Here is a 72,089-nt window from a genome sequence, read left to right as displayed (position 1 = left end):
CAGTGCAATACCTCCGTGACGTCATCGTCACTCGGAGAGGTAAAAATACGGCCAGAGAAGGTGATGGATTGTTTTAAAAAGCCAGGGTTTTGTTGGATTTTCTGGGAATAATCTTAATTTTGGTGAGATTTGGATAACTTAAAAAGTTAAAATATATTTTGAGTGTTACGCAATATTTCCAGAAAACGAAAAATTATAACTTGGCGTATATTTAAGATTAGTGATACTGAAGTGTTAGAAAAATTTCAATATGATTGTGGGGTTAAAGTAAATAAAATAGACGATACCGTTCGACAAAGATAGCTGCTGGATGATCCTACACGTTGAGGACCCCCCAAAACGTTTGGAACTCTCATGAAATCTGCTACTGTGTTGACATTTTCAATTTTTGGAGTGGAGTAATTGGCTTTCATGAAACTGCTGAACAAGCTGTTGAGAATCACTGTTATCAAGAGAAAGATCCCCACACTGATTCGAACTGCCTGAGACGCTGGTATGTCAAGTCCTAGGGAAAGAAATTAAAGTCCTTTCACAACAGAACCAACTACCTTTACTCCTAGACGGTTATGAGCGAGGCTAGAGTTGGACTAGAACCAATCACGTAAAACAATTTACGTATTAGCTCTGTGTGGTTGGGTCTTGGGTGGTGAGGGCGTTTTAGTTTCTTATGTTCTAATTTAGTAACAGTATTCTTGTTTTCTAACTCTTTTAGGTATTATTTGAGATGGCTCAACAGTTAGGGTAGATTAAGTTCTTACCACGCCTTGCTGAAAAGCTCTTATCGTGTATCCAACATCCACATACTAACCACAAAACATACACACTCACACATCATAAACGAAAAAATCTTTCAAACTCGTAGCTAAAAAACCGATTACAACTATATATATACATCGAATCGAGTGAATTCTATGACGATGCCAATGTTGTTTCTTTCACAATTCTTCCAAATGCGGGAGAGAATTGTTTCTTAAAAAGGGTGCAGACAAAATAGTTTTACGTCCATTCGAAGTGAGGAAAACTTCTTTAAACTCATATCATACGCTAATGTACTTCCTTTCGCAATGCATTCACACTACGCGCTTTAAGTTGATAGTGTATCTTTCCTAAATCTGTGTCTATCCAAGACAGTTTTTTGTGTACCCCTGGCTACAAACACACACAGACAGATCATCGCAAAACTATGTCTAGTTCTTTAACCACACTAAGCTAAAAATCTTAAGGCTCGTTTACATGTGAGCGAGAATTAAGCTTAAAGCGGAGAGTAGAAGTTGAAAATCGAATCTTTTTCTCGCGCCTAAAAAATCGCGTCTGCCAAAAGCGTTTGTTCCAGCTGCTCCACCTGCTCCTTCGTTTACATACGAGCTGGGCGGTAGTATGATCCTAGATTGCAGAGTTGTCTTTCAGTCGGAAGTAAACAACTAAAATGGCGTCGACTGTCGTTCGTTTACTTCTGCTTAAAAAGAAACTATTGCTATTGAAAAACATTCGACATTTATAACAAAAAAACAACAGAAAATTAGAACGGAACGTCGTTGGTGGGCACATCCTATATGTAGAAATAGAAACAAAGAATGCTATTTTCGCCTTTTGGAACGTTACTTGATATAATTTGTCAAGATGCGTATGTTTTCTCTACTTGAGCTTGAGAATGATTTTGATTTAATTGTCGAGCTTGAAATTTGATTACACGTATTTCAAAAATTTTATCTTGTTCTTTTAAAGACATTCTCAATGGTGGTGCCTAGGCCTATTTCGCGAGATAAACAAACGCAAAAATATCAAACGATATTCGGTCCTTGGATATTATTGGCTTGGAAAATCACGTGACTCTTTGCGAGAAGGAAACACGAGCTGAAGATTCTACTGCGGCAGATCGGAGCTTATTCCGAACACCCGCTTCATCTATGAGCAACAAGCGCGACTTAAAAAGCTTTCGCTTGTTTGTAAACGGTATGCCTAGGGAACGCAAACCCCAATACGCCTCATCTCTCCGCTTTACGCTTCGACTTTTTCCATTTCTCGCGCACATGTAAACGAGCCTTTATAATGAAAAAGGCAATGCGACATTAAGTGGTTTTAACTTATTTTGATCGACCATATTATCATTCGAACGTGTAGCCGTGTACTAAAGCGTTTATTGAAATATTATTCCACTTTGCTTAAGAAAATACTAACTCACGAAGGCTCAGTTTCAAAGCGACTGTATAAAAGACGTTTTTACCTATTCCCAATAGAGCTCCGAAGCATTGAAACACTTTCTTGAAAGCAAAAGATACTATTGAGTTTCGAAATCCGTTCATCATCCGTTGAATAATCTCTACCATGGTTAAGAGAGCAATCGAGCAAACCAACCCAATCCAAATCTGAGCAAAATTTACAAAAACATACCAAAATTTCAATTTTAAGCAAAAAATGAAACTTGGATTGGTTTTATTATCGTTGTTTATTAAAACCAGAGGTAAGATAAGGGACTAGAAGTACAGTGCTTTAGCATTGGTAATAGATCCTGGCACTAGTGAACAAATTTAAGGATTGTATGCCGCCCGTACAAAAATTTACGGCTGCATTTTTGCTGTTAATTAGATTTTTTAGAATCTGCAATATATTGCAAATAAACTGGAATATTCTGGAAAAATACTGGAATAAACCTGAAAAATGTTCAATTTCAGACAAAATTAAGGTGATTCCAGAGAGCAATGCAGAACATTTTAGACGTTTTGCAGAAAAAATATCTTCCGTTGGAAAACTCAGTACAGCAGTATACAAAATTTAGCCACTCTAGAGTCATAAAATAGTTACCTTACAGCTAGAAAACAGAGGGAAATAGTAACTCCCGTAAGAAATCAGGATGTTTGTAGGCTCATTACAAGTACTGTACCTTCCAAATATATTGTATGCATGTTACAGTCAGAAATTGCTAAGTTTGTAGGATAATTGCAGGCGTGTTTCGGATACTTTTTACGATAATTGCAGACTCGTTTCAGATACTTTTCAGGATCATCACAGGCGCGTTTCAGATACTTTTCAGGATCATTGCAGGCGCGTTTCAGATACTTTTCAGGATCATTACAGGCGCGTTTCAGATACTTTGTAGGAAAATTGCAGGAGCGTTTCATATAATTTTCAGGACCATTACAGGCGCGTTTCATATACTTTTCAGGATCATTGCCGGCGCGTTTCATATACTTTGTAGGAAAATTGCAGGCGCGTTTTATATATTTTTTTGGATCATTGCAGCCGCGTTTCAGATACTTTGTAGGATAATTGCAGCCGCGTTTCAGATGATTTGCAGGATCATTGCAGCCGCGTTTCAGATAATTTTTAGGATAGTTGCAGGCGCATGTCAGATAATTTTTAGAATAGTTTCAGGCGCATGTCAGATACTTTGCAGGATAAATGCAGGCGCTTTTCATATACTTCGTAGGAAAATTGCAGGCGCGTTTCAGATACTTTTCAGGATCATTACTGGCGCGTTTCAGATACTTTTAAGGACCATTACAGGCGCGTTTCAGATACGTTTAAGGACCATTACAGGCGCGTTTCAGATACTTTTAAGGACCATTACAGGCGCGTTTCAGATACGTTTAAGGACCATTACAGGCGCGTTTCAGATACGATAATTACAGGTGCTTTTCAGATACTTTTTAGGATAATGGCAGGTGCTTTTCAGATAATTTTTAGGATAATTGTAGGCGCGTTTCAGATACTTTTTAGGATAATTACAGGCTCTTTTCATATACTTTGTAGGATAATTGCAGTTGCTTTTCAGATGATTTGCAGGATCATTGCAGCCGCGTTTCAGATAATTTTTAGGATAGTTGCAGGCGCATGTCAGATAATTTTTAGAATAGTTTCAGGCGCATGTCAGATACTTTGCAGGATAAATGCAGGCGCTTTTCATATACTTCGTAGGAAAATTGCAGGCGCGTTTCAGATACTTTTCAGGATCATTACTGGCGCGTTTCAGATACTTTTAAGGACCATTACAGGCGCGTTTCAGATACGTTTAAGGACCATTACAGGCGCGTTTCAGATACTTTTAAGGACCATTACAGGCGCGTTTCAGATACGTTTAAGGACCATTACAGGCGCGTTTCAGATACGATAATTACAGGTGCTTTTCAGATACTTTTTAGGATAATGGCAGGTGCTTTTCAGATAATTTTTAGGATAATTGTAGGCGCGTTTCAGATACTTTTTAGGATAATTACAGGCTCTTTTCATATACTTTGTAGGATAATTGCAGTTGCTTTTCATATACTTTGTAGGATAATTACAGGCGCGTTTCAGATACTTTGTAGGATAATTGCAGGTGCTTGTCAGATACTTATCAGGATAATTGCAGGCGCATTTCAGATACTTTGCAGGGTCATTGCAGCCGCGTTTCAGACACTTTGTAGGATAATTGCAGCCGTGTTTCAGATAATTTTTAGGATAGTTGCAGGCGCATGTCAGATAATTTTTAGGATAGTTGCAGGCGCATGTCAGATACTTTGCAGGATAAATGCAGGCGCTTTTCATATACTTTGTAGGAAAATAGCAGGCGCGTTTGAGATACTTTTCAGGATCATTACTGGCGCGTTTCAGATACTTTTACGGACCATTACAGGCGCGTTTCAGATACTTTAATTTGTACGATAATTGCAGGTGCTTTTCAGATGCTTTTTAGGATAATTGCAGGCGCGTTTCAGATACTTTTTAGGATAATTGCAGGCTCTTTTCATATACTTTGTAGGATAATTGCAGTTGCTTTTCATATACTTTGTAGGATAATTGCAGGCGCATTTCAGACACTTTTCAGGATAATTTCAGGAGCGTTTCATATACTTTGTAGGAAAATTGCAGGCGCGTTTCAGATACTTTTTAAGGATAATGGCAGGTGCTTTTCAGATAATTTTTAGGTTCATTGCAGCCGCACTTCAGATACTTCGTAGGATAATTACAGGCGCGTTTCAGATACTTTGTAGGATAATTGCAGGTACTTTTCAGAAATTTTTAGGATAATTGCAGGAGCATTTCAGATACTTCGTAGGATAATTGCAGGCGATTTTCATATACTTTGTAGGATAATTGCAGGCGCTTTTCATATATTTTGTAGGAATATTGAAGGCGCTTTTCATATACTTTTTTGGATCATTGCAGGCGCGTTTCAGATACTTTTTAGGATCATTGCAGGCGTATTTCGGATACTTTGTAGGATAATTGCAGGCGCGTTTCAGATACTTTTTAGATTAATTGAAGGCTCTTTTCATATACTTTGTAGGATAATTGCAGGTGCGTTTCAGATACTTTGTAGGATCATTGCAGCCGCGTTTCAGATACTTCGCAGGAGCATTTCAGATACTTTGTAGGATAATTGCAGGTGCGTTTCAGATGATTTGCAGGATCATTGCAGCCGCGTTTCAGATAATTTTTAGGATAGTTGCAGGCGCATGTCAGATAATTTTTAGGATAGTTTCAGGCGCATGTCAGATACTTTGCAGGATAAATGCAGGCGCTTTTCATATACTTCGTAGGAAAATTGCAGGCGCGTTTCAGATACTTTTCAGGATCATTACTGGCGCGTTTCAGATACTTTTAAGGACCATTACAGGCGCGTTTCAGATACGTTTAAGGACCATTACAGGCGCGTTTCAGATACTTTTAAGGACCATTACAGGCGCGTTTCAGATACGTTTAAGGACCATTACAGGCGCGTTTCAGATACTTTTAAGGACCATTACAGGCGCGTTTCAGATACGTTTAAGGACCATTACAGGCGCGTTTCAGATACGATAATTACAGGCGATTTTCATATACTTTGTAGGATAATTGCAGGCGCTTTTCATATATTTTGTAGGAATATTGCAGGCGCTTTTCATATACTTTTTTGGACCATTGCAGGCGCGTTTCAGATACTTTTTAGGATCATTGCAGGCGTATTTCGGATACTTTGTAGGATAATTGCAGGCGAGTTTCAGATACTTTTTAGATTAATTGAAGGCTCTTTTCATATACTTTGTAGGATAATTGCAGGTGCGTTTCAGATACTTTGTAGGATCATTGCAGCCGCGTTTTAGATACTTCGCAGGAGCATTTCAGATACTTTGTAGGATAATTGCAGGTGCGTTTCAGATACTTTGCAGGGTCATTGCAGCCGCGTTTCAGATTCATTGTAGGATAATTGCAGGTGCGTTTCAGATACTTTGCAGGGTCATTGCAGCCACGTTTCAGATTCTTTGTAGGATCATTGCAGGTGCGATTTAGATACTTTGTGGAATAATATCAGATGCGTTTCAGATACTTCGCAGGATCATTGCAGGTGCATTTCAGATACTTCGCAGGATCACTGCAGGTGCATTTCAGATACTTTGGAGGATAATTGCAGGTGCATTTCAGATTCTTTGCAGGATCATTGCAGGCGCGTTTCAGATGCTTTGCAGGGTCATTGCGGGTTTTCCTATCAATTATTGTGAATCAGTCGCCTTATATACCCTAAATTTCCAAAAAATTTTAAAGAGGCTTACGCTTGAGTTCAAACGTCAACAATAGTTATGTTTAAAATTATTTTAGGAATAAAATTCCTTAAAACGATTTAACTAGAATTAAGGTAAATTAATGACGATTTAATTAATAAATATCAATTATATTTTTTTTAATATTTAAAAATAGCCTCTAAATTGCGTCTCGACTTGGAGAGGTTTATTTTGGATTCCCAACTTGTACTCATCTCTTACAAAAATATTAAGCTGTAATTCATCTGAATACACGCTTTTCTGACTTGCTTAAGTAATATCTGAGATGGTCCAACTGTTTAGGTACATGTACATTAAGTTCTCACCACATCTAGATAAGAAGGTCTTTTCGTCTATCTAACATTCACAACATACACACTCACAGAACGTAATCGAAAAATTCTTTCAAACTTATAGCTAAAAACCGATTACAACTGAAGGGAAGGGTCCCGACAGGCTTGTTTTACGTCTATCCGCAACCAGTAAAACTGCTGTAAACTTATATGATAGCGCTAAAGTACTTTGGTTCGCAATTTCCTTCACATTTCGAGCGGCATGGTGATAGTAGATCTTGTCTTAATCGGTTTCTATCCACGCTTGTTTTTCGTGTACCCGGGGCCACAAACACACACATGCACACACACACAGAAAGCTAGGTCTGGTCTCAAAAACTGGAATAAAATCACTAAAATAAACTGAAATTAATTTTATTTACTTTTTTTGGATGAAAAATTGTTTTTCTACGACTTTTTACCTCAAATAGAAGTAACTCTTATTTTATTAGGTTTTGAATCTATAGAACTTGACTGCCAACACCTTTGAAAGCTTGGAATCCTTATGTTGTTAGTATTGGATACACCTTAAACATAACTGCATAAGTTCGTAAGATGTGTTCCATAAGTTTGTCACTAGTTACTTCATGAAGTGGTGTAGGTGAAACGTCATATTCTCGTAAAGCGACGCCTGTTGAGCCATTGTCAAAGGCTTAATAAGGCTAAATAGGAAGTTGGACTGCAAAACCGAGTGTATTCAATTCTCGCGTCATTCTCGAACTAGCTCTCAGTAAGTCTCTAGCATTACGAAGTATAGGCAGTGTCATACTTATTGAAACATATCTGATAAACTTATGATAACTGTATATACAATACTGGCCCATTTATGACCAAAAAATGTTTCAATTTTCTATCTTTTATGGTGGTTTAAATATTTTTAGGATCGAGACGTGACAGTATTAGATCAAAAGATTTTATTAAGATGAATGAGTAAAGCTTTTTTAAGATGCCTTTTTAGGCCTAACCAATTCTTTATTCAAATTTTAGAAAAATAAAAGCAGTAATATTAATGCCTAACAGAAGCAGATAAAAATTTAGGGTGCGCTCGAAGTTGACTTCCCGTACAAAAATTTTAAGCTGTAGTTCATCTGCATACGCGCTTTTTTATCGCTACCACGCTGTAATAGGTATACATTAAGGCTACATTTCTGCAGCTCAAAAAACGGGAAAATTTCACAGCAATTCTAGAACTGCAAATTGACTGCCGTTTCTTCATTTTCTGTTTGTTAACTGTTAACTGTCTAGCCTGGCAGAAATATGCAGCGCAATTCTGCAAACGCTAAGCAAAAGTAGAAATACCAGCTGTTAGTTTAAAACTGTAATTTGACCGTTTTTATAGATATGATACAGGTCTGCAAAAGTGATGGAAAAGTAGAAATCCAGCTGCTAATTTAGAACTGTAATTTGACCGTTTTAATAGACATGTTACAGGTCTGCAAAAGTGATAGAAAAGTAGAAATCCAGCTGCTAATTTAAAACTGCAATTCTACCACATTTATAGACATGTTACAGATCTGCAAAAGTGATGGAAAAGCAGAAATGCAGCTGCCAATTTAGAACTGTAATTGGACCTTTTTTATAGACATGTTACAGGTCTGCAAAAGTGATAGAAAAGTACAAATCCAGCTGCTAATTTAAAACTGCAATTTGGCCACATTTATAGGCATGTTACAGGTCTGAAAGAGTGATTGAAAAGTAGAAATCTAGCTGCTAATTTAAAACTGCAATTTGACTACATTTAAAGACATGTTACAGGTCTGCAAAAGTGATGGAACCGTAGAAATACAGCTGCCAATTTAAAACTTTAATTTGACCTAAATTGACCATTTTTATAGACATGTTACGGGTCTGCAAAAGTGATGGAAAAGTAGAAATTCAGCTGCCACTTTAAAACTGAAATTTATCCACATTTAGAGAGATATTGCAGGTATTCAAAAGTAGGAAATTCTACTTTTGAATACCTGCAATATGTCTATAAATGTTGAATAGTTACAGTTTTAAATTGGAAGATAGATTTCAACTTTCCCATAACTTTTGCAGACCTGTAACATGTGTATAAATGTGGTCAAATTGCAGTTTTAAATTGGCAGCTGGATATCTACTTTTCCATCACTTTTGCAGACCTGTAACATGTCTATATCAATGGTCAAATTACAGTTTTAAATAGGCAGCTGGATTTCTACTTTTCCATCACTTTTTCAGACTTGTAACATGTCTATAAATATGGTCAAATTGCAGTTTTAAATTGGCAGCTGGATTTCTACTTTTCCATCACTTTTTCAGACTTGTAACATGTCTATACATGTAGTCAAATTACAGTTTTAAACTAGCATCTGGTATTTCTACTTTTCTATCGCTTTTGCACACCTGTAACATGTCTATAAAAATGGTCAAATTACAGTTTTAAATTGGCAGCTGAATATCTACTTTTCCATCACTTTTGCAGACCTGTAACATGTCTATATAAATGGTCAAATTACAGTTTTAAATAAGCAGCTGGATTTCTACTTTTCCATCGCTTTTTCAGACTTGTAACATGTCTATAAATATGGTCAAATTACAGTTTTAAATAGGCAGCTGGATTTCTACTTTTCCATCACTTTTTCAGACTTGTAACATGTCTATAAATATGGTCAAATTGCAGTTTTAAATTGGCAGCTGGATTTCTACTTTTCCATCACTTTTTCAGACTTGTAACATGTCTATACATGTAGTCAAATTACAGTTTTAAACTAGCATCTGGTATTTCTACTTTTCTATCGCTTTGCACACCTGTAACATGTCTATAAAAATGGTCAAATTACAGTTTTAAATTGGCAGCTGAATATCTACTTTTCCATCACTTTTGCAGACCTGTAACATGTCTATATAAATGGTCAAATTACAGTTTTAAATAGGCAGCTGGATTTCTACTTTTCCATCGCTTTTTCAGACTTGTAACATGTCTATAAATATGGTCAAATTACAGTTTTAAATAGGCAACTGGATTTCTACTTTTCCATCACTTTTTCAGACTTGTAACATGTCTATAAATATGGTCAAATTGCAGTTTTAAATTGGCAGCTGGATTTCTACTTTTCCATCACTTTTTCAGACTTGTAACATGTCTATACATGTAGTCAAATTACAGTTTTAAACTAGCATCTGGTATTTCTACTTTTCTATCGCTTTTGCACACCTGTAACATGTCTATAAAAATGGTCAAATTACAGTTTTAAATATCTACTTTTCCATAAGTTTTGCAGACCTGTAACATGTCTATAAATATGGTCATATTACAGTTTTAAAATGGCATCTGGATTTCTACTTTTCCATCACATTTGCAGGCCTGTAACATGTCTATAAATATGGTCAAGTTGCAGTTTTAAACTAGCAGCTGGTATTTCTACTTTTTCATCACTTTTGCAGACCTGTAACATGTCAATAAATATAGTCAAATTGCAGTTTTAAATTGGCAGCTGGATTTCTACTTTTCCATCACTTTTGCAGAACTGTAACATGTCTATAACTGTGGTCAAATTACAGTTTTAAACTAGCAGCTGTTATTTCTACTTTTGCATCGCGTTTGCAGAATCGCGCTGCATATTTCTGCCAATACAGACAATTAACAGATAATAAACAGAAAATGTAGAAACGGCAGACAATTTGCAGTTCTGGAATTTCTGTGAAATTTTCGCGTTTTTCGAGCTGCAGAAAATGTAGCCTTAATTTATACCTATTACAGCGTGGTAGCGATAAAAAAGCGCGTATGCAGATGAATTACAGCTTAAAATTTTTGTACGGGCGCTTCTATCGCGCCTACACAAGAGAGAAAAAAAATTGGTCGAGTGCCAAAAATATTTCCTACCCCCTTCCCCTTAAGCTAAAACGGCGGAACACGGACGTCGCTCCTTGAATCTAGTTCGGCCGTCTACCGCCAAGAGCGCCTCACGTTTTGGAGGGAAAATTCAGAAACCGCTATCAGAGGGCCAACCGTTGGTGCGTTATCAAGAATATTCACTTTCGACAATTGAAGAATTTTGTCACCTCGACACTTCTAGTCCCTTATCTTACTTCTGTTAAGACCCATATGTAACACAAACTAGGCCTGAAGACCTCGGGTAATCTTTTACCAATCTCACCTAGGTAACAAATCATTACGGGGAATTTCCGCTCTCTTCCCTGTAAAAATCTTGTCCTCTAGAAAATCATTAACCCTTCTAGAAAACGCAATAGATTTCATACCCCTTTAGAGAAAGTGTTGATGTCGTTGAAGGATCCAGTTGAACCCTTCTTATACGTGGTGTTTTTTGCCGAGAGAAATCTATGACAAGAATGCATGAATTCTACTGTTGGCATTCTTGATGCAAATAGTTGCGTGTTGTATGGTGGTTTGTCATAAGCTACTGGTTGAAGTAACATCATCAAATTCTGAAAACATATTAGTATTTATTGCCCTAAAATTACCTCAAGATGTTAATTTTCGATATTAATCATGCGTGAGATAGTAAACATTTACTTTCCAAATAATTTAAAGCCAGGATTTACTAGGTCTGTGGAAATGTAATTTTTTTACCTTAAATTGGTGAACAATTCTATGCTTGAGACGTTTGTTGTTTTCGAAGATGTAATATAGCATTCTTCCATATGAATCGTAAGGTAGCAACTCTGAAAGCTAAAGAAGACAATGAAATATAAAACGTTGGATTCCAAAATTTGTAATTGTTAATGAGGAAATTTAATAATAATAATTTTGTGGCAATATTGAAATTGCATTTTGAAATAAATCGTTAATTCCGAGTTTGAAATTTTTGTCATCTAGACTTGCCGTTTGTTCAAGCGCATTCACTGTGGTTATGTTATAAACGATACCCTCCATATTTCTACGAGAAAGAAGTCGAAAAATCTCTACGGTAAAAAAACGGGTCTTTTTCAAATAATATCATCGAACTGCGCGCGAATATTTCTACACTTAACCTTATATTTGTTGTTTAATTGGGCGTTTCTTCTTAAAGCAAAGTCACTATATGTAATGTGTTTTCTATCTTTAATGTGTTTTGTATCTGTAACACCATGGGAAATTTTTAGAAGAGGTTCAACATGTTTGTGTCCACGAACTTCTAGACATTAAGGTTGTAAAAAAAGGCATCTAGGCCCGCAGCAACAAAATCTTCATTTCATGGCGTACTTCGAGTTTCCTTTCAACTTTACCAAGAGGGAGATTTCGCCAAAACAACTGTAAAACTGGCGAAGGGTTTCTTGTCTAGAAACGGTTTACTTGACATGTAAACGGTCGATATAGTCTAGTTCACGATGTAATTAAACGGCAGTGGGAATACAGTTCAAAACATAAACAGGTTTCGAAAACCTCGCAAAACGAGGAATTCATGTAAATGGTTTAATACAAGGAATATTGCGTTTTAGATCTTGGTGAAATATCGTTTTACGTTGTTTTTTCGGTAAATAAGAGGCTTCTGAAATTTACATTCGTGGTGTAGTTGTCTTTATTCATGGTGCAGTTTATAAATCCTATTTTAACTGTGTTCCTAATATTATGAAACTGGAAAGTTGTTGTTCGCAATTAAAACTGGGAAATGATGTTTCGTTTGTGATATAAAAGACTTAATTACCAGCAACGAGACCGAGGGGTCGGTAATTCACGAAATTCAGTACGCCATCCACTAAATCCAACTTAAGAAATCCCAAATCAATAACAAAATCGGATATCCGGAAAGAAATCAAACATTTTTGCTGATTTAGAAACCCCATAAAAAATCCGAAATCAGTGACGAATTCACAAAATCAATAACAAAATCAATAAAGAAATCACAAGATCAGTAACGAAATCGCGAAATCAAAAATCAAAAAAAAAAAGGAAATAAGAAAATCCGACGAAATCCGTTGGATTTTATCGAATTTTGAAATCAAACAAAATCCGACGAATCAAACGAAGTCAAATAGGAATTCGAAATCCCATACATTTTTTTCAAATCGGTCGACCCCTCGAGCGAGACTGATAGGCAAGCTGCCGCGTCAAACGACCTTTTCACGTATTGCCATGACAGTGGATTGACACCAACCTAACATCTGTATATAAAAAGATTTTTGCCGGAAATAACAACGCTATTAATTTGCAATATAGTGTGATTAATTCGCTCGTTTACGAGAGGTCGGTTGTTTTGGAAAAAGTGTACGAGATTTCGACATCCAATTTGATTTCTTCGGATTTGGTTTGATTTTGGCGGATTTCATCGGATTTGGCTTGATTTCGTCGGATTTTGTTAGATTTCAGAATTCGATAAAACCCAATGGATTTTGCCGAATTTTGAGATTGTTCCCCTGATTCCGTCGGATTTTGCTATTTTTCCTGTGATTTCGACGGATTTTGCGATATTTCCCTTGATTCCCTCGGATTTTGAGATTTCTTTGGATTTCGGATTTTGTAATGGATTTCACGTTTTCTTTACTGATTTTGTTTCTGATTTTACTTCTGATTTCGTGATTTCTTTCTTGATTTTGTGATTTCGTTGCTGATTTCGGATTTTTTATGGGATTTCGAAATCAACATTGATTTCGGATTTCTTAAGATGGATTTCACCGGTAGCGTACGGGATTTCATGAATGACCGACCCCTCGCTCGTTTATCTCTAAATGTCAAATTCGATTCGTCGAATCGAACACTCGATTCGAATTAGACGATTGCTATTCGAAAATACTATTATTCCCTCAGCCCTATTTTAACTGGAAGGTGTTTCAGACTTATTGCACTTAAGTTGTTATACATCAAAACGGTTTTTAGATTCTGATCGTTATAATACTAAATTAAACACAACTTTTCATACCGATTTGTATACAAAAATGCTTATTTTGAAAAGTACACTAGTAATTGCGAAATGATTACTTGTAAGTATTAGGCTTGGTCGTAAAGTATGTTACGAAGTAAAAAAATATAAAAGCCATATATTATGTGTAGCTATTTGAAAGATATAATACCCAAATCTTGAAAGAAGCTCCGTTTCCGACGTTATAAGCTTTGCCCAATACTGGGTAAACTTAATGTTTCATTGTGCTATACGCTCCAACGTTTTTGGCATTTGTAGCCTCATAGATTCGGAGATTTCCTATGTTACCATGAGATTTTTTGCTGTAAAGGTTGGATTATTTTATGGAAATGAAAAGCACGCTTAGCAACTTTATTTTTTTTAAATAAACTATTAAAAGAATATCTTTGAAATTTCAGACACACATTAAGAGTCTAGATTTTAGTGCAACTGAAGTTTTTCAAAAGAGTATAAAAAAGTTACAGCCAATCAAAAAACAATCCTTAAGCCAGTATGAAACCTTGTCTAAGAGAGTGGTAGCTCATTCAGACCTATTCCTCGAAAATGCGTTTTAGTTATACTGAAATTCTTTTTGACAAGGAACACAATTTATTTTCTTTAAATACAATTTAGATACATTGATATTGCTTTTCATTGTGTGTAATAGGTGCATTTGTTTTTAGTACCGAAAAATACATCTTAGTTGTAATGTAAATATTTTTAATGACTCCATTATTTAATCATTGAAACTTTCCTTCAATTTCATAAATTTTCATTTTAATCATTTAACATTTGGATCCAGTCAAGTGCACATTGAAATGCCGATTATGCATTGTTTAACAATATTAGGTTCTCAACGAAACTTGTTTCAGCAAAAATTTATGTTTTTTACATTAAAAATATTAATATTTGGTGCATTGATATACAAACACCCAGAATGCATCTTTGTTACATGGAAATTATTTTCCATAGGGTTCAGTACTTGCTAACTGTACTTAATTCTTCCAAAAAACGTTTTGTGTAGGACATGGACAATTTTCATTTAGTGTAATACGTGCTCATTGAATTTGTTTTCACGAAAAATTTTAAACATCATTCGTTTTGTCAAATACAGGTCATTGAAATATATTACTGGATGCACTACTAAGTTTCATAGTAAACATGTTTCCAATGTTCAAATAAGGTACTCATGTCAATTTATTGATCAAAAATAAACCTCTGCTAGTTCGAATCTTTTTATTTAACATTCATTGGTTACTCCAAAGATTAAATATTAGTTTTTTTGAAATTGAAAACCTGTTTAATAACATTGTTTCGGGTACAAAAAACGCTATTTTAAACATATTCCAATAACAAGTTGGGAAACCAAAATAAACCTCTCCGAGTCGAGACGAATTTACTTTCCAAAGACAGGTCCACCATGGACGAACCAATACTGAAGGACGGATGGCATAGGGAGAAAGTTGAAAAATACTTGTTAATTCGTCTTCTAGCGGCAGATAGTAGCACACCTGATGGTGGGGCAATCAACGTTCTACCGAGGGAAGCAGCTAACGTCTTATTTTGTCTAGATGGCGCTAGCGTTTTCCGGGAATTGACTCCGCATTTTCATAACCCCCATCTTGGGGCTGAAAAGGGAGAAGTAAGCTTTACATTGGTTGTTCAGTCGCTTAGTAACGGGGACAGTAATGGGCTGCCATTGGTTCTTCAGTATTAGTTCGTCTATGGGTTCACCAGACAATGAGAAAAACCGGAAATACGTAGCTCAAATTGGCGGGATATCGCGAAGGTCATTTGTAAAGGTTTAATCGTTTAAAATTTCCCTGTGGATTCTCCCTGTGTAAGCTTATAATTCTAATGAGGACCTAATATCTATCACTTAAGTGTGTATTTAACTTTCGGCTCACTCTGAACCGTTAACGCCTCTTGTAAGAGGACACGAAACAAGGTCAATTCTGGTTTAAATCTAGGGTATCTTATTTCATAGACCCAATCGCGTCAACACTTATAGAGAGACGAAGTATTAAAATCCATATTATGCAGTGAAATTAAAAGTTGCGTTTAAACTATATATAAATGTAGTAAAGCTGAACTAAAAAGTAAACACCAAATTTGAAGTGTTAATATCAAAAGATGTTCTCGGAATATTGAGATGAAACAGAGCTTTATAGCTACACAACTACTAAAAGAATCGTATTGCCGAAAAATATTTAAAATATTTCCATTTAATATTCTGCAAAAAGGAAATGTAATTGTTTTGTAAGAGATCTTATCATCCTACTCGCTTTATATTAACTTTGATATGCGTGTAGTGTGTTGATTCGGATGCAATCTTCAATTACTCGTTCTATATAAACTCTCACTTGTGTTATTACATAGAAATAAGTTTATCTTAAATAATTAATTAAATATAAATGATAGTAATTATTTTAATCGCCGGTAAATAACTTTAAAAATAGTTAAATCGTTTAAAAAAAAGTTGTTCCTATTATCTTTCGAAACTTTGGTAATATTGACTCTTAAAGTGAAGGGTCCCCTTTTGCCCGCTTCTTTCAAATTTTGGGATTCGTTTCCATTATAATAATAGATAAATAACGCATTCGCGTAAACCGATGGTGGAAGCCCTGCCATTGGGAGGCTAGACGTTTCATGTAACCCTAGCCGATCGCCGCGTATATCTTGAAAACAAACGATGACGAAGGAAAAGAAGCCAGAATGTACTGACTGCCGTCCATTTGGAATGGACAAAGACCAGATGGTGGTACATAGAAGCTGGTGTCAATGTGGTATTGACGAAGAACAGAAGATGGTGGTGCATAGAAGCTGGTGTCAAGGTGAAATTGACGAAGAGCAGAAGATGGTGGTGCTTGGAAGCCAGCATGTACAGACTAGTGTCCATGTGGAGTGGACGAAAACCAAAACTGGTTGTGTGGGAACTCAAGTAGAATAGCCAGCAGAGACAAACACTATTTTCCAAATTTCCGTGAACTGTCAATGCAGTCCGGAAATTGGGATCGCGTTTGCTCCGATACGCAAACTGCGAACGCGGTCACGTGGGGTGTGACAGACAGACACACACACACACACCCACACACACCCCCACCCGGCCGTTACAGAACCTCTCCTGGACTACGTCACACGGAGAGGTAAAAACACCATTTAAAAGTGAGTAGGTGATTATGTTTAACGGCACTGCGTTTAAGAACCATTGTTTCATTGTCGAGATGTTGTGCCCATTTCTATCGATTCCTATTGTATCCAGTGGAACCATTAACGTCGTTATAAATAGCGTTTAAATTACTGTTGTAAATCTTAATGTTCGTAAGCCAATCTAACTCTCGCGATAGAACGCTATTATTGCGAAGAAACACCTCCATTTCGAAAGGTGAATTATATTAAACTTGTAAGGACTCCAGTTCCTGGTATCTAAATTTTGTTCTATTTCGTTTAGTTGCTTATTTTGTTTTTAAAAAAACACGAAGAACGGACTTCGCTACGACTCAAATATGTCCTTGAAAATTGTCATCGATAGAGTGAGTATTATTACCAGGGTTCGAATTAAAGAACCGAGCCCAAAAACCCATGGGTTTTATTGCCACATAAAACCCGCTTAATAAACCCCATCACAAAGAACTTCAATTTTGAAGAATTTGAATACATAAATAATTTCATTTTAAAGATAGTTTTAGAACTTTTTCAGACTTTTGTATCAAGCAGTTAGTTTTGAATGGCAATTCCTACAATTCACGTAACTGCCATAGGGAAAAAACCTCGAAAACCCCAAAAAATAAACAAAACCTAGCGAACTGTGTTTTTTTGAACCCTAATTATTATCTTTACTTGATCCATCTTTGGGCCCTGGGAAATGTTACTCACCATTTGCCATAATATTTTGCGGACTAAAAAGCACATTTAAGTCAGATATCCTGTTTTACTTCACTTGTCCATAATGACAATCCACCGCTAAAAAACTAATAATAACTAAGTCAATACCTATTTTGTCATCTTAAGGAATATTATGACGATATGAAGAAAACTCTTGACATAGCAAAATATCATCCAGGAGATAAAATAATTATGGAATTCATATGCTATATGAAAGACCGGTAAATTTTGAATGGGTTTTCCGCTCTTTTTAGTTTATTAAAATTGTTGAATATTTTTTGGTAGACTGAACGTGACGTTCATTCCAAGCTATGATATCTATTACACGGTAAGAACTGCATTCGTAATAGGAGAAAGTGCGTGAACCTCAAAACTTTCAATTATTTTTATTCCGTTTAGAATGGAGATGTTTATCCACACGTGTCATCGGCTGACTATGGGGGTCTGGCTTATTTAAGTCAATTTAATCGAACTTTAACATACACGATTTCGATCTTCGAATACAACATGTTGTCTTATTACCAAGAAGCCGAAAACCATATATCACTGAGTGGAGTCTTTAATGTCTTTCGTCCAAATGTCCGTATACATTTTCGTCTTTAGTAGATTTCTTCAAGCAAAACCCTTAACTTTCGAAGGTGTGGATGATTATCATCTTCTTTCTCGTCTTGTTCAATTTCTTCGCGATTGCCAATGGACTTGTGTCGAGAGTCCGCCGGATTTTTCTTGGCGTCTCCACCAATTCCCCGAACAAATACGAAACTACCATGAAGATTTTATTGTCCACTTACTTTCTCGGCTGCTTCATATTGGTTGAAATCTTCAAAGCCAACCTGTCGACCAAATTGACGGTGGACATTGATCGGAACATAAACCACTTTGACGATCTCTACAAATACCCCAACGTACGGATTGTAATAGCGAATGACGGCGACCTCCAGGGTTTTTTGCAGGTATAAAAGAGTGGCGTAATTCACGGTCTTTGATTATTGTTAATGTTAGTCTCTAATTATTTACTAACTAATTCTAAAAACAATATATACAGAGTCTAAACTAACAGATTATGAATTGTTTAAAGATGTCGGGAAATAACTTTTGCTTTTCTCTAAATCTTTTGACTAGTCTTGGTGTTAAATTAACTTTTCTTTTATGTTTAAGTGAATACTTTATGGCTACATTGTTCTTACACTTGCACCGCAATCCTTCTAATTACTTGAGCAGTATTATGTGTGGTGTCTGTCTGTCTTTCACCGCGCAAATCGGAGCAAACGTTGTTATTTTCCGAAATAGTATAGAGACCTCCCGAATTTCTACTCCAGGGTGTAGGATTAAGCAGTATTTGCTTCTTCTCCATTATTATCGTTAAGGTAAAGATGTAAGAGGCCCAGCTAGGGTTACACGAAACGTATAGCCATCCAATGGCATGGCTTCCACCAAAGGATTACGAAATTACAAGTTTTCTTATCACATATTGTGAATCAATCGCTTTATGTTCCATAAATTTCCAAAAATTGTTAAGAAGGCATACGCTAGAATTCGAACGTAAAAAATAGCTATCTTTGAAATGATTTTAGGACATTTCTTAAAATGACTTAACTAGAATTAAGGTAAATTAATGACGATTAAAATAATTTATATCAGTTATATTTAATTATTTAAGAAAAACCCTCTTAATTGGGTCTCCGCTCGGGCAGGTACACTCTGGTTTCCCCAACTTGTTTTCTTTCTGTTACAACAAAATGTAAAAGGAACTTTTTTACCCATCCTATTATTTTTATATATTTTTACGTTATAGGATAAGCGAAACGATGTTTGGGCAGAATACAATAAAAGATACAAAAAATTCTCCAGAAGGATTGGAGACAACGACGACGTCTTCAATGAAGGGAACGCCATATTTTTAGGGACCGTTGACCACTTGGAGTACGTTTGTCTTCACCACTACACAGCTAGAAAAGGTTTACATTACGGTAGCGATAATTTTTATTCTATTGCAAACGCTTTCCAAGTGTCCAAAGCGGCTTCGACTACAGTGAAAGACGTGGTGAATATAAGGTAATTGGCATTTTCATTGGCAATATCTTTAGATCACTTAGGTGATACTTTCTTTACGGGACAGACTTATGAAATTTTGGGAAACTGGGCATCAAATCAGAAGTAAATATTTGTTGAACAGGAACGCGTGTTCGAAATATCTGAAGACGAAACAAAGCTTGGAGTTTTCGGAGACAGCTCTTGGTGATGTTGGCGCAATATTTCTCGTGTACATCTCTTCAATAACGATGTCTTTTTTGGTAATGCTTGGCCAGTTACGACACGCTATTAAAAATAGAGATATGGAACAAAGACTGAGAAGTCTTGAGCTGCGAGCCTACAGTACGCACTGAAGATTAAAAAAACTGCCATCTTGATTTCATGTTAGAAATGGACAAAACTTTGTAAATTTTAAAACGTATGTTTGAATTTAAAATTATGGTTTTTATTTCAAATTAGTGTTTCTAGTGATAGACAAGATCCTGAACATAATACTATTCAGGTAAAAAAATAACCTTGACTAAACTTTCAAACGTAATGTCAAATTGACGTGATCATGTCATCTTAAAACACGGTATTTACTCACGTGTTAAGTTTGCCAAAAGTGCGTTAAAATTCCATTTATTTCGTGTTTAAAGGACGTGTAAATATTAACGTGTTGTAATCGTGAAATAAACGTTTTTATTTTTATTTTTTTTGTTACGTGTGTAATATTTTGATTCAACTTGAAGTTAACGTTAAACATGTGTAAATTGAAGATGAGTAATAGGTTATTTTAACATGTGAAATATATTAGTTCAATGACTGTAAACGATTAGTTAAACGTGAAAATAGTACATTAAAAGTGTGTAGTAAATTAATGGAACTAGTTCATTATTTTAATTTAATTGTTAATTGTACTTTTTAATTAAGCATAAGTTTGTAATGAGTGTGAAGTTTTATCAAATGAGTTTTATTTATTTAAAGTCAAACATTTATTTCAAAACAAGTTTGCGTGTGGAAATCCGTTATGAGTCTAAAATGGAAACCTACATATATTAATAAAAACTATCTTTGCAGACAAAGACGAGGAAAAGTAAGAGATAAGTTTAAAAATTAAGTGCCTGAAGTAAAAGATATTCAAATTTTCACTTTTGAAAAAATTATTATAAACATTAAATATTTTAAAAAAATTCTTATATTAGTTTTCTTTTCACCAAAATACCTTTAGTGAAAAAATTTACAGTTAGGTTTGAGTATTTGGCTAAAAGATGAATAAAATATACAGAACATCGTTGATAGCTGATTAAATGAAAAACTATTAAGACCTAACAAAACGTGTTAGTTAATTTTTAAGTATTCGAAGTCTCAAACATTGATGTGTTGTATAGCTTTCAAAAGATCGGGGTCGAGGTACAGATCTTTCCGACTAACAACTATATCACAGTTAGACGGCCTATGCAATTTTCCGCTTCGCATTATTTTCAATTTTAAAATATCAAAATTTGAATTCATGAAGTTCAATTTTTCAGATATCTGAGAAATTGAACCTCTTAAAAGGAAATGTTGTCGAAATTAAACACTGGTATCAAGCTAGTATCCCTTAAAATATTCTTAGAAATGCCATTTTTTCTAGACCTATTATTAAGAGCAAAATACTTGTTAAAATAATGTTTAAAAATAATTCCGACAAATTAAATTTTGGTGTAAAAAACTAAGATAAGCATTTTTATAAATATGTATTGTTTTATAATCATGTCTTCAAAAGTGAAAATTTTAAAATCCGTTACTTCAGGCAATTAATTTATAAACTTATCTCTTACTTTTCCGCGTCTTTGTCTGCAAAGACTGTTTTTATTAATACCGGAAACTACAGTCTAAATATTAATAAAAAATGTTTAGAAACTAGAGTTTTATAACTTAGGAGAGTAAAGCAGGCGCTGCCTCTAAGTCTTAGGGCTTTGCGCGTCGATTACTTAAAGTTCAAAGCTTTCCCTTCGATTTCACAGTGGAAACTTACCCTTGATCGCTATCCTAGTTCATTTAGCCTTGACGCTAACCTAGTTCAATTTCCCTTGATCGCTAACCTAATTCAATTACCAAGTTACCATTGATCGCTAGCCTAGTTCGATTACCCTTGATCGCTAACCTAGTTCGAATACCATTGATCGCTAGCCTAGTTCGATTAACCTTGATCGCTAACCTAGTGCCATAATACTTTATCGCTAACCTAGTTCAATTATACTTTATCGCTAACGTAGTTCAATTATACTTGATCGCTAACCTAGTTCAATTATAATTGATCGCTAAGCTAGTTCAATTACCCTTGATGGCTAACCTAGTTCAATTACCCTTGATCGCTTACCTAGTTCAATTGCCCCTGATCGCTAACCTAGTTCAATTACGTTTAATCGCTAATTTTGCCATAAATCAAGTTTGAAGGGTGTTTTGGGAAAAGCTTTTACCTTTGATCTCTTATCGTGAGGAACTAAAATCCAATTTCAATTTTATTTTTAGACAAGTTGGAAAAACCAAAATATTACCTCGCCAAGGAAAGAGGGCTACTTACAAACTTATTTGAAGTAAAAATTTACGCATTATTAAAGCAGTATTCCAAGCATAGAGAAAATATAGTAAAGCAGATGACATTTTACATCCAACAAGAATGTGCCTTAGACCAGAAGTAAATAGATTATAAACAAGAAGTTAATATCTCCCCGGCATGGGCGCGTTATGAAAGTTGAGATTCCCGCTCCTATTCCGCGGCAGCGCACAAATGGCGTAGCACCTAGCGAACCACTTGACATGTACCTAACGTATCTAGTGTCGCGCCGCTCAGACAAAGTAGCGCGGGTTGTTGAAGGTTTAATCGACGCGCATGCGTTCTAAAGGTAATTTCAATCAACTGTCTGCTGTGAGACTGTAACGGTAGAGCCTAGGCCTAGTACAAAATCTGTGAAGACTACATGTGATTGCCGATGAATGTGATGAAATAGTAATATGAACAAGATGGCCCCGGCCATATTAACGTTTTGCCTTGGCTAGCTAAATTTATTGTAAGGTGACCCCGGCATATATACTTTACGGTTATTTTTTTTCTTTTAAATATCAAATATCATTCCAATTATGAATAAAAATAATCTAGCTTGATTTTGGGTTATAGATTATGAAACAAGTAAATAATCAACTTCTGTCCTATGAACTGGAACCATTTTCTTGATATTTTTGTTGCAAACCTAATATTTGTGGGATAATTGATGCGTTTGGGTACTAAAATTATTCATTGATTGCACGCTAATAGCAATATGCAACAAGCGCTTAGAATTAGCCCCGAGTCATGTTCTCTTGAAACTTGACGCAATTGAAATGAAGTAATTTGCATAAGCCCTAAAGAACAACGCTAGACGGGACACGGAAACGAATGGTGGAGATAAAGAACAGAGAAAATCGTACTGAATAGAAGGGAGGCCCGATAGATATTACCGCAAAAAACAACCTCATTCCTTTTTGTTTATGACGTACTAAGCGTTAATTAATCAGAGAAGCTGGAACCGAAAAAACTTACAAAAATCTCATAATATTTGTGCCAAAAAAGTTAATTTAAAAACAATTTTATATAAATTAAATTAGTATAAAACAATTTTAGAACTAAAAATGGGGTTGAAGGGAGGCCCAGCCTGCCAGCTAGGGTCGGACCAATACTTTTCCAAACCTCTAAAACGCGCGAAAGTAAAAACTTAGTAAGGAAATAATTTATAAATAAAAATGTGGTTGAAGGGACGCCCAGCCTGCCAGGCAGGGTCGGACCAATTCTTTTCCGAACCTCTAAAACTCGCGAAAGTAAAAACTTAGTGAGGAAATTTTTCTCAGGCTTACAGGATTGGCAACTCCCTATGTTCGACGGCAGCTTATTCAATATAAAATTTGTTCTAGCTTTGGTTCTCAGCACGACCCTGGTTCCCATACTGGAGTGATTTTGTGGTAATCTATAACCTAGTTTTAAGCACACGAAAGAAATATTTCGAGACAAAAGACGAAAAAATACTGATATTCAAAACCAAATTCCCTGACTTTTCCAGGTTTTCCCTGACCTTTTTCTGAGATTTTCCCTGACCTTTTTCTGAGATTTTCCCTGACCTTTTAGGCCGAAAGTGCAAATGTTTACAGCACTTACTTATGATTAAATAAAGTCTCTACATTTAAGTTTTCCAATGTATTTTTCACACCAAAACGATTAAGAAACATTTTTCACCAAATGATTAAGAAACATTTTAACTATAAATAACAGTCTCGTAGATTTCTTTAGAGAGCATTAACTTTACAAAAACAATTCTAGACATTTTTTAGGATTGCTCTAGAGTTTTCTGTGTTAAGAGAGGATGAGAAGAAACTTTCATTACTCTTTCAATAAAGACTTATCCCCAGAAATTTTACCTACTAAAATAAAATTCCCTGACTTTTCCCTGACCTTTTTGGCCCATTTTCAAATTCCCTGACTTTTCCAGGTTCTCCCTGACCCGTGGCAACCCTGATTTATCATTGGGGTTTGGAGTGGTGCATTTGTCGGTCTTAGTTTCCTCGGTAGTTTGTTGAACAGCATCAATCCCCAATCTTTCAGCTAGAATTTCTGCGTCTGCTGGTCCATTTATTTCAGCTGTTTCACTTGCATGCAAAGTTGGAGATTGTGAGAGCTGATTCCTTTTTTTTCAGTCTTTCCAATCTCCCATTAGCCTTGAACTTTTGTTGATCATGTTTCCTTAACGGGAGTTTTATGGAAGGAACAGCCAAGGGTCTAAGTCTGGGAGGGTAACTTAACTTATCTACATTAATAACTCTTATTATAATTGGTTTTAAATTAATATTTAAATTAAAACATACCTGAATGTTCATATTTCGGTTGAAGGCGGTAATCCTCTAATTTAAAATGAAGGGAGCAGACAACCATGGACTTGGTGTGTGGTTTACCCATTTTTAAAGCTATATCCCATTGTTTCGACAATTTAACGTCGCGTGGAAATTTACACCCATACACGTTGCAGTATTTAACCATTGTTTAATTACGTTTAAATAAACAGCAAAACTGACAAAAAGTTAAAAACTAGCCTAATTATCGTTGAGCAGATAGTTGAGTTGTTGATTTAATTTTATAATTATCTTTGAGCAAATCAATTTAATTAACTTTAATAGCGTTTTCCTTTGGGTCCTCGCGGAGCGCTCCCAAGAAGCAATAAAAATGGTAGTAGTAGTTTCCAGCTTCGTTAAAGACTGTTTTTGAAGAATAGGATCTCCTAGTTTTATTCCTCCACGGGAGCGCTCCGCGAGGACCCAAAGGAAAACGCTATAATTTAACCATGAGTATGTTGATTGCGTTTGTCATTAATGGTATCGCCGAGATTAAGTTACATTTAAACACCTGATTAAACTATCTAATCATCGATCATCCGTTAAGCCTTGGACCTTGCAATATAGGAGGCAGAGAGACAACAAAAAACGAACTAGTTGCCCTCTATTGAATCTCTCAACAACTATCGTTAAATTTATTGCTTAAATAATATAATTTTTTTTAAATATAATAATCATATTAGCTAATCATAATTATTTAACTTTAAATGAGTATGTTTCATTGATTTAAATCACATTGCTAAAAATTATTGGCGGGCGCTAGGCAGTCATTCTCTCTACTCTCTCTCCTCTCCCACTTACAAAATCCAGCTGCAGCTGGTTGGCGCGCGTCGGGAAGGGGAGGGTGGGTGGGGATCCACATAGTTCTACCTCTCTCTACTCTACAGTCTAACTTAACTCGGGTTTTGTACCAAGCGAGCGTGGGTCGATTGGTAGAGTTCGGCGTCTTCACTGGCGTCTAGTATAGATAGGCACATCGCAGGTTCGAGGCCCCGCACCGACAGAAAAATAATTTCAATTGAAATAAAATACGTTGCGCCACCTATGAGGTGTAACGTGAACTATGGGTGAATTTGGAGTCGAAAATTCGCGGGAAATTCGAAATTTGAAAAGTTTATTTATGACGAATCTCAACAGGTCACACCAAAATCCAGCCAGCCGACCTGCCGACCTGCCGTCCACCCAACAGAGGGCGGAACAATAGTTTTGCAGCTCTAAAGAGCGGCAAAACTAAAAATGGATAAGGAATATGATTATGACGAATTCGTGAAACAAAAAGATGAACGTAAAACAATACTACAATGTTGGGAGAGCAAAGGACGTTTGAAAACTTTTGTTTGCAAAACTTTGCAACATGATAGAAGAGTATACGGTAATATTGGTAGGTTTCAGATAAAAACTGCACTGGGTCGATACCGAAGGCGAAACTAAAATCGTTTTCTACGCGGCATTATGAAACTAATTACAGTTTTAGACTTTAGTATTTTAATATAATTTACCATAATTCAGCAATTACCCGCACTACTACGGCGCCATTTTCCATCACGTAAGCGCGGCTACCAATGATATTGCCCTAAATTTACTCCCATGATGCTCAGTAATTTGTACTGCTTTCCAATATCTCTTGTCGCTTCTATGACGTCATGCGAACATCCTAATGGTTACAAGCAAGCCACGTGATACTCGATACTCATTTTACATAGCATGCAGGCGGGAAGGTATGATTGACTTAAAGCTATTAACTTTTTGATATCTATTTACTTTTGCTTAGACACATGAAATAAGTCAATAGGGAAAACAGGAAATGAAGTGTATAACTTTGGCAGAAATATAACCTTTATGTGTTTGAAAAGGCCCAGTTGTCTACGCCTCAACTTTTAACCCTATATTCTCATTCACAACGGGTTTTGGAGTATTGTCTCGTTTCACCTCATATATATTCTTAGTTTGCCAACACGAGTGTTTACGTTAAATATCACCAAAGCTGATTTGTGGTTAGATGCAATAAAAGTCAATGCGCACAAAAACAAAAATGAAAACTCCGAAGCTAAAACCCGATTACGATTAGCACTTTCACTGATCTAATTGCCACCATGGTGCTTACTTCTATTATAAAAACTAGACCTTATTTAAACGTGAACTTAACTTTCGGCTCACTCTGAACCGTTAATGTCTATTCATTACAGACACGAAGATCAAAACCCATAGTTCAGATTATCTCGGGTCTCAAATATTTACTCTTTAGTTCACTAGGCCTATTACGGATAATCCTTGATTTACCCGACAGAGTCTAGGCCTTAGCTTTCTTATTGCAATCACTATAGCAAAGATTATTCTATATACAGGTGTAGTGAAGTGTAGCTTAAGTAATATATAAACAGCCATTTTAAATGATAATATTAAAAAATATCCTTGGAATATCGAAATGAGACAGCTTTAAAGCTACAAAACTACTAAAGGCATCGTAATTCGGAAAAAGTCCACATATTTACTTTATATTATGAACAAGGCGAACTCCGAACGATGTGAACTAGTGTAACAACGGACGGACACACACATACAAACACACATATCTGTCGATTTTAAGACCTATCCGTGACATATGTCACTCGGAGAGGTAAAAATGGGCAAATCCCAACCTAGAATTTCGCGTTTGTATTTAATATTTTCAAAAAGGCTTCTTATCTCCAGTTTGGTTTTTGACAATAGATGAGCAGCGTTTCAGAAGCATTAAGTCAGTTGTTTTCTGGCCTATTATTTATTTTACTGCAATTTTCATCTAAATATTCTATATACAACTTCCACTGAATTTGACACTCGTCCTAAAGTGCGTATTCCGAGAATATTAAATGCACCAATTAAAAGTAAAGTTAATAAGTGGATGTTTAACGACGCTAATAAAGAACCATTGTTTTATGAAGGGGAGATAATGGTCTGTGCAGTGTTGTGCCCATTTCTATCGATTCCTATTGTATCCTAATGGAAGCTCTATCGTATTTCTAAACAGGGCCGGATTAACCACTAGGCAAGTTAGGCAATTGCCTAGGGCCCGGATATCTGAGGGGCCCGTAATCAGCTAGTTTTCCAAAATTGAGAAAATGAAAAACCAAAAAATATATTCCCCCTCTTTCTCTACCAAAACATAACGTCACTGACACCATGGAAAAGCCAGGTGAGATGTAACGGCAGCGTAATGTTGGAAAAACCGTTACCCAAAAACATTATGGCAATTTATAAAGGAAGAAAGAAAAAGACGAAAAGAAACTTAAAAATTCAATGGAAATGTATTTTGAGAAGTCGTAATCCTCGGAGAAAGAAATTTCATTTTGAATCGTGTTGTTACTGACCGTCATTAAACACTGGGGTTGCATTGTATGATTCCTTGAGAAGCTTTATTCGGGGTGGTCGTGATAATTTGAAATATTTTAAATAATTGCTCAGCTCACAAAAGAGATAATTTACAAAAGTAACGAAGAAAGGGGAAAAAATACGTAAATATGTTAAAGGCGCAGGAAAGAACAAGGCGACCCAAGGGTTGGGCTCGTAATAGTAGCCACATCGTACAGTACTTGACAGGCGTACAGAAAATTTAAGTGAATAGCCCTCGATGCGCTACCTGAACTGTTTTAAAATGATTACTTCATTTTTTACTTCTGTTATAATTATAATAGTGTGACACGAACGAAAAACGTGAGTACCCCCACGATGAGCATCCTTTATCAGTGTTTAAACGAAATACCCGTAAATGCCCATTAAAAGAAGTACAGAAAATGAGAGTGAATAACCCCTCGTTGCCCTAACAAAAATAATAACCCTTAATCCTTACTTCAATAAATTTACTTACATTATAATTGTAATATTTAGGGCCACAACTTAGTGCTTTTTTTAATTCTTCTCGATTTGTGGAGAAATACACGTAACTTCTAATAATTAACATCTCCTTAAGGCCATTCTAAATTTAACGTCGGTTCTTTGAATTTTGATATAGGGGAGCGGGATTGAAAGCGTGAAACCCTTATTGTCAACTGGTGACAGGAATTTTAAAGGGAGTATTAAACCTTCCATTTTAATTAAGGTAACACCATAATCCTTTATCTCGCTTTAAATATGTCGAGCAATCGTAAAACACAATTCAAAATGCTAACCCTTACTGATACAATTAAATGCAGGGGCGTCGGAAGTGTTTTGAAGTTGGGGGGCTCGGGCTCCGATGAAGACCAGGGAGGATGTATGGGATAACGCCCCAAACCTGCTCCGGAGCGTCTTTTGAAAGCTGTTGTCGTAATTTACACAAGTATTATTTTAAATAGTATAATTATAGATATACACCGGGGATGAGGCATGAGACTGTAAGACGATATTAACCTGGAATGAGACTATGCATAAGGTATTCAGGGGTGATACTCACTCATACGCTCAATTTTAGTTGAATAAGTGACTAATTAATTTAGAAATAGAAAGCAAAAAGGGACTAAATAGGGGTAAATCAAGCTATAAAAAGGGCCACTTGAAATGAAATGTTTTCAGAGATGACCGATTTAAAAGATATTTTAAAGGTCGGAGTCGTAATTAAGCCCAATCTATGGTCTTAGATATTTCCAGTCAAAAGAAAGGTCACCTCATAAAAGGTCTACGGCGAAATTCAATTACAGAATGCAAAGCATTCAAAAATAAAACAAACATTCATTTGAATTGGATTAATTTTAAATAATAAGTTAAAAATTTGCTGAGCGAGCGAAGCGAGCTCCACGATTTTGGACTTTGATCAACTGTGATCTCGCTATTTTTTCGTTTAAACCGTCATAAGACAAATATATTACGTTTAACTTTGTGGTCGAGAAGATAAATAACACCGAAAGACTCAAAAATCCAAAAAAAATGGCAAATAGTAACTAATTTTTGGAAAAGTGACTTTTAGTAACCGAATTTGAAAAAAGTGACTTAGTATCAGCCCTGGACCGTATTTCTCAAGGGGTGAGACTACTATTAAAGAAATTCAGAAAGTATAGCTAAAATATGCTTTACAATTTTTTGTAATGCAGTAGGTCTTAAAATATAGCAATTTTTTATTTTTAATCTAAAATTTAATACCTAAATGAATACAAAGTAAGAAAATTAAAAACCAAATGTGAGGGGGCTGCGCCCCCTCACATTTCGTTAGAGCAGGGGCTTGAGCCCTCCCTGCCCCCCGGTTCCGACGCCACTGATTAAATGCAATGCTTAAAGTTACTATTAAAATGCCCATCCTCTTAAAATACACGAACCAAACGAGGCCAAACTAAGAGCCTCATCGTAGATGTACATCATACGATGTGGCTAAAAACAAACTGAGTGGACGGGGCGCTTTCAAAATAAAAGTGTTTTACGTCGTATCTAATGACAAATACTAAAAAACAATCTGAAGTTAACAAGGACACTGATGAAAAGTTCAAACCTATTTTTAACATTCATGCTCCCGATGAATCTTTCTCTGGAGCTTTCCAAGAATTGGCAGAAACGTATTGCAATGATTTAAATTTTGAAGAGCTTGAAAACGAACTGCTACATTTCAAGCATTTCGTGAAGAATGAAGAAAGCAAAAACCCAGAATTCTTTCATTCCTTCATTCGTACCAATAATATAATTTCAACTTTTCCAAACTTAGAAATTGTTTTGAGAATTTAGTTGTGTTTGCAATGCAAGTGGCGAAAGATCCTTTTCAGCTTTAAAAAGAGTGAAAAACTACCTAAGAACCACATTAGCCCAGTAAAAATTAAATTCTTTATCTTATATATATTGAAAAGGATTTACTAAACAACTTCATAGACTATGAAGAGATAATTGATAAATTTCTTGAGTTAGAATGAAAGAAATTTAACTATTGAGTTCAAAAAGAAATTTAAATATGCAGTTAAGTGTTAAGTCAATTAAAGGTATAGAAAATAGTATGTCTCTTAGATTCTCTTAAACTGTGGTCTGTTGGGGGGCTGGGGGCCCGGGTCTAAGGCCTTGCCTAGGGCCCAAAATATTGTTAATCCGGCCCTGTTTCTAAATAGCATGGAAATTGCTTTTGTAATTCTTAATGTTCGTCAATAAATCTAACTGTCGTGATAGAACACTATCATTGCGAAGAAACGCCTCTATTTCGAAAGTTGGATGATATAAAACAGTTAAGAACTCCAGTTGCCGGTATCTAGATTTCGTTATATTTCGCTAAGTGGTAGTGGTCGGCGTTTGGACAAGATAATCCACAGAATTTTGGTTAATCAGTTATTCATGAATAATAATCAGATAATTATTCGTGATTACATTGCATTAATCATAGACTTCCCGTGGATAATTTCAAATTATGAATAAAGATAAAATAAACAGATATTTTCCTATCCAAATGCTGACCACTACTAAGTGGCTTTGCACTTCATACTTAAAGAACACGAAGAACGAGCTTCGCTACGATACAAAGATGTCTATGAAAATTGTCATCGATAGAGTGAGTAATATTACCAGTGTTCCAATTAAAGAACCCAACCCAAAAAACCTATGGTTTTTAGTTTTTACTGGGTTTTAACCCACTTTATGAAGTCCATCACTAAGAAATTTTGAGGAAACTGAGTGCTAAAATAATGTTAGTTAAAGATATTTATTGTTTCAACATGAAACGATTTATTTAATAAGTTTTTATTAACGGGAAACATTTTAAGATTTTTTTTAACAAGTAGAGAAATTTGAATGACAATTTCTTACAATACACTCTGCTGCTGAAGGGCAAAAAACCCCGAAACCCTGAAAATTAAATAAAACCTGGTGCACTGGCTTTTTTTAACAAAACACGGGTTTTTTGGAACCGTAATTACTACTATTTATTTCATTCCTTTTTCGTCCTAGTGCAGTGTAACTACTTATTTGCCATAATGTTTCGCGCGCATCTTGAATCGAGCCGCTCTCCCTTAATTTCTTTTCATGACCAATAGGGAAATTAATTGAAACTGTGGGGCGTGTTCAAAACTTCTTCAGCGCCAATCGTTGAAAGGCCGTCTGTCCAGAACTCTATGAAAATCCATTACATTCCGTGGGCCTAGGACCCCACACTAGTTTGACCGGAATTTCTAGCAAACTCTATAAAAACAGCTATTCTTGTCACCGTTTCTGATTCGTTACCTCAAACCACAGGACACACCTTAAGGTTTCGTTACTTGCCCGCTGCTGGCGCGCAAATCAGCCTGCCAGCTCAAAATGAGAGAAGCGCCGTAGGTGGCGCGGTGATCGGACCTAATATGAAGTTGGCTAACAGAGATGGTCACGGATATGGTTAGAGTCCAAAACTTCCCAGAATAAGAAGTCATAAACTTCTGGTAATTATCAGGGTTCAGAAAAACACAGTTCACTAGGTTTTATTTATTTTTTTGGGTTTTCGGGGTTTTTACATACACAGTTAAAAAAATGGAACTGTTTGAAACCTTTAGAGGTGTTTCCTAATGCATCCCCAGGAGCACCTCTATTGGTGTTTAAAAGCACCATTCGAGAGGATGTCAATACGCACCTTTCAAAACGGTGCGAAATAATACCTTCTCTGAAGGTGCTTTTTAAATCCCGTTAGGTGTTTTAATCGCTTTGAATAGAGGTGTATATTAATACCAGAAAAAGTGTTTATAAACCCTTAAAAAAAGGTCTTTTTGAGACTAATTTGGTGTTTTTAAATTCCAATGACGTTGGTGCTTTTTAATTCCTGTTAGGTTTAAAACAAAACCCTTAATAGAGGTTTATAATTATACCAGAAAGGTGTCTATAGACTCTTAATTTCTTAAAAGGAGTTTTTTGAAATAATTGTTTTTCAAAACACATGAGTTACCATAGATTTGTCTTTCAAAATAGCGGCTCAAATCCAGTGGATTAAGGGTAAACGTTTTTTCTGCTGTAAGCCTTATTCAACCGTATAAGAATTGATATACGTGTGAAATGGTTAAGTTTAACCTTACTGTATATCCTCCATAGTTCTATTTAAGGACCTGATTTAAATCATTCAAATGTGTATTTAATTTTCGGCTCACTGTGAATCGCCGAGACCTCCTCAAAGCCACACAAATTCAAGGAACCAATCCGAACAACGCTTACCAAAATATATAGAAGTACATTCAGTGTAACTAGGAAAGTTTAGTTTCATGTTTACACTGTATATAAATGTTGTAAAGCTGAATTAAAAAGTAAACACCAAATTTGATATATTAATATAAAAGATCTTCTTGGAATATTGAAATGAAACAGAGCTTTATAGCTACAAAACTACTTAAAGAATGGTAATGCCGAAACATACTTAACATATTTTCATTTAATAATAATAATAATAATAATAATAATGTTTATTGCGTGCAAATAAACGGTACATAGGTTACAATATAATATTCTACAATAAGAAAATGTTATGGTTTTGTAAGAGATAATTTTATCCTACTCGCTTTATATTAACTTTGATATGCGTGTAGTGTTTCGGCTCAGATGCAATCTTCATTACTTGTTCTACATAAACTTTCACTTGTGTCGTTCCGAAGATAGAAGATTATCTTAAAGGGAAATTCCAACTTATCTTTTTCTCTTCGTAAACATATTTTATATACCTTCCAAAACATGAAATCGAGGTCTAAAAAATTTTGAAGTCGCTTAAATTATTTTAATTAATTTAAATGAGCCCGCCATGTACCCCGCTGTTGTGGTTATGACGTCGAACCCCCGGGTTCCACCATTGGATCTTAATAATAGCCAATTGCAGGCACAATCGCCAAAATGTCGACTGCTTATACTTTTGTTTTGATTCTTCTGAGTACTATCGTATCGTTCCTCGTTCGGCCACTGAAATCATGCCTCGGTGTATAATTGAAGGTTGCGAAAACAACTCTCACAACGCTAATCTTAGCTTTTTTCAAGTCCCAAATTATATCCGGTTTCCTTCATTAACAATAAAATGGATCAGCAACGCCAAAATTCCTGTAAAAAATGCTATTGAGAACATCATGTCAGCCAAAGAGCCAAGGCTTAGCAACGAAAAGTCCATGGAAATTACCAAATACAGGGTATGCGAGGTGCATTTCACTCAGGAATGTTTTGAAGTTGAGCCGCCATTGAAAGTTATGATATGTGGGAAGAGGAAGAAGAAGATTCTTAAACATGGATCTGTACCAACACTCTTTGGTAGCGATATCAACATATCAGCTTCTAATGTTAGTAGGGCCACTGAAGAAGTCGTAAGCCCAGGTATTCATTTCACTGGTGAACGTGAAATAGCTCAAAGCCACCAACAGGCTAATGTAAACAGTTTTGACATGAACACTCAAACTGAACCTGGGATCAAGATGACGTGCGATAAGGGTACAGAAACATGTACAGAACGTGACATACATCTTGAAATGGAGAAATTACAGAGGTCATGCGTTTCAAGTATCATTCAAGAACATTCATATCCGAAAGACACACGTCACACTTTAAATCGTTTAGCAACATTGACCACTGTAACTCCAAAGAAGGCTTCACTCTCTCACCCACTAATCCACTCAACCCCAATTTCAAAGGAGAACGATAGTTTTAATTTGGATGAAAGTAGTGATATTGAAGTATCAATGTATCAACCTTGGTTTGACGAATCCTTCACTACGAATAGTTCGATGGAGGAACCTGAAAGCTCGGAACAGATTGTTCGAGAAAAAAAGTTTATTGTTTTTGAAAGCAACCTAAATCAAATTTTATCTCGTGTAGTTTGCGATCACGAAGGTTGTACGAGTCGACTTGATATATCAGATGCAAAGAAATCTGAAATGGAAGGTAGCCTTCTGACTGTAAAAGCGGCATGCATAAATGGGCATCAATTTGTTTGGAAATCACAGCCTCTTCTAGGAAGAATGGCAGCAGGGAATATATTGATAGCAGCAGCTACGCTTCTTTCAGGTGGAACATTTAATCGCTTTCACTCATTCTTTGAATTTATGGGTTTGAAAGCAATCGGCAAGACTACCTTTTACTCATTGCAACAAAAACTATTGGTTCCTGAGATAAAGCGAACATGGAAAATTGAACAACAGAAAATTCTGAATGAATTAAAGAGAAGTCCAACTGTAAATCTCTCAGCGGATGGAAGATGCGACTCACCAGGTCACAGTGCAAAATATTGTACCTACACCTTAATGGATCAATTGACTGATAAATGCGTGCATTTTGAATTAATTCAAAAAACTGATGCAGAATTTAAATCCACAAATATGGAATTGCTGGGTTTGAAGAAATGCTTAAAAAAATGGACGATGAGGACATACCCGTAACACGTTTAACAACAGATCGCCACATACAATGTAGGGCTTTTATTAGGCAAGAATATTCGAACATAGATCATCAGTTTGATGTGTGGCATTTGAGTAAAGGATTTGGCAAAAAAGTTCTTGCACTTTCAAAGAAAAAAGAATGTGAAGAACTATCACCCTGGGTTAAGTCTTTGAAAAAACATCTGTGGTATTGCTCTGAAAAATGTGACCAGGACCCAGATAAGCTGGAAGATATGTGGAAATCAACTGGCTACCATGTTTTAAATGTACACAACTTTCGAGATTTGCCAAATTATAAAAAGTGCGCACACCCAAGGCTAACACAAGATGCTGAAAGAAGAAAAAAATGGCTAAAAAAAGGTTCTCCAGCTCATGATGGGCTTTTAAAGCTCATCAGCAACAACCTACTAGTGAGGGATTTAAGGCAAACAAATGGTTATTCTCACACATCATGTTTAGAAAACTATCACAGTTTAATGAATAAATACTGCCCAAAACAACTTCGACTTTGATTTTGAAGTAATGGAAGCGAGAATAATCCTCACTATCTTAGATCACAATTCTAATACCAAACGAGGATGCCTTTATGAAATGAACGATTCTGAAGTTCAAAATAAAGAAGAATTTGAATATTAATATTCAAAAGTTACTAATGAATGGCAAGCACGACCTATCAAAGAACCAAAGTCATATGACTTCATATTCACACTTCTTGAAAACATAATAAAAAGTTACGAGGATGGCAAACTAACCCTACCAGAAAAAAACCAACGACCCAAAAACATAGCACCTATTCCAAGACCAGAAAAATCCAAACTCCAGCGTGAAGCCAAAAAAAGAAGACTCGAATTTTAATATCTTATTTAAACAAGTTGGGAAGCCACAAGTTGTTTAATCACAAAACATTAACAAGGCCCATTTATCATATCACAAGATGTTTTGCATTTATTTTTGGCATAAGTGTTGGTCTTTACCTTATCACAAGAAAATCTGTACTGATTTTATCACAAAAATGTTATCAGATCCATAAATTAAAAAAATTACATTTGAAATATCACACAGTCTGCTAGTTTTTTTCATTTTAAAGCCTTCACTTAATAATATTGGTTTCATTTTAGAAATTTTATGAATTTTTAGAATGTAGGGTAGTTAAGGGTGGCCTTTCCACAATTAAGCATTCCATGCAGCTACAACTTCAGGTACAGGTTTATAGCTAACATACAAGTCAGCTGATTCCTCTGGGTATTCTTTTCTTATACTAAGAAGAACGCACATAGGAAGTGCTCTTCTATTATTTTTACCCAAAACATCATAAATCATATGAGTAAAACTTCTATATGCTGCATATCTATAGGTTCTGGAATATATAACGCTCAAGAGTAAGTAATTAAACTAAACAGGAAATCCCAATTTTAAGCATACTGATTTGACAAGGCTCTCGGTGGGACTGGTCTTCTTCTGGCATGCAAATATGTGCGATAGAGAGTTCGCAAAACTACGCGGTTCAAACAATTTGGTCCATAATCCTCAAATTGTGTGATGCAAACAGGGGTATTGATTGGAACTTCTTCCCTGAGGAATGTTTGTACCTTTCTAATTTGCTTGCAACATATGACTCCATTTTCAATATCTTTATTATTTATGTAAGTTTTGAGATTAGAGTCTCGCTCATCTTGACCAAGGCCTAACCATTCCGGCACGCAATGAAAACAGGAACAATTATCTTTAACCATGTCAACGTTTATTACCAACTCTTGAACTTGATTATTGGCGGCATTTTCTTCTATTAATCTCAATTCTTCATCGGTATACTCTGGTTCATCCTCGTAGGGAATAATGCCGCGTCTAAAAGACATTTTTGGTTTTTTCAGCTACCGATATATTTATATTAACTATAAGCAGTCGACATTTTGGCGATTGAGCCTGCAATTGGCTATTATTAAGATCCAATGGTGGAACCCGGGGGTTCGACGTCATAACCACAACAGCGGGGTACATGGCGGGCTCATTTAAATTAATTAAAATAATTTAAGCGACTTCAAAATTTTTTAGACCTCGATTTCATGTTTTGGAAGGTATATAAAATATGTTTACGAAGAGAAAAAGATAAGTTGGAATTTCCCTTTAAATAATTAAATAAATATAAATGATATTAATTTTTTTAATCGTCAATATTTAACCTTAATTCTAGTTAAGTGGTTTAAAGAAACATTATTCTTAAAATGATTCTAAATATAGCTATTGTTGACGTTTGACTTCTAGCGTAAACCGTTTACACAATTTTTGTAAATTTAGGGTATACAGGGTGTTTGTGAAAAGTCCATCAATAATGAAAGGGCGTATTTACTGGGCCATTTTGAGTCGAAAATGTTCTATGACATTTTGCCGTCCGAGCCACGGTTTTCGAGTTATGATTTGAATATTTTAGGGATGACCCCTTCATTAAATTAGCGCTGTCTTAAAATTTCTTAATTAAATTTAAGGGGTCATCCGTAAATTACTCCAATCATAACTTGAAAACAGTGGCCCGGACGGAAAAATGCCATTGAACATTTTCGACTCAAAATGGCCCAATAAACACGCCCTTTCATTATTGATGGACCTTTCAGAAACACCCTGTATAATTCGATTGATTGACAAATGGCAGGAATAAGCGCTATTGCGTGAACCTTTGGTCGAATCCCTGCCATTGGGAGGCTGGTCGTTTCTCGTAACTTAAGCCGGTCGCGCGTACATCTTAATCCCAACGATGATAATGGAGTAGAAGCCAATGTTTCAGATTGGCGTGTGTGTGTGTTATACACAGAAGACTATATGATGGTGTTGTCAGAAGACAATAAATACAAATTAGCTTGTATGTGGTATATACCATTAGAAAAACAAGTGTGGTGATAGCGTAATGAAGTAGAACTTTTACCTCCCTCCGATTGACTGGGCGTGTCTGTGGGTCTGTCTGTCACCGCGTTCGCAGTTGGCAAATCGAAGCAAACGTGTTCGTAATTTCCGGAACGCGTTCGCAGTATACAGAAATTCGGAAAATGTTACTTCGTTGCTATATCCATCTTATTTAACGTTAATCGTTAACTATCCGTTACACCTTCATCTGCTGTCTAACAACCAATTGTTTCACCCAATGCTAACCGGTATTTAATGGTTTCTAACAACAACACCATGCTCTAGTCTTTCGTGTACACCACATACGCCACACGTGAGACATGAGAAACGTCTAGCCTCCTAATGGCAGAGCTTCCACCAAAGGTTCACGCTATTGCGCATTTCTTATCTCTTAGTGTGAATCAATCACGTTTTATACCCAAAATTTACAAAAGTTCTGATATAGGTGTTTCCTAGAAGTATAACTTTATAGATAGCCATGTTTAAAATTATTTTAGGAATTAAACTCTAATTAACGTAAAATACTGACAATTAAAATAATTCATATTACTTATATTTATTTAATTATTTAAGATAAACTTCTTTCTTTGGAATGAAAAAAAAGAGAGCTTATATAGAACGAGTAATGAAGATTGCAGCTGAATCGAGACACAACACGCTTATCAAAGTTAATATACAGCGAGTAGGATGATAAGATCTCTTACAAAACGATAACATTTCCTTTTTGCAGAATATTAAATGGAAATATTTTAAATATTTTTCGGCATTACGATTCTTTTAGTAGTTGTGTAGCTATAAAGCTTTGTTTCATCTCAGACACACAGATACGTCCAGTGTAATACCTCTCCGTGACGTCATCGTCACTCGAAGTGATAAAAACCTGTGTCAAGGGGAAATTCAAGTGATAATTTTATGAATTACTCTAATTCCAAGACATTCCAGCATATTGAAATCTTCGAGAATTATTTTCCAATGATTGAAAAATCAAAATAAGTATAAATTCCTTCAAATATTAGAATAAGCTAGTCCCAAGAAATGTTAAATAATTAAGATTTTTAAAATCTTTGGGTTATTTTTAGTATGCTTAACTATGCAGGTAGAATTAGTAGATTATTTCCCTCTAAGCTCATATCAATAACCTTTCACTTAAAAAAACCCCCATATCAGCTAAAAATGTGTAAAGTTAAGCCCAAAGGTGCTTATTCGCACCATTCGAACAGATTTATATTAAAAACACTACTTCCGTCTAAAAAACAATTTAATAAGGGTCAATTAACACCTAAAGGTGTGTCTACATACCAGTGAATCACCATTTCCTTAAAAAATACCTTAAAAGAGTCAACTAGCACCTTTTTACGGAGAAAACACCATCTCAGTTAAAAAAACACTCCAAAAAGAGTGTATAAACACCTCAAGGTATTTTCGAACACCCATGAAACACCTTTTTTTCTAACAGTGCACCATGTATCGGCCGATCCTAATAAAAGTTGTCACACTTGCAGCTATGCTTAAATAACTACGATTTCCAGATTTTCAGGTGAAAATTAAAAATAAATGAATTTTTAGAAAGGTTTTGAGTAAACCCCCGCGATTTCTGCAGTGTCCGCGAAACATTTTTGGGCCCTGGCAAAAGTAACCATAACTCACTTGAGTTTTTGGATATGTTTATGAAATTATACACACATATGCTATAAAAGGCGAGGAATCCGACCGTCATCTTGAAAAATGTCTATCTTTTTTAGAACTTTTATTATAAATTAATTAATAATTAGTGGGGGTCTAACACTGTGACGCGTAACGGCTAGTGGCCCAACTTAAAAAAAAAAATATTTTAGATTTTTTCGAGACCCCAAGGGCGTATCTTTCACCTCCTTTATGATTGGTTTTGTGTTTTTGTCTCCCCTTTAACTGGTAACAAAAAACAAAATTTCAAAATATGTGCTTCATCTTAATTTATAAGAACTCTTATATCTAGCTCTCTTAGTTTGTTTTTGTCGTCTGCTCGAGATTCTGTATTAAAGTTCCTAAGAACTGAGAAAAAATTTGGAACTCGGTCGGAGATGGAGGCTAATCAGTTAGGTGAAGAAACCAATTTTAAACAATGTTCTCTCGGTGAATATGGAAACAAAGAATGTCATAAATTAAGTCAGTGTAAAACAAAAGGATTTTATGAATTCAACTATTTAGATCTCGAGAGTCAAATTCTTATTAGTCAAAGATCAGGTATTGAGTCGAACCTTATTAAATGCGTTTGTTATCATCATCATGCAATGCTGCTAAGAAAATACTCCGATCACCAGAAGAAATGCTGCAATCCTTTTCAAAAGCATACAAAATCCGTTTCTAGTATGTAAAATTTATATTTTGAGGAGTTCATGTACCTATTAATTTAAACACATGTTTTTAATTTATGCATAAAAAGGCTGATTAAAGAAGATCCTATCCATTGAGGAAGCTAGACTACTCTCAGATAAGACTAATAAAGATGTGAAACCAGGACAGAAACTCTGTCGAAATTGTTGCTTAATATTCAATGAATTAACAACGAGTTCCCTTCCTGCAAGTCAGTCAAGTACTAGCACAGACGCTCTTGATTGTGACTCAATGGAAATATGTCCGGCTTCTACTTGAAAAATAGACGAGTTAAACGAAACTTTGTGTTTAATTAATACCAGCCCTCTAAAACTTCATGGAATTGCTAAACATCAAAGGTCTGCTTATGCTAAAAGGAAAGTACAGGAGGCAGTAGAAGGAGTTAAAGTCAAAGTTGCTGAAGCGTTAAACGTTTCAGAGGATGTGTGTGATCCGAATAACTCCATTAAAGATGAGTTTCAAATTCTGATAGTTGAAATTAAAGCCAAAGTTGACACTTTACCTCAGCTTGAGAAATGCAAAATTTTAACCTTGATCCATCTTTTGGTCTTCGTCCATCCCACATGGATACCAGTCTGTACATACTGGCTTCTAATCACCACCATCTTTTGGTCTTCGTCCATCCCACTTGGACACCAGTCTGTACATACTGGCTTCTAAACACCACCATCTACTGGTCTTCCGTCTATTCCACATAGACACCAATCTGTCTCATTGGCTTCTAACTCCATCGTCATCGTTTGGTTTAAGACATTCGCGGCGATCAGCTAGGGTTACGATTAACGTCTAGCCTCCCTAGGGTGGGTTGTCCACCAAAGGTCTTCGCAATTGCGGTTGTTCTTGCTTTTAACTGTAGTTCGACACCCTTATATACTACCTATTTGAGTAAGGCGTAGCAACCGGCGTATGCTTCATTTCAAACGCCAATATAAGTCTCTCAAGAATGTTTAATTGTTCTTTATCAAAACGATGTAACGCTCAATTAGGCGAACAACTAACGAAAAAAAAATTTAATACTAACTATACTCCCCTTAGTTCGTAACCGTAATGTCGAATTAACTAAAATAAACGCAATGATCCGTGCTATTACACGGTGAACTCGGGTTTGAACCAAGGACCTCTCGATCAGCAGTCGAATGCTCTACCACTGAGCTTCCCCCCTTGTTCATAACCTGAATGTCGATTTAACTAAAATAAACGCAATGATCCGTGCTATTACATGGGGAACTCGGGTTTGAACCAAGGGCCTCTCGATCTGCAGTGGAATGCTCTACCACTGGGCTATTCCTCCTTCTTCATAGCCGTAATGTCGAATTAACTAAAATAAACTCAATGATCCGTGCTATTACAGGGTGAACTCAGGTTTGAACCAAGGACCTCTTTATCTACAGTCGAATGCTCTACCACTGAGCTCTTCCCCTTGTTCATAGCCGTAATGTCGAATTAACTAAAATAAACGCAATTATCCGTGCTATTCTAGGAGAGCGATAGCTCTCTTAGATAAGACTTCATACCGACTTTAATGCATAAGGATGGTTTTTTGATTGGTTATAACTTTTTTTGTATCGTATTAACTGCTTTGAAAAAATTCCACAGAACTACAATTCGGGCCCGCAATATGTGGTTAAAATTTCAAAAAGATCCACTCATTAGTTTATTTTATAAAAAATAAAGTTGCTAAGGGTGGTTTTCATTTGCATAAATTTGTCAGTGTTTTTGGTGAAAAAGTTAAATTTTCCCATAGAAATAACATGGAGTTTTTTTCAAATTTAGCCATTTTGTGGCCACCTTTTTGACATGAAATATTCGTTTGTTACGTTTGGGAACGGTTTTATATCAAAATTTAAACCTTTTTCTAGGACCATTTTTAAGGTTTTTGAGAAAAATTAATTTTAAGTATGTTTGATTTTAAATTTTAAAAACTACCCCAATCTGCGATATTTTAGCATGGATAATAGTCAGTTTATGATGTTAGCACGGTTAAGGCTATTTGGTCCAATTTTTGTAGTGGTAAAAAAACAAGAGAACCTAACCTTGTGTTAGCTAACAAGTTAAGTTGGAAAAGTACCCCACACATATATATTAAGTTAACAAGATTACCTACGACTGGTAATTAAGCATGAAAAACATGGCGTTTGAGCTCTTGTAGGTACTTTGCCCGGGTGCTTGTAGGTGCTTGTGGGTTCTTGTGGATACTTGTAGGTGCTTGTGGGTACTTGTGGGTTCTTGTAGGTGCTTGTGGGTTCTTGTAGGTGCTTGTGGGTGCTTGTGGGTACTTGTGGGTTCTTGTAGGTGCTTGTGGGTTCTTGTAGGTGCTTGTGGGTACTTTTGGGTACTTTTAGGTGCTTGTGGGTACTTGTGGGTACTTGTAAGTACTTGTGGGTGCTTGTAGGTACTTGTGGGTGCTTGTAGGTACTTGTGGGTGCTTGTAGGTACTTGTGGGTGCTTGTAGGTACTTGTGGGTGCTTGTAGGTACTTGTGGGTGCTTGTAGGTACTTGTGGGGGCTTGTAGGTACTTGTGGGTACTTGTAGGTACTTGTGGGTATTTGTAGGTACCTGTGGGTACTTGTAGGTACCTGTGGGTACTTGTAGGTACCTGTGGGTACTTGTAGGTACTTGTGGGTACTTTTAGGTACTTGTGGGTACTTTTAGGTACTTGTGGGTACTTTTAGGTACTTGTGGGTACTTGTAGGTACTTGTGGGTACTTGTAGGTACTTGTGGGTACTTGTAGGTACTTGTGGGTACTTGTGGGGGCTTGTAGGTACTTGTGGGTACTTGTAGGTACCTGTGGGTACTTGTAGGTACTTGTGGGTACTTGTGGGTACCTGTAGGTACCTGTGGGTACTTGTGGGTACTTGTAGGTGCTTGTAGGTACTTGTGGGTGCTTGTAGGTACTTGTGGGTGCTTGTAGGTACTTGTGGGTGCTTGTAGGTACTTGTGGGTGCTTGTAGGTACTTGTGGGGGCTTGTAGGTACTTGTGGGTACTTGTAGGTACTTGTGGGTATTTGTAGGTACCTGTGGGTACTTGTAGGTACCTGTGGGTACTTGTAGGTACCTGTGGGTACTTGTGGGTACTTGTGGGTGCTTGTAGGTACTTGTGGGTGCTTGTAGGTACTTGTGGGTGCTTGTAGGTACTTGTGGGGGCTTGTAGGTACTTGTGGGTACTTGTAGGTACTTGTGGGTATTTGTAGGTACCTGTGGGTACTTGTAGGTACCTGTGGGTACTTGTAGGTACCTGTGGGTACTTGTAGGTACTTGTGGGTACTTTTAGGTACTTGTGGGTACTTGTAGGTACTTGTGGGTACTTGTAGGTACTTGTGGGTACTTGTAGGTACTTGTGGGCACTTGTGGGGGCTTGTAGGTACCTGTGGGTACTTGTAGGTACTTGTGGGTACTTGTAGGTACCTGTGGGTACTTGTGGGTACCTGTAGGTACCTGTGGGTACTTGTGGGTACTTGTAGGTGCTTGTAGGTACTTGTGGGTGCTTGTAGGTACTTGTGGGTGCTTGTAGGTACTTGTGGGTGCTTGTAGGTACTTGTGGGGGCTTGTAGGTACTTGTGGGTACTTGTAGGTACTTGTGGGTATTTGTAGGTACCTGTGGGTACTTGTAGGTACCTGTGGGTACTTGTAGGTACCTGTGGGTACTTGTAGGTACTTGTGGGTACTTGTGGGTACTTGTAGGTACTTGTGGGTGCTTGTAGGTACTTGTGGGTGCTTGTAGGTACTTGTGGGGGCTTGTAGGTACTTGTGGGTACTTGTAGGTACTTGTGGGTACTTGTAGGTACCTGTGGGTACTTGTAGGTACCTGTGGGTACTTGTAGGTACCTGTGGGTACTTGTAGGTACTTGTGGGTACTTGTAGGTACTTGTGGGTGCTTGTAGGTACTTGTGGGTGCTTGTAGGTACTTGTGGGTGCTTGTAGGTACTTGTGGGGGCTTGTAGGTACTTGTGGGTACTTGAAGGTACCTGTGGGTACTTGTAGGTACTTGTGGGTACCTGTAGGTACCTGTAGGTACCTGTGGGTACTTGTGGGTACTTGTAGGTACTTGTGGGTACTTGTGGGTACTTGTGGGGGCTTGTAGGTACTTGTGGGGGCTTGTAGGTACTTGTGGGGGCTTGTAGGTACTTGTGGGGGCTTGTAGGTACTTGTGGGTGCTTGTAGGTACTTGTGGGTGCTTGTGGGTGCTTGTGGGTGCTTGTAGGTACTTGTAGGTACTTGTGGGGGCTTGTAGGTACTTGTGGGGGCTTGTAGGTACTTGTGGGTGCTTGTAGGTACTTGTGGGTACTTGTAGGTACTTGTAGGTACTTGTGGGTGCTTGTAGGTACTTGTGGGTGCTTGTGGGTGTTTGTGGGTACTTGTGGGTGCTTGTAGGTACTTGTGGTAACATGTAGGTACTTGTGGGTGCTTGTAGGTACTTGTGGTAACATGTAGGTACTTGTGGGTGCTTGTAGGTACTTGTGGGTACTTGTAGGTACTTGTGGGTACTTGTAGGTATTTGTGGGTATTTGTGGGTACTTGTGGGTACTTGTAGGTACTTGTGGGTACTTGTAGGTACTTGTGGGTGCTTGTAGGTATTTGTGGGTGCTTGTAGGTATTTGTGGGTGCTTGTAGGCACTTGTGGGTGCTTGTAGGTACTTGTGGGTACTTGTGGGTACTTGTAGGTACTTGTGGGTACTTGTGATTACTTGTAGGTACTTGTGGGTGCTTGTAGGTACTTGTGGGTGCTTGTAGGTACTTGTGGGTGCTTGTAGGTACTTGTGGGGGCTTGTAGGTACCTGTGGGTACTTGTAGGTACTTGTGGGTACTTGTGGGTACCTGTAGGTACCTGTGGGTACTTGTAGGTACTTGTGGGTACTTGTGGGTACTTGTGGGGGCTTGTAGGTACTTGTGGGGGCTTGTAGGTACTTGTGGGGGCTTGTAGGTACTTGTGGGGGCTTGTAGGTACTTGTGGGTGCTTGTAGGTACTTGTGGGTGCTTGTGGGTGCTTGTAGGTACTTGTAGGTACTTGTGGAGGCTTGTAGGTACTTGTGGGGGCTTGTAGGTACTTGTGGGTGCTTGTAGGTACTTGTGGGTACTTGTAGGTACTTGTAGGTACTTGTGGGTGCTTGTAGGTACTTGTGGGTGCTTGTGGGTGTTTGTGGGTACTTGTGGGTGCTTGTAGGTACTTGTGGTAACATGTAGGTACTTGTGGGTGCTTGTAGGTACTTGTGGTAACATGTAGGTACTTGTGGGTGCTTGTAGGTACTTGTGGGTACTTGTAGGTACTTGTGGGTACTTGTAGGTATTTGTGGGTATTTGTGGGTACTTGTGGGTACTCCTGGGTACTTGTGGGTACTTGTAGGTACTTGTGGGTACTTGTAGGTACTTGTAGGTACTTGTGGGTGCTTGTAGGTATTTGTGGGTGCTTGTAGGTATTTGTGGGTGCTTGTAGGTACTTGTGGGTGCTTGTAGGTACTTGTGGGTACTTGTAGGTACTTGTGGGTACTTGTGATTACTTGTAGGTAATTGTGGGTGCTTGTGGGTACTTGTGGGTACTTGTGGGTGCTTGTAGGTACTTGTGGGTCCTTGTGGGTACTTGTGATTACTTGTGGGTACTTGTGGGTGCTTGTGGGTGCTTGTAAGTACTTGTGGGTACTTGTAGGTACTTGTAGGTACTTGTGGGTACTTGTAGGTACTTGTAGGTACTTGTAGGTACTTGTGGGTACTTGTGGGTAATTGTGATTACTTGTGGGTACTTGTGGGTGCTTGTGGGTGCTTGTGGGTGCTTGTAGGTACTTGTGGGTACTTGTAGGTACTTGTGGGTACTTGTGGGTGCTTGTAGGTACTTGTGGGTACTTGTAGGTACTTGTGGGTACTTGTAGGTACTTGTGGGTACTTATAGGTACTTGTGGGTACTTGTGGGTGCTTGTAGGTACTTGTGGGTACTTGTAGGTACTTGTGGGTACTTGTAGGTACTTGTAGGTACATGTGGGTGCTTGTGGGTGCTTGTAGGTACTTGTGGGTAATTGTGGGTGCTTGTGGGTGCTTGTAGGTACTTGTGGGTAATTGTGGGTGCTTGTGGGTAATTGTGGGTGCTTGTGGGTGCTTGTAGGTACTTGTGGGTAATTGTGGGTGCTTGTGGGTGCTTGTAGGTACTTGTGGGTGCTTGTATGTACTTGTAGGTACTTTGCCTCCTCCATAGGATTAACATTACACTAAGTTTTGGAAGCTCGTAACTCTGGTTATATTAGATATACGGGCATATCCTTTGATTATGTAATAGTACTATTTGCCCCTTCTCTCCTTCGTAAACATTTGCTCCATAGGATACTCCATATACACCTACGGCACCATAGTCCTCCCAGCATCCTCAGCGGTTAGGTAGGGTCGTACTGGACGAAATTGTAAAGGGCGCTCCCTCTATCTTCAAAATAGAAGCTAGTTCTCATACAAATAAAATGGCTCTACGCGGCAGCACTTAGCAATCGCCTACCAAGGGTAGGGGCGTGCGCGAGGTACATTGGGAGAGATACGGTTCTGCAGGTCGCCCATCATCATTTCCAATCCATCTCAACTCCCTTATCCCTGTCCCAACCCCAGCGATTTCCAACCACTAGCATAGCCCACTCGATCGCGCTCTCTTTTCCCCGGCTACATATTTTGAAGATGGCACTTTTTAGGCGTATTAACATTCTTGGATCATCTTTGTGAACTTTTAGGGAAGCCCTGGCTATATTTTGTTTAAGGTTTTAAGCTTAATATCAAAAAGTTTATGCTACAAAAAAAGTTTGAAATTGACAATCTCGGATCGTCTTTGTGAAATTTTAAGGATATCCGAGTTTCATATTAAGCTTATGACAATTTTGAGCGAATGTTAAACGGACATAAATCAGCATTTTTAAAAATTTTTAAAAATTGTCAATTTGGTCCTATTTCTGGAATTTTTAGGGGGGCGCCTCGCGTTTCAATAAATGATTGTAAAAAATTGTACTATGTTAATTACAATAAGAATACAAACTTTTAATGATATACGTTTTTTTTTGAAGTATCATTATAAATAAATGTCTGATTGAGCTAAAGTTATGGTCCCCTTTATACATGTTTCTGCTAAGTGCAGATTTTGAAAATGTAAAACAGTTTCTTAACATTCTTAATTAAAATGAAGACTGAAGGAACAGATATTAATCAAAAATGTCTTGATTAGAATCAAGACCTAAAAAGTATCGATAAGACTGAGGTTATCACTTGTCTGAAGGATCAGATATTAATTTTTCTTTTTAATTGAAACTTAAATGCATGCTTAAGAAAAAACAACGTTCCATTACCGTTTTCCGTTGAAATAAATTATTTTACTGCTAATCAATTTCAAAAATTTACTTATCTCGGCTTTTCGACCACAATTCCATTCCCCGAAAACATTTTATCATTACATTAATTACTTTTGGGAGATAACGTGTTCAAATAACCTATAAAACAATAAAAAACTGTAATAGCGGTCTGTTTAGCCAGGAAAACAACCTTTTAAAAGTTACAAGTACTATATAACCCTTTCGAGACTAACAGGACCTGAGCAAACTATAGCTTAACCTGCTACTAGTACGACCAGGGAGAATTGATGTAAACTGGAGTTGAAATTTCATCATGTGCGACCTGCGGCCTGGAAACTCTCCCATTGTCCCAGTGTGTGCAGAACATAATTTTTTCGCTGTTATCTGCCAAAATCAATCTTTCTAGGTAGTGTTGCCTCCTCACTTGAATTTTTCATGATATATTAAGGTTTGAACGAACAAAATTCTAGATTACTATTTTCACTACCATGTCCCTCTGCTAACTTGAAGCAAACTTTCCTCTCTTTTTGCTGCTCATTACCGGTGCCATTCCCTTGACTTTATATTAGTTATAACTAATGAGTTTATTTATTTCAAACCAAAATATTTAAAAATGGATTCTTTTTCCTTTTGTGCTACTTTGAATTTACAAATGTATATAACGTTGTGCCGTGCCATGTCAAATAGTCTCTAACCATTGTTAGAAACTAGAGAGAGAAATTGGGCAGTAACACTGATCATGCCCTGAAATATGAGAGAGAACAATACGACGGTTGACTAAAGTACACTTGATATTACATCATTTTGCAAAAACCGCGAGTAAAAATCTTACTGCCCCTATTGAATTTGGCGCCATTGGTTTTAGAATAATTAAAATGTTCCACTGCGAAGCGTGCCGGTCTCGAATGGGGATGTAACGTCTTTAGGAACGCTAAACCATAGACGTACTCTCCCAAAAGTAAATAATGTAATGATAAAATGTTTTCGGGGAATGGAATTGTGGTCGAAAAGCCGAGATAAGTAAATTTTTGAAATTGATTAGCAGTAAAATAATTTATTTCAACGGAAAACGGTAATGGAACGTTGTTTTTTCTTAAGCATGCATTTAAGTTTCAATTAAAAAGAAAAATTAATATCTGATCCTTCAGACAAGTGATAACCTCAGTCTTATCGATACTTTTTAGGTCTTGATTCTAATCAAGACATTTTTGATTAATTACAGAGTGAACTAGGGTTTTAACCAAGGACGTCTCGATCTGCAGTCGAATGCTCTACCACTGAGCTTCCCCCCTTGTTCATAACCGGAATGTCGATTTAGCTAAAATAAACGAAATGATCCGTCCTGTTACAGGGGGAACTCGGGTTTCAACCAAGGACCTCTCGATCTGCATTCGAATGCTCTACCACTGTGCTATCCCCTCTTGTTCATAGCCGTAATGTCGAATTAACTAAAATAAACGCCATGATCCGTGCTATTACAGGGGGAACTCGGGTTTGAACCTAGGACCTCTCGATCTGCATTGAAATGCTCTACCACTGAGCTATTCTTCCTTGTTCATAGCCGTAATGTCGAATTAACTAAAATAAACGGAATGATCCGTGCTGTTACAGGGTGAACTCGGGTTTGAACCAAGGGCCTCTCGATCTGCAGTTGAATGCTCTACCACTGAGCTCTTCCCCTTGCTCATAGCCGTAATGTCGATTTAACTAAAATAAACGGAATGATCCGTGCTGTTACAGGGGGAACTCGGGTTTGAACCAAGGACCTCTCGATCTATAGTCGAATGCTCTACCACTGAGCTGTTCCCCCTTGTTCATAGCCGTAATGTCGAATTAACTAAAATAAACGGAATGATCCGTGCTGTTACAGGGGGAACTCGGGTTTGAACCAAGAACCTCTCGATCTGCAGTCGAATGCTCTACCACTGAGCTATCTCCCTTGTTCATAGCCGTAATGTCGATTTAACTAAAATAAACGGAATGATCCGTGCTGTTACAGGGGGAACTCGGGTTTGAACCAAGGGCCTCTCGATCTGCAGTTGAATGCTCTACCACTGAGCTCTTCCCCTTGCTCATAGCCGTAATGTCGATTTAACTAAAATAAACGGAATGATCCGTGCTGTTACAGGGGGAACTCGGGTTTGAACCAAGGACCTCTCGATCTATAGTCGAATGCTCTACCACTGAGCTGTTCCCCCTTGTTCATAGCCGTAATGTCGAATTAACTAAAATAAACGGAATGATCCGTGCTGTTACAGGGGGAACTCGGGTTTGAACCAAGGACCTCTCGATCTGCAGTCGAATGCTCTACCACTGAGCTATCTCCCTTGTTCATAGCCGTAATGTCGATTTAACTAAAATAAACGGAATGATCCGTGCTGTTACAGGGGGAACTCGGGTTTGAACCAAGGGCCTCTCGATCTGCAGTTGAATGCTCTACCACTGAGCTCTTCCCCTTGCTCATAGCCGTAATGTCGATTTAACTAAAATAAACGGAATGATCCGTGCTGTTACAGGGGGAACTCGGGTTTGAACCAAGGACCTCTCGATCTATAGTCGAATGCTCTACCACTGAGCTGTTCCCCCTTGTTCATAGCCGTAATGTCGAATTAACTAAAATAAACGGAATGATCCGTGCTGTTACAGGGGGAACTCGGGTTTGAACCAAGGACCTCTCGATCTGCAGTCGAATGCTCTACCACTGAGCTATCTCCCTTGTTCACAGCCGTAATGTCGAATTAACTAAAATAAACGCAATGATCCGTGGTATTAGAGGGGGAACTCGGGTTTGAACCAAGGACTTCTCGATCTGCATAAGAAATGCTCTACCACTGTGATATTCCCTCTTGTTCATAGCCGTAATGTCGAATTAACTAAAATAAACGCCATGATCCGTGCTATTACAGGGGGAACTCGGGTTTGAACCAAGGACCTCTCGATCTGCATTGAAATGCTCTACCACTGAGCTATTCTTCCTTGTTCATAGCCGTAATGTCGAATTAACTAAAATAAACGGAATGATCCGTGCTGTTACAGGGGGAACTCGGGTTTGAACCAAGGGCCTCTCGATCTGCAGTTGAATGCTCTACCACCGAGCTCTTCCCCTTGCTCATAGCCGTAATGTCGATTTAACTAAAATAAACGGAATGATCCGTGCTGTTACAGGGGGAACTCGGGTTTGAACCAAGGACCTCTCGATCTATAGTCGAATGCTCTACCACTGAGCTGTTCCCCCTTGTTCATAGCCGTAATGTCGATTTAACTAAAATAACGGAATGATCCGTGCTATTACAGGGTGAACTCGGGTTTGAACCAAGGACCTCTCGATCTGCAGTCGAATGCTCAACCACTGAGCTATTCCCCCTTGTTCATAGCCGTAATGTCGAATTAACTAAAATATATAATATAATATAATATAATATAAATACACAATATAATTCCATGAAATACCTTTTTGTCCGCAAAATTTCTTTCAATTGGTTTGTGTTTAAGTTTTTCCAAATCGATTGGAAATCCTGGTCCCCTCTCTTAAAAGTGAGAGCATTATCACTAAATATCGAATGTGGGATTCCTCTCCTACCGACCATACGCCTGAATGCCAGCAAGAAATCGTCCGTTTTCATTGAGTGCGCCAGTTCCAAACGCATCGCCCTAGTTACACCACAAGTAAACAAGCAGATGTAATACTTGGTTTTAAATTTCCCGCTAGATATGTACAACGGTCCTGCAAAATCTATTGCTGTTACCCTAAATGGGGCGATTTGTTGATTCTTTCTAACGGTAGGGGTGCTGTTGGAGCATGATAAGGTTTAGCCGCAAACCTTTTACAAATTAAACAATCGGGGATGACAAGCCTTTGTCATCTGCCTTCCCGCTATGATCCAGTATTATCAGAAGGGGATAATAGAAGAAGGATGACACTCTGTATCCTCTTAATGCTTTAGTTATGTAACGTCATTCTTCCCAGGCTCACCCTTTTAGTTTGCTTTCCCGCTCATCAAACTACAAATGGGCATCGCACCGTAAAGTGAATTCTATAATTGTTTGGCACTAAATCCCCAGCAATCATCCCACAAACCTCGTCTTGACGTGGGACAAAAATGCACAAGCGCGTCTTGCCAAATATTTAAACGCTAATAGAGTAATGATGAGGGAACTATTTATCGCGCATGTGATTCGTTTTAGTAACCTTGCTCTAAATGTTCCGATGTTGGGAAGAGTGACGTTACACTTACCCCGATTTGTGGTACACTTCTCTCGAAGAGAAGTATTATATACTTCTGGTATTATTCACGGGTTTGCGCGAGGGTGGTTTGCACTCTCCCGTGCAACATTTGCCAATGACTACGATTTGTTATTAATTCTGAAAGCTTATTTTTGGGCAGAATGATTGGGTGCTTTTTCGCGTATGACATGAGAGATTTTTGCAATCTCCCCCCAACGCAAAGAATCCCGTCCTCATTTAGGTGGGGATTTAGAGAAAGTATTTTTGATTTCGGGTTAATTGGTTGATTAATTTTTAAAGCGTTTATTTCAGGTTTAAATTCTCTTCCTTGGGTATGTTTGACCCATCTCAATTCAGCCCTACCCATTTCTTCGGCCGGGATTGGCCCCGTCCTATTGTTAATACCCATTTTAAGCTCGTAGAACCTAAATACGAATGCTGTTACTCGTAAAAGGCGCCCTAGAGAACTAAATTTGTTAATGTCTATCAAAATTTCCAAGCTTTTGGGTGTTTTTATATCAACCGCTAAGGTTAAAACTTTTCGTTTTTCTTTTTCAAAGTTTTCTAATTTAGTTTCATCTAGTTTAAGATCGTTTAAATGTTTGTTTGGCCATTCGGATTTTCCCAAAATTAACCAAGGCGGCCCCGAAAACCATAAATGATTGTTGACATATTTATCCGCCGACAGACCCCTTGTGAGGAGGTCTGCGGGATTTTGTGTGCCTGGGCAGTGAGCCCAACTTTTGGGGTTCGAAAGTTTCTGTATTTCGGCTATTCTGTTGGATACGAAAGGTGTGAATTTATCCTTTTCGTCTCTTATCCAACATATTGCTATTGTCGAATCCGACCAATAGTAAACGGCTTCAAGATTTTCTTTAAAGGTTGGCTTAATGTAATCAACTAAATTAACGCCTAAATAACAACCCATCAGCTCTAACCTGGGTAGAGTGTGTTTCCCTTTAAGGGGTGCTACCCGAGTTTTTGACGTTATGAGTGACTAGTCCACCCTTTGAGAAGTGGTCGTAAATCTTTCATAGACAGCGCACGCATGGGCGCCCAAGCTATCGTCGCAAAAGCAGTGAAGCTCTTGCGTAACTACCCTTCCTCCTCCAAAATATTTTCGGGGAATTTCTAATTTTGATATCTGTGGCATTTCCTTTGCCCAAGTTTCGAATGCCTTTGTTATTTCGTCCGGTAGGGTGCTATCCCAATTTTTGTCTTTGATTTTCCAAATCTCGTGGAAAATCAGTTTAGCTCTTGTGACGTAAGGCGCCAAAAGACCGATCGGATCAAATATTTTGGCAACCGAACTCAAAACTGAGCGTTTGTTATTTTTTCGTTTTGTAGCTTCTCGAGTATGGTTTCCAAATTGAATGAGAATTTGTCTAAACCTGTGTCCCATTTAATGCCTAGTATTTTTACTATTTCGGAGTCCGTTTCTGCTCTGAATATTTCTTCACCTTCGTGATTTCAGTCGTACGTTTCCCACATGTCTCTAAGTTCGGGACTATTTGTTTTCCACTTTCTGAAACGCATATATAACGCTAGGTATATATCATTAATTGATATATACCTAGCGATAATTCGAATGCCCCCTGGAAATTCTCCTCCCCAGTCCCTAGATCATCGACGTATACCGATTCATCCAGAACTTTAACGATTTTAGGGTCTTCTCCCTTGCCATTGTGAATGTGGTATTTTATGGTCCCCCCCCCCCAACAAAAATGGCGAGGAATTTATCCCGAAGGGTACTCGGGCTATTCGCATTATTTTGTACTGGTTAGGCACAATGTTTTCGTTTTTCTCTCTGACCAATAGGAATCTAACATGGTCCCTCCCGGACGGGTTTAACCCCACCATCAAGAACGCTTTTTCAATGTCAGCTGTGATGGCGATGTTATTTATACGAAATTTTAACAAAGGCATTGTAAATAAAGGGACGGGCTTGGACGAAACGGCGAGGCGCGGGGGTGGTGGGATGAACGTTTACACGCCCGGTAAGCCCCGAAATGCCGGAAGAGGATGCTGGAAACCGAAACGAGGAGGAGCATATGGATTCCATCTCACAGGAGGAGGGTACTGATGAAAGTCAGTAGGGGCGCGCAGTTGTGGGACACCGACCGGATGAGCATTCGGGCTTGAAAGCGGGGCATAATGCGCCACTGAAGAGAGGTGCGGCGTCATGTGAAGCATCGGCGAGTTATTCTGGGAATCAGAAGTGCGGGATCCGGAAGACTCATGGTGAGGACGAGGTTGAGGTCGAGTGGCGAGCGGGGCTCGATGGTGGGGAAGACGAACTACTTTGCAGTTACGGACCGCCAGGCCAGTTTCGCCATTGTCTAAACGTTGCTTAAGTTCAGCTCTGGCCGCGGCATGTTTAGAACGCTGTTTGGGAGTATAGTCAGGGCGAGCTTCAACGGAGAAGCCAGGGTCCGCAGCCTTACGCTGGCGTATGTGGAAGTAAATCAAACCCTTGTGGCCGGGCGAAAGGAGAATAACCTTAACAGGCCTTGGGCGAGCACCTGCAGGGGCAACACTTGACCGAGACGGAAGAAACGCGAGAAGGATTTCACATAGCAGTCGTGTAAAAAGGAGGGGATACGCTCGGAGTCAGCATCGTGCCCGTCGTCAGGAAGCCCGGACAGGAGAACATTGCATTGACGGTTCAGCACTAAATCAGTTTCTTCGTGTAACTGATCAACTATATCAGTTAGGTTAGGTCTGGGGCAACCGTCACCCGGCTGGTTGGCAAGTTGTTCTTCAACTTTTGAAGTAAACGCGGAAATTGCCTCGTCATGACGTTTGATGTCAGGGGCGAGGGCACTAATGACACAACGCTCATGTTGCGTCAGGGAGGGGGGTCCAGATCCTGCTACCTCTCTCTTCTCTAGACTCTATAGTACAGGAAAAATAGGTTTTAACCCTGAACAAATTGAAACAAAGCTGAAAATTTCAGATCTTATAGATTTTTGGGCGCTCTTTAACGTGGTGTGGTCTCCCACACTCTCCCATTGGAGGAATTTCCGCCATATTGGAAAATGGCGGACAAAATCGAGAAAACGTTTAATAACTCCGGTTCTACTTAACCGATTAACACGTAATTAGGCTTCCATTGTAGATGATCTTCAAACACATAATTCACCTCCTAAGATATTTTGTCCTACAACTAACCGGAAGTTCACAATCTGACTCTGAAGATTAGCCTCATATAAAAATGGGAATTTAAAGCATTTTATGGTTTCTATATTCAGAATACATTTCAAAATCGAGAAAAAGTTTAATAACTCTGGTTCTACTAACCCGATTAACAAGTTATTAGGCTTCAATTGTAGATTACTTTCAAACACATAATACATCCTAAAGATATGTTGTCCTACAGCTAACCGGAAGTTCACAACCTGACCCTGAAGATTAGCCTCATATAAAAAATGAGGATCTAAAGCATTTATGGTTTCTATTTTCAGAATACGTTTCCAAAATTAAACATATAGTTCCTATTACTGACAAATTTTGTTTCTTTTCTTACAAGAGCTATAATGTATAGTACGGGAGAGGGTAAAACAGCCTTTGTACCATCATAAAACTTAATGTTTTAATATATACCATTGTTCGCCCACACTTGCAGGGCCGGATTAACAATATTTTGGGCCCTAGGCAAGGCCTTAGACCCGGGCCCCCAGCCCCCCAACAGACCACAGTTTAAGAGAATCTAAGAGACATACTATTTTCTATACCTTTAATTGACTTAACACTTAACTGCATATTTAAATTTCTTTTTGAACTCAATAGTTAAATTTCTTTCATTCTAACTCAAGAAATTTATCAATTATCTCTTCATAGTCTATGAAGTTGTTTAGTAAATCCTTTTCAATATATATAAGATAAAGAATTTAATTTTTACTGGGCTAATGTGGTTCTTAGGTAGTTTTTCACTCTTTTTAAAGCTGAAAAGGATCTTTCGCCACTTGCATTGCAAACACAACTAAATTCTCAAAACAATTTCTAAGTTTGGAAAAGTTGAAATGATATTATTGGTACGAATGAAGGAATGAAAGAATTCTGGGTTTTTGCTTTCTTCATTCTTCACGAAATGCTTGAAATGTAGCAGTTCGTTTTCAAGCTCTTCAAAATTTAAATCATTGCAATACGTTTCTGCCAATTCTTGGAAAGCTCCAGAGAAAGATTCATCGGGAGCATGAATGTTAAAAATAGGTTTGAACTTTTCATCAGTGTCCTTGTTAACTTCAGATTGTTTTTTAGTATTTGTCATTAGATACGACGTAAAACACTTTTATTTTGAAAGCGCCCCGTCCACTCAGTTTGTTTTTAGCCACATCGTATGATGTACATCTACGATGAGGCTCTTAGTTTGGCCTCGTTTGGTTCGTGTATTTTAAGAGGATGGGCATTTTAATAGTAACTTTAAGCATTGCATTTAATCAGTGGCGTCGGAACCGGGGGGCAGGGAGGGCTCAAGCCCCTGCTCTAACGAAATGTGAGGGGGCGCAGCCCCCTCACATTTGGTTTTTAATTTTCTTACTTTGTATTCATTTAGGTATTAAATTTTAGATTAAAAATAAAAAATTGCTATATTTTAAGACCTACTGCATTACAAAAAATTGTAAAGCATATTTTAGCTATACTTTCTGAATTTCTTTAATAGTAGTCTCACCCCTTGAGAAATACGGTCCAGGGCTGATACTAAGTCACTTTTTTCAAATTCGGTTACTAAAAGTCACTTTTCCAAAAATTAGTTACTATTTGCCATTTTTTTTGGATTTTTGAGTCTTTCGGTGTTATTTATCTTCTCGACCACAAAGTTAAACGTAATATATTTGTCTTATGACGGTTTAAACGAAAAAATAGCGAGATCACAGTTGATCAAAGTCCAAAATCGTGGAGCTCGCTTCGCTCGCTCAGCAAATTTTTAACTTATTATTTAAAATTAATCCAATTCAAATGAATGTTTGTTTTATTTTTGAATGCTTTGCATTCTGTAATTGAATTTCGCCGTAGACCTTTTATGAGGTGACCTTTCTTTTGACTGGAAATATCTAAGACCATAGATTGGGCTTAATTACGACTCCGACCTTTAAAATATCTTTTAAATCGGTCATCTCTGAAAACATTTCATTTCAAGTGGCCCTTTTTATAGCTTGATTTACCCCTATTTAGTCCCTTTTTGCTTTCTATTTCTAAATTAATTAGTCACTTATTCAACTAAAATTGAGCGTATGAGTGAGTATCACCCCTGAATACCTTATGCATAGTCTCATTCCAGGTTAATATCGTCTTACAGTCTCATGCCTCATCCCCGGTGTATATCTATAATTATACTATTTAAAATAATACTTGTGTAAATTACGACAACAGCTTTCAAAAGACGCTCCGGAGCAGGTTTGGGGCGTTATCCCATACATCCTCCCTGGTCTTCATCGGAGCCCGAGCCCCCCAACTTCAAAACACTTCCGACGCCCCTGCATTTAATTGTATCTGTAAGGGTTAGCATTTTGAATTGTGTTTTACGATTGCTCGACATATTTAAAGCGAGATAAAGGATTATGGTGTTACCTTAATTAAAATGGAAGGTTTAATACTCCCTTTAAAATTCCTGTCACCAGTTGACAATAAGGGTTTCACGCTTTCAATCCCGCTCCCCTATATCAAAATTCAAAGAACCGACGTTAAATTTAGAATGGCCTTAAGGAGATGTTAATTATTAGAAGTTACGTGTATTTCTCCACAAATCGAGAAGAATTTAAAAAAAGCACTAAGTTGTGGCCCTAAATATTACAATTATAATGTAAGTAAATTTATTGAAGTAAGGATTAAGGGTTATTATTTTTGTTAGGGCAACGAGGGGTTATTCACTCTCATTTTCTGTACTTCTTTTAATGGGCATTTACGGGTATTTCGTTTAAACACTGATAAAGGATGCTCATCGTGGGGGTACTCACGTTTTTCGTTCGTGTCACACTATTATAATTATAACAGAAGTAAAAAATGAAGTAATCATTTTAAAACAGTTCAGGTAGCGCATCGAGGGCTATTCACTTAAATTTTCTGTACGCCTGTCAAGTACTGTACGATGTGGCTACTATTACGAGCCCAACCCTTGGGTCGCCTTGTTCTTTCCTGCGCCTTTAACATATTTACGTATTTTTTCCCCTTTCTTCGTTACTTTTGTAAATTATCTCTTTTGTGAGCTGAGCAATTATTTAAAATATTTCAAATTATCACGACCACCCCGAATAAAGCTTCTCAAGGAATCATACAATGCAACCCCAGTGTTTAATGACGGTCAGTAACAACACGATTCAAAATGAAATTTCTTTCTCCGAGGATTACGACTTCTCAAAATACATTTCCATTGAATTTTTAAGTTTCTTTTCGTCTTTTTCTTTCTTCCTTTATAAATTGCCATAATGTTTTTGGGTAACGGTTTTTCCAACATTACGCTGCCGTTACATCTCACCTGGCTTTTCCATGGTGTCAGTGACGTTATGTTTTGGTAGAGAAAGAGGGGGAATATATTTTTTGGTTTTTCATTTTCTCAATTTTGGAAAACTAGCTGATTACGGGCCCCTCAGATATCCGGGCCCTAGGCAATTGCCTAACTTGCCTAGTGGTTAATCCGGCCCTGCACACTTGTCAATACGGCTAAAGTTGAGTTAAAGCGTGTGAAACAAAGTTAACATAACCAAGTGTATACTTTAAATGAAGATTATGGAATTGAGCTTTTGAATTAGCTTCTCTTCCACCAACAAGTGCGGCAGCAAAGCAGCATTCAAATAGAGTTTATCACCAAGTTCAAACGTGGCTTGGAAGCAGGCTAAATGCTTGAGAATGGGCTTGGAGACAGGTAGGATCTGAACTCAAACCAATCGTTACCACTCTACAACCTGCTCCAGCTGAGCTTCTGCAGATGATTGCTCGTAAATGCAAGGAAGTCTGTGATTTGAAAAGTGAATGCGGTAAAACTGGTCCAGTCTGTTCTTCAATTTGTAGACAATGCAAGGGAGTATCTTGTTCAAATGAACAAAGAGATTTTGAGGCTCAACTTCAAGTAGAGGACTATGATTAAACTTAAGCTTAACCAATATTGATAAATATACTAAAATACAAGTTGTAAACAAAAAATAAACCTCTCCGATACAAGACGCAATTAAGAGGTTATTCTCACAAATAATTAAGAAAATATAATTGATGTTAATTACTTTAGTCGTCAGTAGTTTAACGTAAGTCTACTGAAGTCGTTTTAAGAAACTTAATTCCTAAAATAATTTTAAACATAGCTATTGTTGACGTTTGAATTCTAGCGTATGCCTCTTTAACAATTTTTGGAAATTTAGGGTATATATTCTGTAAGGCGATTGATTCACAATAAATGATAAGAAATCCGCAATTGCATGAACCTTTGGTTGAAGCCCTGCAATTTGGAGGCTAGACGTTTCTCGTAACCCTAGCCGATGGCCACGCACTTCTTGATCCTAACGTTGGGAGTAGAAGCCAAAAATTACTGCGGACGCGGTGACCGACACACAGACAGACAGACACCCCCCCCCACACACGTCCAGTATAATACCTCTCCGTGACGTCATCGTCACTTAAAGTGAATAATATATTTTAGGTTTAAAACCCTCTTTGCATTTATTTCGCTCGAAACCGTTTCGAAATACTCAAAAATTAGATTTGCCTTACCTTCCGGGCTTGATTGTGAACTTCCGGTTAGTTGTAGGACAACATATCTTTAGGATGTATTATGTGTTTGAAAGTAATCTACAATTGAAGCCTAATAACTTGTTAATCGGGTTAGTAGAACCAGAGTTATTAAACTTTTCCTCGATTTTGAAATGTATTCTGAATATAGAAACCATAAAATGCTTTAAATTCCCATTTTTATATGAGGCTAATCTTCAGAGTCAGATTGTGAACTTCCGGTTAGTTGTAGGACAAAATATCTTAGGAGGTGAATTATGTGTTTGAAGGTGATCTACAATGGAAGCCTAATTACGTGTTAATCGGTTAAGTAGAACCGGAGTTATTAAACGTTTTCTCGATTTTGTCCGCCATTTTCCAATATGGCGGAAATTCCTCCAATGGGAGCGTGTGGGAGACCACACCACGTTAAAGAGCGCCCAAAAATCTATAAGATCTGAAATTTTCAGCTTTGTTTCAATTTGTTCAGGGTTCCCTCTATTTTTGGGCTAAAATGACTGTACTACTAACTTAACTCGCTTGATATCCTAAGCGAGCGTAGCTACGTGGTAGCGCGTGCGGGCGTCTTCACTGACGTCTCGTATGGATCAGGACGTCGCAGGTTCGCCTCCCGGCACCGACAGAAAATAATTTCAATTGAAATAAAATATGTTACGCCACCTATGAGGTGTAACGTGAACTACGGATGAATTTCGAGTTGAAAATTCGCAATGTTCATTTATGACAAAATTCATCAGGTCATAACATTTCCAGCCAGCCGACTAGCAGAGGTCGGAACAATAGTTTTCCAGCTTTAAAGAGCGGCAAAACTAAAATCAGCTTACTCCATTGTCTCTGTGTTTTGGACGAACAACCTTATATCATCTTTGTTTTTCAAAAATTGCAAGTCAAGAGATTCCGAATTCGCCTTGGTAGCTAAAAAAAAGAAAAGCTTCGCCATATGGCGTAACATATTCAGCCGGCCCCTAGTGAAAATAATGTTAGTTTTTCCTATTATTTTGGAAATTATTCAAAGGCACTCACTTGAACTTTCGTTTTGTTCGTCGTTTTGCATGTACGTATCGAATTTTCGCAAAACTGGGGTTTCGTCGGGAAGTGCTTTATACAATCCAGCATTGTTCAATGCCCCCTTTACGCCTGTCTCCCACTGCACCTCTTTTGCAGACGAAACAAGTGGCATGAATGGGTCGGACGGTAAGGATTGGTTTGATGGAAAATTAGGTGTGGACGGAAATGATGGTACAGATGGTATGGACGGGGCAGATGACATTTGTAGATCAGATATCACGATTGGTTCAGGCCTTGTTTCTCTACAAACGCGTATATATTTAATTGGTTGTTCAATTATTCAAAGCATCTAAATAACTTACCAGCAATGATTTCTGATAACAGATGGCTATCAAGTTCATCGTCTGATGATCCCTCTTGAAGCTCGTTCAAAGACTTCGCTTCGCTTTTCGCGTTAAAGACTCGTTGAAAGTATCATCGTCGTCATTCTCTTCAGAAAAGCTAATTATTTTGGCTCGTTTTCTGCGTGGTTCTAATATAAAGTCAAAAACACGCTTCAATTATTACAGATACCATTAAGATTTCAAGTAGTTTGTCTTACCTTTATGTCTTTCGTTCTTATCACCTTCGAATCCCTTAATCTTGCACCCAATTTTCAAAAGAAGTTTCTGGACATCTAAAAATAAAGAGAAGTATAAATATTTAGATTCATAAAAAGTCACAAATGTTATTATATAGTGTTAAAAGAATGTATTAAAATATCGACATAAATCTTACCTCTGAACTTGATTGTGTCGTTTTGTATAAAGACTAGAAAGGTAACTCGCAAGTAGGAAATAATGCGTATTTATTGGTTTTATAGACATTTGAATTTGCTGTTTCATATATGAAACGACTTTTGACGGCTTAGTGTTCTAAAACTATTCTAGAAATTCGAGCAAGCATTTTCTTTAACGAAAATTACACCATACTAGTTTTATCCCACTGATTATGCACGTGGTTGAAAAATTAACTCCTTATCTCCGACGTGAGATACATACCTTGTTCTAGCTTCGGTTGTTAGAACTCGCATGTGTCATGTGACCATAGTCCTTATCATTCTCAATGGAATCCACGTTTATTTTTCAATTTAGCCTCTAGTACCATGTAGGTCAAAATAGCGAAATCCAAAATGTTGAAGGCACAATATCGACGGTCAAAATAGCGAAAATAACAACAGCGAAATGCAACAATAGCGAAATATCTTTATAGCGATAGCAAAGTTAGCGAATTTCAATTACCTCAAAATCTTTAAACGATAAATACATTTTTAGCGAAGTTAATAACCTTTACAACGAAACCTAATATAAAGTAGTAAAGATTGGAAAACTGCGAAATTGAATGCACATGCGATGAAGATAGCATCGTTACTATAACATAATCAAAGCATTGGTCGAGTAATCCTCAAAACTATAATGCAGCCAGCCACTTAAGGTCTAGAATGTTTCGAGAACCTTTTGAAATCAGAGCTTAAAGATTGTCGAGAGCTACTTCAGAGCTAAATCCCCCCATCAGAGAAAAAATGGACATAATCCCCTCTCGTAGGCGACAAAATCCCCGGACAATTTCCCCCCGAATGGATGTCGAGGACAAATTCCCCCGGCCCCAGGTCAAATTCAACCAGCCCCAGGACAAAATTCCCACCAAACTGTTATTGATAGGGATGTAAATCTTTATTATATTAAGTATATAAAATAAAGAAAAGTATTCCGCAAAAAGGAGTAATGTTATATCGGAAGTAAATAAAAAATTTGTTTTTTGGAAAATGCATATTATTTTGGAAAGTCTAAGAAGATAAACCACATTATTTTGGAAAAGGCATATTATTTTGGGAAGTCAATTAAGATAATCAACAATATTTTGGATAAGGCATATTATTTCGGGACGTCAATGAATATAAACAACAATATTTTGGAAAAGGCATATTATTTCGGGACGTCAATGAAAATAAAATACAATATTTTGGAAAAGGCATATTTTTTGGAAGTCAATAAAAATAAAATACAACATTTTGGAAAAGGCGTAAAATTTTAAAGTTATTTATAAAATATTACCAACCAAACTCTACCTAACCTAATCCAACCTAACCGAACAAAACCTAACCTAATCCAATCGAACCTAAACGAACCAAACCTAACCCAACCCGAATAAAATTAAAATATTGTCAAACTGAACGTAAACATTGAAAGTCATTAACACCACCAATTAACAATTCCAATGCAAAAGTTGTTTCATATTTGCAAATTCTCACCATATTTATGCTAAGAACTTTACGTTAACCTATCTTTGCCCTAGAAATGGATGAACGTCAACGAATTAATCTTAAATAAGTCAAATTTAATTTTAATAATATTTATTTACCTTAGGGGTTTCGAACCCACCATCCTTCACTCCGCTTTTCAACGCCTTATCCACTATGCCACCAGATCACTGACACTGCTAGTGTTTTAGATAATTTTGATATTGTATTTTTCACGACCTTTTATTAAACACTGTCGGGGGATTATGATCGGAGGATTTTGTCATGAGAGAGCTGGGAATTTGTACGTTTTCAAAAATGTGGAATTATGACCGGGGGTCTTTCGTCTTGGGGGGTATTTAGTCCGTATACACTCCGTTTTTGCATTCCCTGTTACGGGAGATTATGGTCAGTGTTTTATCTTTTAGTATGGAGTGCGTATGCATTTTTAAAAATATTTTAAGGTACCCTAAGAAATTCGCTATTGTTGTTCTCTCCAATATTTCATTTCGCTGTTGTTGTTCTCGATATTTTTGCACTTCGCTAACCTTGCTATTTCTATTACTGCATTTCACTGTTCTCCTCGCTATTATTGCATTTCCCTATTGTTTGTTTAGTTGAAATTCGATATTTTATATACGATATTGTGACCTGATACCCATCTGGGAAACGATTACTCGGTTTTGGGAGCTGTATTCGTATTAAAATCGGTTATTCGAATTTCTTTCCGAAAAAACTGGTTATTCGAATTTCTTTTGGAAAAATTGGTTATTCGAATTTCTTTTCGAAAAATCGGTTATTCGAGTGTAGCCGCGATAAAGTGAAACCTCTCCCGTCCTATCTTAAGCATAACCATTATGACGGAAAGATATAAACGGCTTCTTACGGCGAATGACGAACAATCAACGGCATAGACTATCCGGTAAAAACCGTCGAGGTGAAAACCTTATAGGATTAACATGGGATTTTTCACCCTGTTATGTAGAAGCCCCACTTTACCATTACTCCCGTTGAGGGTTTTGAAACGCACCTTTTGTAGGAATACCATAAATATTTCAGATTATTTAAAACGAAACTGTTTTATTGTGTATCTTTTTCGTAAATAATACCATTACCATCGAATATAGAAACCTTGATTGTTGGATCATGAAGAGTTTCTGAGACAGTCTTCATCATTAAGCTCTCCTTTAAATTGATCTGCTATCAATTCCAACAAAGTTGATCGTAGTTTTTCGAGGTAGGGACTTTTAGCTGCGTACACTTCTTGAAATGTTCCCAGTAGTGTTAGAATTAGTTTGGAAGCAATTGGAGCTTGGGACTAAAAATATCCGTTGACAATTTGCAGTTGCGCAGGATTTCATGTAACTCCTTTAGTTTGTGGAGGTCATTTTCACATGGATGTGTAAGACTTTTTCACTGCATACTACTGTCTTCCTTGGCACTGATGACGGTTTGCCTTAAAGCCTCAATCATACCTGGCTATAATTAAATTAAAACAAACTTAAATGAAACGAAGAGCTAAAATAATTGAATATATTTCACCTCATTTAAACGTTTTATTTTCATGATAAGGGAATTACACCTTTCTTCTCCTTCGTGTTTCAAATCTTTCCCTCCACGCGACAAGTTTTTAAAGACATGAGTCCATTTCCGCGATTGATGAAGAAACGTAATCCAGCCGTCTATTTTCTTGGCTATTCTCTCCGTTTTCTTAAATTTCTTGATAGCTCCGTTTATGACAAGTTGTATGGAATGAGCCACACACCTCTTTCTAAAAAGAGAATGGTTAATGTCGGACCTATGTCTATTTGATTCATCAAGATCTTCGATTTCTCCAGATGAATCTTCAGAATCTCTGACGCTAGTTGGGCCATCTTAAAAGAAGTCTTCAATAATCTTCCATCCTATAATTTATTTGTTCCATTTAAATATTTTAATGCAGAAGAGACACTAACATAGTTATTAATACTTAACCTCCTTTAAGTTCAATTACTTCCTCACCGCTTTCGGATGGTACATTTATTATGACCTAACTAGCGCCATTCTTGATGAACATAGATCTTCGAATAAGTCGTTCATCTTAAACGCTCGACTTATATTGCCTGCGTTGTCGGCACAAACGTTATAAATCTTAAGGCCATAAAGGAAGTTCTAATAAATGTTTTAGATATGGCCTGATACCTGTTTTAACCGATACCGATATTTTACCCAATCCTTTGAATAAACCGATATAAACCTATACCGATATATTAACCGATATAAATAATAAAATAAATAAAAAATAGATGCTAAATTATAGGTTGGATAATAGTTACTTTATTTTGATATGAAATCACAGCTTGTAACTTATTCCAAAATGAGTATTTGAAGTAGACTAAATATGTAAAACAATTTTGAGAATTTCTAACATTTTTTTTAAATTTTCTAAACTGTATGCGTATCACAGAAAAACACTTTTTCCCCGTGTTAACACGCGTTCAACTTGGAGGTCAGGCATCCAAAGGAATAATACTAATTGTATTATGTAATAATTCAGTATTTAAAGAGTGCACTTGTTCAAAACCGCCAACTTTTTGACTTTTTGAGGTATCAGAATCCCCAGTTATACGTCGACTGCTCACTCTGCTGTAATTCTCTAGGCTTGTGATTCATGTTTTCTGTACAGGGTGATAGATTTTATATCAAATATTATCCCTCTTAAAGGATTTAATTATTAAAAATTTATTTAAAATGTTATTACAAAAAGTTATAATTTTGTAACCCCCTTCGGGGGGGAAGTATGAAACTAGCCATAGAGGTAATGGTAAACATTGCGAACAACAAGATTCTGTCGTTGCGCATAGAAAGGATTAGCCTGTTTATGGACATACAACCTTACAGTATATCGTAGTGGTATCTATGCTCCTTGGTTTTCGTTCCAAAACTTCCGTTGGCTGGGATCTCCGTCGAAAAGAAAAATGGCGAAATGGTGGACGTAGAAACACGTTGCAAATCTTATATTAAAGAAACTGGGAATAAATTTGTCCAAACCGTTTTAATTTAACCACGGAATTCTCACTCACACATATCACAAAAAAAACATCATTGACGATCGTTTAAATGTTTTGTAGAAAACTAGAAACCCCGACTAAAAGCCAACTTCTTAGCCAAGGCTTAATTTACACCGTTCCGACAGAAGCAGACGTCAGCCATTTTCGCTCCCAAAATCACAAGATAAAAATAGTGCTAAACCGGAAGTGTCTAAGTTAATGCCCGTGGGCGCTAAAAAATGGGGTAACTATTTCTTTAGGAGTTAAGCGGTGTATGAATCCGCTGAGCTTTACGGCGAAACTTTGTTGTTACGGGCTTTTTAACCAGTTTCGTACTTCGGGTTATTATGAACTCCTGATAAAACTAATATTGAATTGACATCGAGGTAATTTTTGCAATTTTTTATCCTATATTTCCTATAATTTAAAATTTTCAATCCTATTTTTTTCCTATAATTCGCAACTATATTTCCTTTATTTTTTAATAAAATTTTCAAAAATTTCCCTGGTCACCCTGTGATATACACCAGTATGGTTTCAAATGCTTTTCCCTTTAAACTTTTATCATTCATATTGTTTATTTCTGCTATAGACAGTACCGCTACTGTGCATACCGCGCTTTTACAGCACGCGTTTATGGGCAGTTGGGTAAAAATGTCAGGAGACCATTGCCAAGTTGCGCTGTATCAAAAATTAAAGAAACCTTCCCATCTGAAGAATATTCAGGATTCAAATATCCACGCCGATGAAAGAAATGCATTATAACTTTTTAACTTTCCTGTTATTTTAATTTTAAGGGAATTTCAATATTTTTGCTCTAGTTTACCAAATGAAACGTTTTTGTGATAGTTGGCCAAATAATTAACAGAAATACTGTTAATGATAAAAAATAGTATAAGTAGGATAACTACGGCTTAAATTAAGAATTATTCCTGTTATAATAGTTTTTTATTTTAAGGTCATTTCAATATTTTTGCACTAGTTTACCAAATCAAACTTTTTGTGATACTTGGCCAAATAACTAACAGAAAAACTGTTAATGATAAAATAATTTTAATATGATAATTACAACTTAAAATGAGAATTACTACTGTTGTAATAATTTTAAATTTGAAGAGAATTGTAATATTTTTTGATAGTCGGCCATAAAATTAACATAAATAATGTTAATGATAAAACAGTAGAAATAGTATAGAATGATAATTACAGCTTAAAATTAGAATTACTCCTGATATAATCTACTTCATTACAAAATATGAATAAGTTATACCACGAGAATTCTTCCTTTCAGTCTGTGATTATTATATTATATAAACCACAATATTTAACATTTATTAAATTTGTGATAATCATACAAAGTGAGTGGTATTACTATTTTTATATATTTAAATGAAATTAAATAATTTCTGATATAAAAAACTCATACATTTAGTTTCTTTTCGCGTACCTAGACTGAAAATCTTTAATTGCGTCTTCCACTTTAGGTCGTTTGTAGGAAGACGCGAGGCTTGGAAGGGGCGTAAAAGTGGTTGTTTTACCTTCTTCGTAACTTGAAACAGTTTTTAATACATCGATAAGTTCCATCATCAGTTTTTCAAAATATTCATATGAGCTTTCTACTTTAATTTTCTTTAAACTATGTTCGCCAGCTTTCACTTTGGGATAGACCAGTTTGTAACGTAAAGTTCCTTCTTCAGTTGTAGCTTGCTTTTTGTTACTGTTTTCGTTGAAGTGCAAGGCAGCTATTATTAGTCCAGCATTCATTCCACGTAAAGAATAGTGCGTTGACTTGGGAGCAAAATGGTTTATTACGCTATGAAAAACTTCCGCGCTGGAAGTCTGTTCGTAAGGTGAAAGCTGCTTAATGTCCCGCATGAGCCTAAATGACATTTTTTCCAATTCTAAATACGCATCACTTTCTCTTATCAACCATTTTCGACTTGGTCCTTCAAGTTCTCCATGTTCACAACAACCAAATGGCCCGTCGTGTTCCTCATGAATGTCGAGAATGTGATTTAACATGGGTAGCCATTTTGCCACCATTAACTCTGGATGACCATCACTTGTCGAAGCCAGCCAGTAGATGTGGTTAGAAATACTATTGGCCCATTCACTAAGAATTGAAAACTCTTTTTCTTCCCCAGTGTTTTCAATTTACTGGCATATCCTTTACTTATATGCCAACAATCAAACATATGCACTATATCTGGATGACACTTTTTCAAATATGACCTAATTTGAACGTGACGATCTGTAATAATGTGACTGATTGACACCTCATTTTTAAGGAAGTCCAAGCAGCGAATCAGGCCTTCTTTTTCCATGTAGGAGCTCCCTCCAACTTCGTTTGATTGTACAAATGAGAAATGTATAACTTTGTTTTCAGTTGTTTCAACAATCGTATAACTTCCGTACTTGGCCGAGAAACCTGGAGAGTCTGAGCGACCATCTCCAGCCACAATTAATTTCTTTCCTTTGTAATCTTCAAACATACGTTTTTGTTCATTCTTCCATAGCCGCTCAATTGACGGAAACAAGTAACTCGACTGAATTCTAAAATAAGTTCTATAAGAACAAGTTTGCACACCAAGTAAATTTAACATTCGTAGAACAGTTTTAGGGCAAGATCCTGTAAACAAAATTGCCGCTGAAAGTAAAATATTTCCTTCTACTCGCTTGTTAGTGCTATTGATTTCATTTTGCCAGTAAGTTATATTTCTACATGTCATCTTTTGACACGTTGCATTCACTTTCAGTTATGATCATTTCACTTGAACAACCAAAAAAACAATTAGACAGGCACAGGAAACACAACTTTAGCAGTTTTAAATTGCTAGATTCATTCACAATGAACTTCCTATCTTTAGCGGCTGCCGTGCTAATTGTGGATTAGGCAGGACTAGTTTCTACTTCTGATTTTGATGGGGGGTAGCTTAAATCAAATGTGTTTGGCTCAATGATATCGGAATCGTATTCCGCTTCACTAACTTAAGGTGTTGAAGAAAATATCTGTTCCCTGAGGTCAGTTTGTAATCCACTATCTTCAAATGTTTTTGCTACTGGTAGCAACACTCGAAGAGTTTCGTTTGATTGAAACCATTTGAACCCAACATCATTTTGCAAAGATATTCTTGTCTGTGTACCTCTTGTCACCATTGTTACAGAAGCTTGCGAAAATTTACATTTGGTAATTGGTTTTTCCGTTTGAACACTTACTCCTTTCTTGGAGGGTGGTGAGACGCTTGCTCCAGAGTAACCAGTGAAACTGGCCATTAGTCTTGATTGGATTGGAATTTCATTGTCGTCACAAGCTTGAACGTCTTCTGGTATATTATTATGACCATATCATAAGTTTATAAGATATGTTCCATAAGTATGTCACTACCCATACTTCGTAATGTTAGAGGCTTAATGAGAGCTAGTCCAAGAACGACGTGAGAATTGACTACACTCGGTTTTGCAGTCCATCCTCCTCTTTAGTCTGTACTAAGCCTTTGACAAGGCCTCACTACGCGTCGCTTTACAAGAATCTATGACGTTTCACCTACGTCACTTCATGACAAGCTCTCATTAACGAGTGACACACTTATGGAACATATCTTATAAACTTATGCCATATGTTCGTAAACGTTTAGGAACCAAGCCTTCTCCAGGGTCGTTTTCCATACTTGTCCCAAGAAGTGGTACAGAAAGTGGTTTAAGAATCTTCCTTTTTTCCCTTTAGTAACGATAATATCGTCTTGGCTAGAATGCTTTGAGCAAATAACGGAAACCTTGTTAGGTCTCCACTCTTTACCACGATTTGTAGCCAAAATCCACTTTCCAGTAAGGTCATCATTACCTTTTGAGAATAAATATCAGTCAAAACTGCCCACAGGGCCACAAGTCCAAAACACACTTTTTTGCTAAGTTTATTATTACCTTTAGTAAAGAAATGTAAACTGTAAGTACCATCTTGAGCTAGGTCGTCACTTCAACTTGAACATCCAAGTACCGCGCATCGTTTATTGTAAGGCATCGCAAAATAAATCTCGATCAAATGGTAATTAACTAGCGATAACGGATAATTGAAAAAATTAGCCAAGGCCTAATACCACAAGACCGCCGCCATAGAATGATAGAAATTACATCACTGTCAGCGGAAAACCGGAAATGAAACTCGACGCGAAAGAGATGGCGCTACACGTAGGTTATTCTGGCGGTCTAACTAAACTTTTGGGGGGGGGGGGTGAAACTGTATCTTTCGTTGTTAATTACCTAATTAAAGTTTTATCGTATTCTGATGAAAATTGGGGATTAATCATTTTTGGTGTCCTCTAAATATTTTCATGGTTTTTAAAAAAAAATTTCTTGTGACGGTTCTCCTTTAAATTCGTTTTGCGCCGTTTTTCAAATTTTGACCCTTATAACGGTCATAAACCCCTTCTATCAACAAGATGATTTATGTGGTAATTTTAATTAATTCTAATTATGGCGCAATTGCTTAATAATAGTGCTTTAAACCGAACACAGTTAACTGATTTGTGATCCGAAAAGATGAAATATGTTTGCTTGACTTCAGCTATCAGATAAACAGTTGACGACCGTTTTCTGTTCAGATCAGATGCATTTTACAGATACACATTCGGATCAAATCATATCTGAGATAAAAACCAGATTGTAGACATTTGAAACAGATATCTGTGGCATCGGTCGTAGTTTCGGATTAATACCTTTTAAGAATTTTTACGTTTCAAATGTATTTATAACGCATATACTTAAAAAAATCCAGGCAAATTGGATGTTTGTTGTTGGTTGGATGTCGAGGGAAGCAGTTCAGTTTATTTTCCCAAACAATTGACTTGGTACTAGTAGAGATGTGAGTCAGTAATTTACCGTCCGTAAACTACCGGTGGTAATTTACCAAATTTTTGTGTTCTGGGAGTGAAACCAAGTGTACTATCTTTCCTGAGACTAAAACAATGTCCTCTCTTACTTCGGAGTCCCGTTTTCCTCTGTACCCCTTTCGTTCATGCGGCTGTTCTAGCTTAAAATAGTGATTCATTGTTAGTCACTGAAGTGGTGTTTACTTGAAAGCCGGACCAAGTAGTCACACGCACATGCTAGTGCTCTTTTATTTGGGTCAAGGGCTCATTACGCGTTAAAAGTTCATTTTATACTTAAATGATCAACTATTACTGTATTTACTTCCAAATGGAGTTGCCAGGCGCCAGCCAGAACTAAAAATCGTTAGTTAAAGATCGGATTAGAAAGGCCACGGCTGCCGTAAAATCATGTAAAGAACTTTATATAGTTCTCACAATTCAACGTTGTTGAAATTTCATTTACTGTAAGCACGTAAAATTTAAATTACCAAATTTGGTGATGAACTGTAATTTTGGTTTTCGCAAAATTTGAATCAGTAATTTACGGAGTAAATTACCGTTTTTAAAATATATGTTAATTTCACATCAGTAGGTACGAGGTAATACTTGTCCTTAGAAGCGGGAAATTATTTGTGTCGCACCAATTTATTCAAAATCACAACAATGGTTGCCATTGTAATTTGTTCCACCTACTTAATAAAGATAGAAAAAACTTATCGCGCCAGAGGGAGGGGGGCTATGATTTATCAAAACACAGTGACTAGTCTTGACCAGAAATCCGTGTAATTTTATTAGCAGGAATGAAGAACGGTTAGTATTTACTTCAGTGCGACTCATAGATCCAATCCCTTCAATTCGTAACGAAAATTTTAAATTATCTAACAGGCTCACTTAAACTACATTTTGATGACGTTGCCGACGGTGACGGCCAAAAATACATCGTTGCTTTTTACCTCCGCCACAATGACCAGCCTCTTCTTTCATACCCCCCCCCCCAACTCGAGGAAGGGTGTCGTGGACTTTGACGCACGCAAAAAGTACCCTGTTCTCTATTCCCGCTTCTAAAATTACATGAATCTCTGTATCTCTGTCTTGACTAGATAATTGAAGGTTTTCATGTGTACTGGAATGGTTGTATATATAATCAGTGTATAAAGTTAAACACGGATATCTGTAAAATTATAAAGATATCTGAACAGATATAAGATTAGAAATCGTTCAGATAGCGCTAGGTCGGATGAAAATTGTCACCTTACCGGATCAGATTTAATAACTAAAAGTAAATACGACGTTCAATGAACTGTTGACGATTTTGCGGGAAAGATATCGCAATCAGATGTCATAAAAGAAGAAAAAGTTCATAATTTTAAGCACTACTTAATAATACATTCGTGTCGTAAATGCAGAATTAGACCTTGTAAGCTAAATAGTACATTCGCGGTAGTTTTCATCGTGTACTATAGATTTCAATGTAGAATGGAAAGTTTCCTACATTTTCCGAGGATTTTAAGTCGTAATCTTTTTCATTGTCATTTTTTAAGCGAATAAGTTGAAGATGATTTTTGTGGTGACAACGGCTACTGTTGCTGACCGCATCGTCAGTAGAAAGTACAAAGGAACGCTGACGCTACTCAGGTCAAACACTGAAAAAATTAACTTTAGAAATTGAATGTTTTA

General features: G+C 37.1%; 3 protein-coding genes, 1 long non-coding RNA gene and 5 other non-coding genes across 12 annotated transcripts; all 9 read right to left on the bottom strand.

Annotated features, from left to right (window-relative positions):
- Positions 1-23,731: 23,731 nt before the first annotated feature.
- On the bottom strand, positions 23,732-24,554 carry LOC149653767 (uncharacterized). Its single transcript, XR_016370912.1, has 2 exons — positions 24,406-24,554; positions 23,732-24,347 (listed from the first exon to the last, which is right to left on the bottom strand). It is a non-coding gene; the product is annotated as an uncharacterized LOC149653767 (long non-coding RNA).
- An 11,181-nt stretch (positions 24,555-35,735) lies between these two features.
- On the bottom strand, positions 35,736-36,647 carry LOC149653766 (uncharacterized). 4 transcript variants are annotated; one of them, XM_089847156.1, is made up of 4 exons: positions 36,461-36,647; positions 36,302-36,342; positions 36,135-36,207; positions 35,736-36,069 (listed from the first exon to the last, which is right to left on the bottom strand). In XM_089847156.1, the coding sequence occupies exons 1-4, from the start codon at positions 36,566-36,568 to the stop codon at positions 36,061-36,063; spliced, it is 231 nt and encodes a 76-aa protein (XP_089703282.1). In that variant the 5' UTR covers positions 36,569-36,647; the 3' UTR covers positions 35,736-36,060. The 4 variants fall into 4 exon arrangements, 3 of the variants coding, with proteins under 3 accessions (XP_089703282.1, XP_089703281.1, XP_089703280.1); XM_089847155.1 differs by having other exon boundaries at positions 36,302-36,630; XR_016370911.1 differs by having other exon boundaries at positions 35,736-36,396; positions 36,461-36,587.
- A 4,424-nt stretch (positions 36,648-41,071) lies between these two features.
- TRNAS-GCU (transfer RNA serine (anticodon GCU)) lies at positions 41,072-41,141 on the bottom strand. The gene has a single exon. It is a non-coding gene; the product is annotated as a tRNA-Ser (tRNA).
- A 7,885-nt stretch (positions 41,142-49,026) lies between these two features.
- Positions 49,027-49,098, bottom strand: TRNAY-AUA (transfer RNA tyrosine (anticodon AUA)). Its single transcript has one exon. It is a non-coding gene; the product is annotated as a tRNA-Tyr (tRNA).
- A 316-nt stretch (positions 49,099-49,414) lies between these two features.
- TRNAY-AUA (transfer RNA tyrosine (anticodon AUA)) lies at positions 49,415-49,486 on the bottom strand. Its single transcript has one exon. It is a non-coding gene; the product is annotated as a tRNA-Tyr (tRNA).
- Positions 49,487-49,802: 316 nt separating this feature from the next.
- TRNAY-AUA (transfer RNA tyrosine (anticodon AUA)) lies at positions 49,803-49,874 on the bottom strand. The gene has a single exon. It is a non-coding gene; the product is annotated as a tRNA-Tyr (tRNA).
- A 577-nt stretch (positions 49,875-50,451) lies between these two features.
- TRNAY-AUA (transfer RNA tyrosine (anticodon AUA)) lies at positions 50,452-50,523 on the bottom strand. Its single transcript has one exon. It is a non-coding gene; the product is annotated as a tRNA-Tyr (tRNA).
- A 1,051-nt stretch (positions 50,524-51,574) lies between these two features.
- On the bottom strand, positions 51,575-52,441 carry LOC149653760 (uncharacterized). The gene has a single exon (XM_089847054.1). The coding sequence runs from the start codon at positions 52,439-52,441 to the stop codon at positions 51,575-51,577; it is 867 nt and encodes a 288-aa protein (XP_089703180.1).
- A 14,534-nt stretch (positions 52,442-66,975) lies between these two features.
- On the bottom strand, positions 66,976-67,584 carry LOC149653759 (uncharacterized). Its single transcript, XM_089847053.1, has one exon. The coding sequence runs from the start codon at positions 67,567-67,569 to the stop codon at positions 66,976-66,978; it is 594 nt and encodes a 197-aa protein (XP_089703179.1). The 5' UTR covers positions 67,570-67,584.
- Positions 67,585-72,089: the final 4,505 nt, after the last annotated feature.

Source organism: Phalangium opilio, unplaced genomic scaffold (assembly GCF_054372755.1).
Source record: "Phalangium opilio isolate 3A_F unplaced genomic scaffold, DU_Popi_V2 ptg000082l_1, whole genome shotgun sequence".
Taxonomy (NCBI): domain Eukaryota; kingdom Metazoa; phylum Arthropoda; class Arachnida; order Opiliones; family Phalangiidae; genus Phalangium; species Phalangium opilio.
Note: the sequence above shows the minus strand (reverse complement) of the source record. Positions and strands in the feature narration are given on the sequence as shown.

Excerpts from the sequence above, each read along its gene's own strand:
- LOC149653759 (XM_089847053.1), bottom strand. The coding sequence starts at position 67,569 with ATGTTAAATCACATTCTCGACATTCATGAGGAACACGACGGGCCATTT.
- LOC149653766 (XM_089847154.1), bottom strand. The coding sequence starts at position 36,568 with ATGTCTTTTAGACGCGGCATTATTCCCTACGAGGATGAACCAGAGTAT. Across the intron at positions 36,070-36,134 it reads CCGAGAGCCTTGTCAAATCA|AACCTATAGATATGCAGCAT; the intron begins GTATGCTTAAAA and ends TATATATTCCAG.
- LOC149653760 (XM_089847054.1), bottom strand. The coding sequence starts at position 52,441 with ATGGGTTGTTATTTAGGCGTTAATTTAGTTGATTACATTAAGCCAACC.